We start from the raw sequence: 70410 nt of genomic DNA on the forward strand, positions 1-70410 counted from the left end.
TGACCACATTGTAATTGGGTCCTCCTCGATAGCGACTTTGTTGCGCTCCACCACATCTGCGGCATGGATCTGCAAAAGAAGATGTTTTGCCAATGGATTAACAAGATTACACATCCCTTTTTTGTGCATTCTACCTGCTAGTGAACCCCCCAACCTTCATCATGTGAACTTCTAGACATGCTACTTTGTCATGTAAACTTCTAGACAGCGAGTGAACTCCCAAAAACTGAACAAGTGAACTCCCACACAAAGGGCATGTGAACTTCTGCTAAGCAGGGAAATATGGGAAATAAGAGTATTTTTGTCAAGCAGTTTTTTTTTTGCCAATCTAGATCAACAAGGACTTTTTGTTTTGCAGCGCACAAGCCAGTGAACTCCCTAGTCTGAACATGTGAACTCTTTATAAAAGTGCATATGAACTTCTGTCATGCATTAAAATATGGGAAACAATTATGTTGGTGAGGAAGTTTTTGCCAATCTAGATTAACAAGACTACTACACTCATTTTTTTCTGTAGCCTACCACTCAGTGAACTTCTCAATTTGAAGGTGTGAACTCCCATAAAAAGTGCATGTGAACTTCTATTAAGAATTAAAATATGGTAAACAAGATTTTTGCCAGAAAGTTTTGCCAATCTAGATTAACAAGGCTATTACGCCCCTGTTTTGCCAGAAAGTTTTGCCAATCTAGATTAACAGTCTAGTGAACTTCTCAATTTGCATATGTGAACTACCATAAAAGCACGAGTGAACTTCCAGCGTACCATGGCAGGAAGCATCTTGCAAGCGCCGAGGGGAAGAAGGAGGTGGCTAGCTGGGTCTCGTCGGTGGAGATGGGGAGTTCACTAGTGAAATTCTCAAACTCGCACCTCCGCCGCCGCTTGCTCGCCCGCATCGGCGGGAAGGAGGTGGGCGGCGCTTTTCGTTCAGTCTTGCGCTCGAAGTGTTCGCCGGAGGTGCACTTCTAGTTCGCAGCCCTTGCGAATGCCTGATAGAGCGACGCGGTGGGGACGCCGTGGCAGGATCGCCGCCGGTGTCAAGCGCCGACGACGGTGCTACCGCCGCGTCGCCGCAGCAACCCTCGCCCTCGGAGGAGCCTGTTCCGAGGGATGCGGCAGGGATGCCGTGACTTCCTCGGCACCACAGCTGACCGCGGGCGACGAGGACGTCACGACATCCCCACAGCAGCCCTCGCTGCTCGGAGAAAACCTGTCTGAGGGCCGCAGCAGAGACATCGTGCCTTCCTTGCCACCACCGCCGAACGCAGGCGGCAAGGATGCCACGATGTTCCTGCAGCAGCCCTCGCTGCCAGGGAGCAAAACTGCTCGAGGGCCGCAGCAGCGACGCGGTGATGGGCCGGACCGAACGGCGAACGCCGGCACCGGCGCCATCACAGCGTCCTCGCGACGACCCCCGTCTATAGAGGCACTCTCTAGGGGAATGCGGCAGGGACACTATGGTAGTGCACCCGTTGGCGCTGAGCGCTGATGTCATGCACCACCATAGTGTCTCCGAGGCAACTCCCGCTCCTTACGGAGATACCCGTCGAAGGGGTGTGTCAGGAGCACTGTGACAGTGCACCTGTCGCCGCCGAGCGCTGATGGAATGCACCACCACAGTGCTTCCGCGGCAGCCCTTGCCCCGGAGTCGCTCACCAGAGGAGGTGCGGCAAGGACACGGTGGCAGTGCACCCGTCGGCGCCGAGCGCTGATGGGACGCGCCACCATCGCGCCTCTGCGCCTCTGCACGTCCTGTGATGCACGTTGCGGGAAGCCCGGCAACTGCATGCCCTGTGCCGGGGGGTGTCCGGCAAAAGGTTTATGTTTTCGAGGCTCCGGCAGCCCCCTGCTCACAACCAAGGATGGAAAGACACTTCTGTGCACCCAAAGCAGGAGACAGAAGGAGGAAAAATATGCAAATAAACAAGGCAACTTTAAAATCCAGGGAAAACCACTTATCTTTATTCACAATAACTAGTGGTTTACACACGGGGGTTGCCCGGCTACACTAGTTCGAGAGGTATGCATCGGCGGCATCACCTGAGGGTCAGGCTCCGCCGCTTCACGGGTAGAACTTGCGCAGGTGCTCAATATTCCAACTATTTTGCACCGGCAAGCCGTCTTCGGTTTCCAGCCAGACAGCTCCCGGTCTGGTCACCTGGACTACCCGGAAGGGGCCCTCCCATTTCAGAGTCAACTTGTTCCCAGCCTTAGTTCCTTGTATCCGGTGCAGGACAAGGTCTCCGTTCTCGAGCCCTTGGGACAGACTCGCCTGTCGTGATAACGACGGAGTCCCTGCTGGTAGCGCGCCGCTCGCACAGCAGCCCGGCATCGAAGCTCTTCGATGAAGTTTAGATCGTCGACCCTTTGCTCGTGTTGGCTGGTGTTGCCGTACGCGCGTACTCGGGGAGATCCATGCTTGAGCTCGAGGGGCAGCACCGCTTCTGCCCCGTAGACAAGGGCGAAAGGGGTTTCGCCCGTTGCCCGACTGGGTGTGGTCATGATTGACCACAGGACGGGCTGGAGTTCTTCAACCCAGTGTTTCCCGTGGCCTTTGAGCTTGTCAAAGGCTCTCGTCTTGAGCCCCCGCAGCACTTCTGCGTTAGCTCGCTCCGCCTGCCCGTTACTCCTCGGGTGAGCAACGGACGCGAAGTGCAATTTGGTGCCCATGCCCTCGCAGTAGGCTTGGAACACCGTGCTCGTAAATTGCGTGCCATTGTTAGGGATGATGCCGTTAGGCACAGCAAACTGGCACACAATGTTCTTGAAAAACTTGATGGCCGCCTGGGCGGTCACCTTCCGCACTGGTTCCACTTCCACCCACTTGGAGAACTTGTCGATGGCTACGAACAAATACTCGTAGCCACCGACCGCCCTCCGCAGCTTGCCGACGATGTCCAGCCCCCAGACCGCGAACGGTCATGAGGCCGGGATGACATGCAGGGATGACTAAACTCCCACCTCGCCTCGCGCGGAGCCCATAGAAGGACACCAGTGGCGGTTATTACAAGGAAAACCTCCACTGGAAGGGGACCAGTGGCGGTTATTCTAGGAAAACCTGCCACCGGAAGCATCCACCAGTGGTGATGATTTTACTGACACCCGCCACTGGTGTGTGCTACAGGACTTGGGATTTCCCAAATCTTCTCCAACTCACCAGTGGCGGTTATTTTCCTGAAACCCGCCACTGATAATTATTTCAGAATGCACTATTATAATCCTATTATATTTTCTGCGTTCCCAAAAAATATAGCAGTTTTACTTTTGGGTGTATAGTAATATTGTTTGTTCCCAATACTAGTTTTAGACATTAATTCATATTATTTCATACAAATTTATGTGATTATGTGTGGCTTTGGTGCCAATTTAATTCCATAAAATTCAATTTTCATCAAAATGAGCTGAAACTTGGCATGGGAACACCTCTCAGTCCAATGAATCCACATGGAAAAAATCAAGCCCAAAGTTGTTATAATGTTACCATTTGGATGTTGGCTTAAAAGGTATCAGAGATATCTACCTAGATGATCCCAATATGTTATTCGTATGGGCTTCATTTGGAATTTTGACACCAAACTTCATATACAGGCATATTGTTGCGTGAGCAGCCTCCATGCCAAATATCAGACCATTCTGAGCAATTTTGTAATTTAAAATTATTTTTAACCAAAGTAAACACTACAAAAGCATAAATATTTGAATTTAAGCAATGTATTTAGCATTGAAATATTTAGTGAGACAAGAAATAATTATTACACACTTGAAAGTACAGGTGGCATAATTTTCAGAGAGACACAGAATATAATAAGAATATAATACTAGAGCCAAAATAATAACCAGTGGCTGGTATATGCAATAAAACCGCCACTAGTGCTTCGAACAGGGATGTAGTTACCCTCTCTCCTGTTCCAATTACCAGTGGCAGGGTTTTCACATACCCGCCACTGCTTGGTCTCCAATGGCGGGTTTCCAAAATACCCGCCACCGGCGGTCTCCTGCACCTGTAACCCTAGGAAGGTCTCCAGTGGCTGGTACCCGTACCCGCCACTGGAGACCCTCCCCACATATATTACAGGGCGAGACTTGGTGAAATTTTTCGTATCCGAAGTGCGCGTCTTCTCGACCAGTAGCGCTTCCTCGAGCACCCCGACGGCGAAACGCTGCCCCAATCTCGCGCCCCGCCGCCGCCCTTCTCCCTCCCCTCCCTCGCGCCTCCCTCGCCGCCGCCCTTCTCCTCACCTCCCTCGCGCCTCCCTCGCCAAAACCCTAACCTCCGCCGCCACCATGTCGGAGTCGCAGAAGGGCGACAGCGGGGGGTCGCAACGGATGACGAGGAGCGGGAAGCCCCTCGCCCCGCCGGCCCCCCCGCCGGCCACCAGATCCGGCAGCCCCGCGTTGCCACCGCCCGACCCGCATTGCCGGGGGCGCGGCCCGGCTGCCTCCGCCCCGGCCGCCCCCGCCCCGACCCCCTCTGCCCCGGCCACCCCAATCCCGTCCACGACCCCGACCGTCTCCGTCGCCGCAACCCCCGCTCCCGCCGACCACACGGTCGCGACCCCCGCGGCCGCCGACCCCGCCATGACCTATGTCGCCACCACCATGCCCGCTGCCCCGAATACTCCGCCGGCTGACGAAGCCCCTGTCCCGGTGAGTCAAATTAGGGTTCAATTAGGGTTAAATTAGGGTTCAATTAGGTTCAATTAGGTTCAATTCGGGTTCAATTAGGGTTAAATTACGTTAAATTAGGGTTAAATATTGTTGTTTGTCTTTAGTTCTATAGTTAATTAGGGTTGAATCTTGCTGTTTTCTTAATTAGGGTTGAATCTTATTGTTTATGTTTAGTTTGGGTTTAAACATTGTTGTTTATGTTTAGTTCTATAGTTAGTTAGGGTTGAATCTTGCTGTTTTCTTAATTAGGGTTGAATCTTATTGTTTATGTTTAGTTTGGGTTTAAATATTGTTGTTTATGTTTAGTTCTATAGTTAATTAGGGTTGAATCTTGCTGTTTTTTTTATTAGGGTTGCTGTTTATGTTTAGTTAGGGTTTAAATATTGTTGTTTATGGTTAAGTATTGATGTTATTGCTGTTTATGGTTTAATGATACATGCATGTGATCCCGACCATCGTGTCGGTTGATATGAGGAATGTGGGCCCGGCCATCGTGCCGGGTCGTTGAGAAGGGTCTGGCCATCGTGCCGAGGGGGTATATGTGGGTGGGAGTTTTTTTTATGCAGGTATAACATTCGGGTAGACTCATTTGTTGTTTTACAGCAATAGTCATGCCGAAATTTTCTTGTTTTACAGCATAGGTCATGCCGAATTTTTCTGTTTTTTTAAATTACTTTTATAAGTGTTGGATAGCAAGCTCAGGCTCGCGTTGAAGCGGGGGCATCTTCCTCGAGCTCGAAAATTGCCATGAGCGAGGAGCAGCTGTTCTTGAAGGAGCCGAGGAGCAGCTGCTCCTTCAAGGAGCAACTAACGAGGAAGAAGCCCAGGGTGCGACGTCTCAAGCTACGGAGGCGAATACTCAGTTGAAGTCCAAGCAGGGACGAACAAGGTGCCGAAGGAGTCGTGGGTCGTCACCAAGTTGAGCAAAGAAAACTACCCGAAGGAATCGGTGGAGGCCGCAGAAAGATTCTCCAACACATGCAACGCCATCGTACGGGTACGTGCTCGGATCTATCAAAGATGGTGCGACGTCCCGGAAGCTATGAAGCCGGACTGTTACGAGGTGGCATGGAAGCGGTTCATGCTTGCCAATGATGAGATCAGGAGACGGTTGGAGTGGTGGATGCACCAAGTCATCAGGAAGGGCCAGAGCACGTGCAAGTATAACTGCCGGAAGCTCATTGGCAAAGACTAGAAGACAGAGGTGAACAAGCACTGGAAGGGGATCTCGGAGGAGGACCGGGAGAGGTTCAAGGAGTGGGTCAGCTCAGATGAATTCAAGGCCAGCCAAAAATGGTACAAGGAGCTTCGTGAGAAAAGGCCCTTCAACCACCGCCCCGGAAAGGAGAAGGTGTGGGCGAAAGAGGACGCCGCATTGGACCAAGCCGGTATACAGCCGAGGGTCCCAACTTTGCTTTGCGGTTAGCGCTCCAGCAAATGGATGCGGTCGTCCATGACCACAAATCAGTGGGCGGGCCTGGAGCCTATGTCAGAGAAGCAAGAGGCTGCACTCGTAAGGCCTCGTCCTGACATCTTCTTTTATCGGTTGGCTTCTTATACTCACATATAACATTAACACCGAGCATGTTGTTTTTTGTATACAAGGTGCAATGGCAGAGTGGGAGTCGAATGGCTCCCACTCGTCTATCAACCAACAGTGGGATGATGCCATCAGCTACGCTTTGCAACGAAATGGGTACGGGGGCCATATGCGAGGTGTCGGTTCCAGGCCCTTTCGCAGGCAGATGGCGAAAGAGCAAGGTTCCTGCAAATGCAGAAGGGCGTCCAGCAAAGAACAGAGCTCAGCGGACCTAGATGAGAAGATCCGGGTGTTGGCGAGGGAGGAGCTCAGGAAGCTGATGCGGCTTGCAAGTGACCAGCGTGACGTCGACAACTTCATCGATCACGGTGTTTTCCCGGAGGCGCCCATCCAACCAACCCCACCCGCATTGGATCCGTCCCCGCGAGGGAATAAGAGCACCTCATGCTCCAGCACCGAGTGCCAGCTTGATCCGCTTGGGCACCCGACGAGAACATCACGGTAAGCGTCTTCGCCCGCTATGAAAATTGAGAAATACCACTATCATGCTTCAATCCATTAATGATGTTGCCATGTTTGTCATGCGCAGAAGGGCGTCAAATGCCGGCTACACATGCCGACGGTGGGGAACCCTCTGGGCGTGCGCGGGTTGCTGATGCCGTGTACGGCCGTGGTGCACCACGTGACCCTGCGAGACGACATGGTCAGGGTGCAGGTGGACTCCGTGCTCAGGGGCTTCGAGAACGAACCGGTCCCTTATCCTCCGCACGAAGAGGCGACGACCCTAAGGGATTGCGTCAACTCCTACCTCATCTGGCCTAGGAGAGGTTGGTGGTCCTCGCTACGGAGCCGTCTCCATCTCCGTCCCCCCGCCTCGGTCCGTCTCCACCCGCCCGGCGCATGACGTCTCCGTCGCCGCTTGGCGCCTCACCCGGTCCTTTCAACTACGAGACCGCGGAACGAGACTTCTCACCTGCGGCGGAGTGCAGCGACGACAATGCAGGAAAAAATCCTCCGTCTCCGCCCAAACCCGAAGCCCCGAAGCCATCCGCACCAAGACCCGTCCCTCGGAGAGCCGCAGCACAATCGGCCCCGTTGGAGAGCCGTCCAAGTGCCCCTGCTGGGATGCAGGTCCCCCAAAAACCGGACAGTTCCGATTTCCTGAGACGCAGGAAAAACAAAAGGGGGACAGGCGGCAAGGCAAGCAAGGGCTCCTCCAAGGAGGCCAAAGAGTCGTCTTCTACGGGAAGACATCAAAGACCGCGCTGCAGATAGAAGGGATTTGGGAAGAGCGGCCAGACATTCTGAAGATGCCCACCCACCCCCGTGTTGGAGATAGATTGCCTGATGGGTCTTATTTCGTGGACAGGCGATTCTCCCAATTTTTGTTGTTCCACCCCGGACAACCGATGGTGACCCAGGATGACCTGTATCGCCTGCCACGGCAGATGCAAGAGCTCCATGATAAATACATGAATGTGGCATCATCAGGCATAGACCTCCAGAATCTGGAAATCAGGGTTCGAGTGCCAAAGCATTATGGCTTCTTCGACTCCAATACGGGGGAAATCCAGAAGGAAAACGACGTTACCTTCGGCATTGACTTCCTCGACTTGTTTCACCTCTTCAACCGCAAGTGCCTCGACAACGCCATATTAAGATTGTGGTGTGTACACCACACGAGGGAGGCCTATAGTGTGAAGCAATATGGGATGGCCGTCGCCAACCCCCTACTCTTCAACGCCACTTTGCTTGGTCCAGACCCATTGTTGGCCGAAAGTAAAGGTTGGCAATTGAATACCTCACTCAATTGATCCTGAAGCACAGAGACCGCCATTTCATATTGATATTGTACCATCTACAGTAAGTTGTTTTCAATTCGCGTGAATACATAAATCTTTTTCCGTCGGAAGACTTACTTGTTATATTATTTGCCTAATACAATGTGCGTCTTTTTGTGAAACAGCGGCCATTGGGTGACAATCGCCATCTGCCTCGATATGGGAGGGGTCACACATTTTGATCCACTAAGACGCAAGGGGAATGAACCACAACACAACTTTGGGCCCATCAAATATGTCATCGACTCAGCCTATCGCGACGCGGTGAAATGGTACGGGATGACTGGCTTCAGCCGCAATCCTGACGCTCCCCTCAGGCACAATTTCAACTTCCCCTGCGAGCAACAGCCTGAAGGATCCGTCTACTACGGTTACTACTGCGGGCACAGTATTCAGCAGATGATCAACGACTTCAAGCCGAAGGGGAAGAAGACCTTCGAAGAAGTGAGGAATTGGTTTCTAGCCAACGCCGAGTTAGGGCACAACTCTGAAATTCTCGTGTACAAGATCCAGAAGGACATCGGCGAAATCCTCAACAAGGAGGTCCTCAAATCGAGCGGGGATTACTACGGCGGCGGGATTGCCACCAAAAGTGGCTAAATTGTGTGGAATACTTTTATTTGTGGGTCATTCTTTCAAACACTTTGTATACACATGCATGTGAGGAATTGGTTTCTTTGGTGTTGTATATTGTGCTGCTGTTATTATCTGTGATGTGCTATATTCCTGCTATTTCTGTGCTACAGGAATATTTATTTTTATAAATAATTCATTTAATTTTCTTTGGGAAAAAATAGTACCAGTGGCGGTTAAGAACCACCGCCACTGAACACATAGCAGTGGCGGTTAGGCAGGACCGCCACTGGAAAAGGTTCTAGTGGCGGTGGCCATAGACCGCCACTGGAAAATGTCCAGTGGCGGGTACTTCGCCCGCCACTGATGTATTCCACGCACTTTTCGGGTGGTGCCGGAGGGATTTACAGTGGCGGTTTGTGGGTATTCGGTAGCGGGTATTTTACCCGCAATTGGTGATTTCGGAGCAACAGTATCTCCAGTGACGCAGAGTTGGTGGCGGGCGTGATCACCGCCACCAACCCCATTTTTTGACCACCACTGGAGGGGTTTTCTGGAGTAGTGTAGGAGCACCGGTGGCGGTGACAGTCGTATAGTGCTCACACCGCCACGGGTGCTCTAGTAGCAATGGCGGTGGGAGCTAACCGCCTCTGGTGTTCATTTCAGATTCCTCCAATGATGTCCAGTAGCGGTATGTTTTTTGGACCACTGTAGCCGCCACTGGAGATCGTGCGCCAGTGACCCCCTAAACAGCTCCAGTGGCGGTGACGGTCTCGTATGAGTGCTCACACCGCCACGGGTGCTCTTTTAGCAGTGGTGGTGGTTGCTCAGCACCACTGGTGTTCGTTTTGGATTCCTCCAACGACGTCCAGTGGCAGTGAATTTTTTGGACCACTGGAACCGCCACTGAAGATCGTGCACCAGTAACCCATTCTGACGTAGTGCTCCTGTGTCCGACGAGGACAATTAACCATGATTGATTCTGGATACAAAAGCAGGGGTGCCGGCTAAAAATGGATTTGAGGATTGGATGGATCGTACTGATTAAAAAAGACTAAACTGCCCTTTGACCTTTCTATAGTAAAACTAGTGGATTAAGTTCTCTAATCACAGCCACTAGTTTGCTTTAAACATCGTGCAGCTTTTTTTTTGAAAGCATGGAAGCACTTCTTTATACTCTAGACTTCTTCCTTAAGTTTATAGTTAATAATCTCACGCTCTTCTTTTGCGGATAATCTCACTCTTAATTTCAAGGAAAATGTTTACCCAGATTTTTGTTGAGGTGCATATCTCTCTTCTCTAAAGGGCGGAGAATCCTCTGCACTATCGATGCTGCAACGTGGTCGCTCGGCCGTCGTTCGTTTGCGTTACGTTGTTGCTTCATCGCTGTTCGTTTTCTTCGTAATTACACTGGAATGCCACCGCCCCAGTTTCCCGCATTCCCATCCCCCCGAGCCCAGCGTCTCTCTCTACCTTTCAGCAACTGCATTTTTTCCTTCCTCTCCCCTCTACTCCAGCGTCGCCACCTCCGCCCCTCTTCCCATTAGAGCCGCAGCCGCCACCTCCTTCCCGTCAATCCGGCTACAGCGGCACGAAGCTCCTCCCATTGGCCAAATCGCCGCAGCCCCCTCTCTCCTCAGCATCGCCGGCGGCCGGCCCGGCGGACCGGTCCCCGAAGCCGAACGGGCGACTCCTGCTACGAGGCAAGGCGCGTCGAAGTTGGGGAAGACCGGGGCGTCAGTGGAGGTGGCATTGCGAAGGGAAGAACGGGGGCGGCGGCGGCGCACGGGGTCCCAAGGATGCAGATCTTGGCCGGGAAAATGGAAGGATGAGCCGAACGAGGCCTTGCCGCCGCCGTCCGTCACGCGGGCAAAGCCTGACGACCTCCGACGACGACGACGAGGGGCGTAGATGGTGGCGGAGGGGCTTTTTTTGGCTGGGTGGCGGCGGCCTCCGGAGTCGCCTGGGAGCGACCCGGAAGGCTAGGGCTTCCCAAGAGGTCAAGTGTCCTTCCCCGAGTTCAATCTTTTGTTCATGCTGTTGCTTCTAGATAACATGATAGTTCGATCTTGGGTGCATACTGCTGCTTCTGGATAAGATGATATTCATTCGTAGTTTTCCTCTTGAATTTGTCTATGTGCCCAGGTCTTTTTTTTCTTTCTCAAACAAACATGATATGCGCATTGATCAGGTAAAATTCCATATAGGTGGGTTTCAATTGATTTTATCTAATTTCTATGAATTTAGCATGACCTTTTGAGCTACCAGTCCTGCTGTACAGGAAGCAGCAAGCATATAAAGGATATTTGTTATTGTTTTGTTCTCCGTGAAATTTCCATGAATTATTTTGTTTACAGTGGAATTCTTTGGTAGTTCCATTAATTTCCAAGTGTCCCAACCATGGACAGGAAGCAGCAGGCAGAGCTCCATTTGTTTTGAGATGAAGTTATATTTAATCTTTGGTCTTGTGTTTTCTTTTGTATATATGCTTGTGGAAATGTTCAAATATAGCTGGCCAAGATATACAGGATGATCAATTACATCTTACCTGACCTACTGTCATGGTGTGTTCTTGCTGCATTCTGCAGATGATTTTGTTGGCTTGTGGTAGTAACCAGAGGTATAGCGTTCACTTGTTGTACTGTCATGTAGTTTAGCGCTGCTTCAACTAGGATGCCCCCCCCCCCCCCCTCCCTCTCCCATATCTTCTAGATAACTGCTTGCCTAATGATATAGAGGGATCCTAAATCTGAAATGTGAAATTCTTTGTACTATTGCCTGGAAGTGTTTTATTTTATTTTATTTTGGGGTACCATGGCACCATGGAGATCGACCCAAATTCCTTTGCAAGTAATTGTAAGAATTTTGGCTTAAATTTGTAGTTGGAGATATAGGCAATTAATTCCAAAAGTTGTTCATTAAGTTTTTTTGTACACTGAAAAATCATCTTGCATGAGAATATATTCACGTTGTTGAGCGGGAGTTGAGAAATACGCTCATTATTTGCAGCCTAACTTCATGTCTATGTTATTGTTATTTAACCAAGTACATTTTTGGCAATCTGAGCTATCTCCAATTTGGTTCGTACATCTGTGCTCCTGCTCCTTCACTACATTCATGTTTCATGTGCTTGATCAACATTATACTTTCTTTATTGCATACCATTACTAATTTTGCATTCTTTCATGGTGAAGGCACGGTAAACTGAAGCCACAGTAAACTGAGTCCACAAAGTTCAGTTATTAGTGTTTAAGCATGGAAGGTGTTTTGTTTTAGCTCTTTTACTTTCTTTTTACTCACTTAGGTACTGAGTGTCTGTCAAGTGGTTTATGAACTATTATGGTGAGTTATTGGCTAAAAATGAACTATTTCTACTGCAGGACAAATTGGACAGAGCGGCCAGTTCTCTGGTAACCAAGTTCCTAGCTGCCGCAATTGAATCGTCAAGATATTTTGGGTGATGGAAACAAATATGGAGTCCATGTGTGGTGAATGCATCTCATAGATTGGATGGATAATTGGGGTGGTGGAAACATATATTTAGGTCATGTGTGGTGAATGCATTCGTAGAATCATTACATGGAAGCCTTATGTTATTTACAACTTCACGGGTGTTGCTATGTTCTTGGTCAGCTATAGAGTTCATGCTTTCAATAATCTTTTTATTGTAGTGTCCACGCGATGCAGATGCAACAACCTATTGTTTATTCATGTTTACATCTCTAACACATGGAATTATGTATTTCGTGTGTGAATTCAATGTGCATATTTATTTCAATCACAATATATGGTTGACAATTTAAGTAATTGTAGGGATGTAAGAGCTTGCTAGATTTGTTAGTGGCGCAGCAAAGCGCGTGTTAATCCTTCTAGTATAGAGTATAGACACATGGATGGACCCTTTAAGCTGATGATTGTTTTTTTTTCTCCATTCATGGGCCAGTACCTGGTTGATGGACGTACTGGCTCACTAATTTGCGCATTGAATAACTGTACTGAGTACAGAGGCAGACACTTTTTACTTATTCATTTTCTGTCTTGGCGTCGGCGACATACTTCTTTATTTGTGCATTAAGTAACAAATCCTTTTTTGGTCTTCTTCCGTGCATTTCTTCTAATAATACCTTTTAGTTCCGAAGCTCTTTTAATTTGTTTGATCAGTGCCCTTGTCGGATCAGTCCAGGCGCAACAATACCAGTAGCAACATAGTCTTACCGCTCTCCGTTTCAAAAACATAGTCTTACTACTGATCTTCTCCGACGCATGATGCGAATGAGGATCAACATAGGTAGATTCCCCGACGCCTCCCACGGATACTCACCCACCGGCCGAGCAAATCAAGCTACCTATCGTCGGCACATGCATGCGTTCTCACATGATCCTACCTCTTGTTTAATTAGTTTTCTACCACAGCGGGGATCGTAGTTTCATTTTCCATTCGGGTTGTGTCACCTCGGCTTTATATAGCGAGACGATGGGCAGGCTCTATCATTTATGAGTTTATTTATTACAGCTTATAAAGTTGTTGGACAGTTTTTGCTTTTTTTTTTACTCGATCCCTCCATCTTAAAATAAGCGATGTATAGATTCTTATATAAATCTACGTCACTTATCATTAGAAACTGTGCAGAAGGGGCTCCTTGCTGCTACAAATAAAATGATGAAGTTGACAACTCGTGATGACCGCCTTACCGGCCTGCTGGCATGGCGCGCATGCATTTCAAGGTATGCACCGACAACTCGATCGGCGCAGCGAGGCATACCCGCCCGTGTGGTGCAGCATGGTGAGGCACCCATCCGGTTGGTGTGATGCCGAGTTGCGGACTGCGACAGGGCACCCATCCAGGTGTGAAAACCATATAACTGTAATATATGTGTATTTTTTTTGCGAGTAATATATGTGTATTCTGTTAGCTCTCAGAATTATCCCTTGACGACCGAAGGCAACAACAGACTGTGTTATCAAGTTTCTTGTTTCTTTTTTGAGGGAAGAGGGCAGTTAAGTTGTCACTTGTCGGTTTGACGTGTGCATATATATGCATGAACGGCCTGGATGATTCATGGACCTAGCCGTCGCTGCCAATTTAAACAACAGATAGGATTAAGCACAAGTTAATTGTTGAAAATGCCACTCTATTTTCGCATATATAGATTAGCAGACATGCATTATGCATTCTCTAGCCCGACGGGTAGCCAAAGATGATAGACAATGCGGCTTGATTAGTGATCTTTAGTTTCTGATCACGCAAATCTTTGAGGGACAATTTGGTCAGTTTGAATCAAAGAGTCCAATACCAGTCATCTGCTTAATGTAGCAGGATTTTGATACGAATGGGGTCCCACATCTCATAGGGTCTTTAGTAATTAATGAATCAGAGATTTTACATGGGTGTTAACTACTTAATATTCAGAAAGAAAAACCGCGAGGGGTAGGTATCAATGAGAACAAAGTAAGACACCGGTGGATGCGTCGTTCCATACTCGTGGTGTTCAAAACATCATGAACAGCGCAGGCTTACTCCTAACCCTCTCAAAAACAGCATGCCAGCAAGGACATGCATAACTGGGCCAAGAATGGAACTCGACAGCTTCATCCCCGATGCCTCTCATACCCGCGGCCACACTCAGCACCACCAAGCTAGCCATCACATATAACAAAGAAACATACTATACATGCATTCTCATTTCTGGATCAGATAGTTTTTCATTCAGGTTGTGTTGCCTTGCCTGGGATCTTTATATACTCCCTGCAGACGATGGTAGGCTCGATCATTAATTTGTGTTTAATTTATTATCGAGCGTGTAAAGTCACCGACACTTTTTTGCATTTTTTCTTTAACATTGAAACAACAGAAACCACCGATTAAGTATCCAGTTCGCTGAGATTATTTGTCAATGATATTTGCATAGAGAACATTTTTGTTGTACACGATAAATATGTACCGTGGCACACTTGACATCTTAGACTCAAGAGAATACACAGGGACCTTAATACGACCAGTAACATGCACCATGGTGAACCTGTAGTGATTGTGTGTCTTTAAATTTCATTTTCTTTCTGTTTCTAACTAGTTGAATTAATAGATAACAGTAGCTATTGTTAAAAAAAATTGGACATATGAAGAGATCAGGATGATGACTAGCCTCACGGAGGAGATCTATAGAGAAACTGCACACAAAGGCAAGAAGTTCCCAATTTCTTTTTTTGATGGTGAACATATGGTTGAGCTTTTAAATCCTATGATGTAAGTTAATTCCAGCAATCAAAATTTTGAAATCTACAACAGAGTTACATCTTTTGTAACGTGCGAGTCGATGTTTATTTTGCAGCCCCATGTACATTAAGGATTGGAAGGCAGATCATGAGTTCATGTTCATACATCTCTTTTTTTTTTGCGGGGCATCTCTTCCATCCTAGCATGAGAGATCACTCTCGGTCAACTACCAAAGGAAACAATTAAAACCGATAGATTGTGAGCGGAAGCGGTCTAAGAAGTGAGAAGGGGATTGGGATTCATTGATTATCGACAGAGTACTGATTACAAGTGTATATATATAGTAGACCAGTGCAACTGCAGACATGCAGTAATATGGAGAACGTGGGCAGTCCGAGAGAAGATTAAGTCTACTGAAAGTCTACACTCTGACAAAACCCACCATAAATAACAAAATCCATTTTCGATATTCTTCCGTGCATTTATTTTAGTGATACTTTTTAGTTTGGAAGATCTTTTAACTTATTTTTTATCTACATAGTACTACCGTAGTCAGAATTCAGAAATGCTGCATCGTGGTGGCGTGCAGTGTAGGTTTCACCTTCTTTATGGAACCATAGCTTGTACTAAAATTCGGTCTGTCTTTTCGCCCACCCACACTCTTGTTCGATATTCATGCTGCTCGCTGTCCTGTCCGATATGATCAGTCGTGCCACATTGTGTTCCAACAGCACACACAACATAGTCTTACGTACTACACGCATCATCCCTCTAGAGGCACTATGCGAATGAGGTTGGACACACCTGGATTAATTCCCGATGCCTCCTCCTATGCGTAACCACACCCACAGTGGGACTAAAGCAGCTTCATATACCCGGACGATAGGCAGGCTCGACCATTAATATGTGTTTTAATTTATTACAGCTTATAAGGTCGTTAAACACTTTTTGCTTCGTTTTATTCATGAAACATAAAAACTGTGTTCAGTAGGGTGGGACTCCTCGCTGCCGCGAAATGATGAAGTCGACAACTATGGATGACCGCTAGCCTAGTGGTGCGGCCCACATGCTGCGGCGCCCATCTGCGGGCGAGGTGGCACGGACAAGCACCAATCCAGGCACGTACGACATGTGGGCGATAGTTGGTCCGTTATTAATTTCTGCCTCATGCATGCATGTACACTTACCCCATCAAAGTGTTCTTCTAAGAAAAAGAGTGCTAACTACGGTTTTGTAAAACCCTAACCCCGTTGACGAGACAATGACCATTCGAGTACTCAACTTTTGTATACCTGCTACAGCCTAACAGAGGGCCCACACGAAGACCCACTACAATCCGTGAAGCCGAACTATCTCGACTTGCAGCTCAAGATAAAAACAGATAATTAAGAAAACTAAATCAGTGCTTATTTCTAATTGTAACCAATACGGACTTTACGCCCGAGACCTAACCTCCTATATAAAGGACTAGGAGGGGGAGCCGGGGAGAACGGATCATATTCTCTGTTAGAGGGATCCACGAATCTCATCTCTCATACACGCCTCCATAGCAATCTTTTAATTTCTCCATCAATATAGATCAAACAATTAGGACGTAGGGGTATTACCTTCCGAGGGTCCTGAATCTGGATAAATCGTGTCTCCTGTGTCCTTATTAGCCGCCGACATCATCAACCCACACCCGTGCTCTCTCTAGTCGAAAATCCTTAATTTAGGTATGCCGAGGTAACCGTGGGGAAAGACGTGCGGTGGGCTCACGATTTCGGCGGCTTCATTGTCGTCAACTGGCAACTCGTCGACTTCGGAGAAACCGATCTACAACGTGATATCGAAGAATCATCAGCAGCGACGACGGCGTCGGGTTCGAGTTCGACCGATCTACTCGTCTCGGCTTCTCCGCGGCGCACGCACGACGACTGCACCGACAATCTAAGCAGTCACCGCGGATTCCCCAGCATCAAGACCAGCAAGAAAAGCAGATCGATCGCAGATTTAACACTTCGAGCTACTCCGCCGTCATCGTTACTAAGTCAGATCTGGTCGAAGCAGTGGCCAGTTTCCTTCCAAGTTCCCGTGATCCCGTCTCATCGAGCCGACAGGGCGAGTCAGAGCCGGTCGCTTCTGTCTCGTCACCTGCGCGCGCGGCAAAAATTCCACCGATCGACCAAGTCCATGAAGCCACGTGCCGCTCACCCAGAATCAAAGCAAGGCCTGAAGATTCCATCGCTACAACGCCCGAACGAGAAAAGAAAAGAAAATCTCAAGGAGATCGATCGGCCGCAAGCTGCCGAACAGAAGCAAACTCCGTGTGCGTTCTGGAGATATGCCCGGCCAGGCCGACTAATCGATCGATCGTTCAGGATCCCAGCAATATTCACGCGCCTCCGTGCCTAGTCCCACGTGCGGGCCACCCGTGGCACTGCAGGTAGCCGCGTGCGTGGCCGCGGCTTAGGGCATGTACAACAAGCCGTCGATATCTGTCTGTAAGTTCGAGGAGCAAGAGGGGGGAGAGAGAAGGAGTCCGTCTATAGAAATATAGACAGACGATTTCCGCGCAGATCGTTCCATACAGACGATCTTGTTCCCGTTGTATGGAGGGCGTCGGTATCGTGGGATTAATCTTCGCGGGAAACAACTTTTCCCCTTTCCCGCGAAACTCAGCCCGGCGCGCGAACGAAATCAGATCGAGCCGCGTTTTCTTCTCCATGACGCTCTGATCTTCCACCTCCTTGTTCACGATGCCATTCAGTCCCCCTTCTGAAGTTCACTTATTCTCGCCATAGAAGTTGTTGCAAAGCTTGGGGATGGGGCGCCAATCGACGCGGGTCCCTGCGCCGTCACCGCCACCATGGGAGCCTCCGGAGGTGACCAACGCTGAGCACGCCGCCGCCGTTCCCCGCTCTAGGACGGCCGTTTGGTGGGGCAACTCGCCCGGTGCTAGCGCTTCCGTCTCCTCGACTCAGGCTGTCCCGAAGGACAAGCAGGCATGGAACTCGGCTGCAGCCTCCGAGTTCTCGTCCCCAACCTTAGATTGGTACGATTTGTACTTCGCAGTTCCTGATTTGAGCAATAGCAAGAGATTTGGGGTCTCAGGTTGTTATCCATATCATAAATCCCCGTATGTTCAATTAATTTTGCTGGATTCACAGGGATTTAGTGCTTGCTCCGATTGATTCCCCTTCTTTATGTTCAGAAGCTTGACATACAACATGGTGAAGAAAGTTCAGGATCCAAATAGTTAATAGAACCTTATACACATTCAGCCTTGTTCTTAGATAATTGCAAGTAAAAGTCCTTTGAGGTTTGTAAGTATGTTGCCATATGTAGGAAAATTTTAAAGTTTGACATGCATGTTCAATTCTGACACATAGTGTTATGTAATTAGAATATAAATCATATTTCCCTTACATCCTAGTTGTATGATGTGTTCCTATTTACTGTTGTTGCATGAAGCCTTTGCACTTTTTTTTAAGGGGGGCAGATCTCCGTCCACCTGGTGGTTTTCTAAGCTACTTCGAAAACCCGTCGAGCTCCCCTCTTCCCCAACAACAGCCTAATCATCAGGCCATGTTCCAAAATTTACATTATGCCGGTGGTCCTCCACACCATGCTTCATTTCCGGCACCACGACCAACGGTGCTCACGGGGAATCCAGTACTTCCGTTTCCCATGTCGAGCACTCCACTTACACCATCTGGTTTCCAGCAGTCCATGAATGTTGATGGAGGCGGCAAGGACGGAGGTAGGAGGACTGAGAAACGACTTGCATGGACAAAAGAGGAGGATACAAGATTGGTAAGTCTCTTGTGTACTCACATTTCGTAATATGAATTACTATGTGAGCTAGATCATTAATCTTTGTTCGTTCACAATGCAGATGAGTGCTTGGTTAAGTAACTCGACTGACCCAATCAATGAAAACAACAAGACGAGTGATCAATACTGGAGAGATGTCACTATGGTCTACAACAGCACTACTCCAGAAAATAGGAAGAGACTTGTGAAGCAAGCAAAAGACCATTGGCATAGTCTTAATAAGCTGGTATACCAATTCCATTGCTCTTATACGAAGGCTTCTGCCATATATGCTAGTGGACAATCTGATGCCCAGTTATTGGAGAAAGCTCACGCATTTTATGAGGCTTCGGTCGTTGCTGTGCGTGGTACTTCCATCCGGCCAGAGGAAGTACCACGCACAGCAACGACCGAAAAATTATGCTATGCACGAGGAAAGCGCATGCATCACCGACCACAGTCTCCACTCCGGACAAAATTCGATCGGTCCCGAGAGCAATCGATCAGGAGAGAAAGGAATCAAGAATCAAAAAATCAAGACGAGCTGCAACGGCGACCATCGACTACGGGCGAGTTCAATTATTTGCGCATCGGGCGTGATCTCCACGAGAAGAAACCAATCTGCTAAATCACGAGAAGCCGCTCCGTGCGCCCGTGTATCGCAGCAATCCACAAGAAGACAAGCCGTTCTCGCAGTCAACCGCGACCGCAGGCTCCCAGTCGCGGAACGCGGCACGGCAGGATTAACTCCGCGTCCAGCAATTCAGTTCCACCAAGCCGCATCTGCGCGCCGGCACCGAAGTCGGCCTCGTCGAATCCCAATCAGCCCGGGTTCGCCGAGTCCCGAGCCACGTGGTCGCGTGCCTGCACGCAGCACACGCAGCCGTGAGAGAATCGATTAATCCTAAAGAACCGGCGCCCTGTTTCCTTTTTTCAGCAGAACGGCGGCTTCAAGACAAACAAATTGATGGCACGTGGTGGATTACTAAAAGGAAAAAGAAGAGCAGAAGATGGTTCAGAGTTCAGAGTTCACGTAATGCCTAAAGTGGATTAACAGCAAGTCAAAGCAACGCACGCTTAAAGCGGAAACCATAATCAACTCGTGTACCTGCGACTCCGGATCAAGACAGCCTGGGTCAGCCGCGTCTGTCAAATACGGACAATATCGTGACCATCTACAACAGAAAAGGCATCGGCTCTGCGCTAGACGCGCACAGGAAAGTTTGAAGCGTCTGCCGGCGCTGACTCCGTCCGCGCGTCTGCCGTGGCGGTGGTTCGAAAGTGAAAATATTCACACAAATTTAGTTATTTTGATGTTCGAATTTTTTTAAACTATGTTATATAAAGGATTAGAAAATCTTCCGGCAACACCCCTAGCTACGCCACTGCTGCCGCGACTCCGCCTCCGTGCCGACTCCCGACGACACTCCGATTCAGTACGGCCGCGCATCAACAACTTCGTCTACGCCGCGTTGACCATGTCCGTGCCCCGTCGACTCCGTCCGCTGCATCGACTTCCGTGCCGCGCGTCGACTCCATCAGCCGCACCCGACGACACTTGGGGGCTGCGCCATACAGGCCACACCGCCTCGTCGACTCCGTCAGCCACGGCCGATACTCGGGGGCTGCGCCGCACATGTCACATCGTCTTGGCCGCATCCGAACGACTACCGCTGCACCCGATACTCGGGGGCTGCGCCACGAAAAGACACCCTGCAGATAAGTATTGTTATTTATTTGCTAATTTCGAGCATGACACATTCTGATCAAACAACTAAAACTCACTCGACTATGAATAGTCGACCCTCTTCGGCTACGACTACTTGATGCACTTCAGAATCCTCGTAGTCGAAACACCTTCGACTCCATGTGCTAACAAACGTGCCGCCTAAGTAGCTGACTCTGCCTACGAAGTCGAGCCCATGAACTCCAATCCAGTTGCAGCTCAACTGACAGGTTGGCATGGGACAGAGACGACGGGCGTCAGGCTAACGAAAGGGCTTGCGTACGAGATAGCACGTCGAGTTCGATCAAATAACAAAATCATTGTTAAATAAATAAACTCATGAGATATTTTAAAAGAACTGTATACTTTAGATTGTTTTGCAATTACTGTACCTTACGTCAAGCCAGGCAAGGCACGAAGGCCACGAAGATTTGAGCCTATGCTTGACTACCAACAGTCAACCATAGCCTCGGGGGCTACTCCCACCGGGAGTGCTCATCGCGTCTGTTCGACTCGCCGCTCATCGACGTCCGTTGTGCGGCTACGTCCGACGCGACTCCGCCGACACGCCAACTACGACTACACGATATGTGGCCCGCGACTTCGAGTCTCTACCCGAGTCTACGACTCGGCTAGACACTCGGGGGCTACTTCCACCGAGAGCGCTGGCCGCGCACACGGTACTTCGGCTGCATCACCCTCCGGGTCCGTCGACCCCTCCACCCTTCGGGTCCGCCGGCTATACCATCCTTCGGGTCCTCAACAGAGTCGACCACGATTATCTGCGCCAACAGTCAACAGAGCTCAAGTCGAGTCCGCTCCTTGATAAGCCTCACTCGCCGATACGAACTCAGAATCACACTCGACAATGGGTATTTTATAGTTTTCCCGGATCGCACAGACTGCGAAACACACCTGAAGCCATGTTCATAACGTGAAGGTAAGACCTGATGGCTTCCATCGGGCCTGGAAATCAGCACCTTCAGGCGATTCCAGTTTATCCATGCGCTTGCATGAAGAAAGATCCCAACGGACGCGTTGGTTGATCGCCCCACAGTATTGGATTTCGAGTCTGTAAAGCCCCCGGCAGGTTTGACTCGAATACTGCCAGTTATCCGGTTTCAAGCCTGGGGACTCAAATGCCGACATATGCTAACAAATTTTTTTGCCTCGATGCAATTAACTGGACTCGACCGGTCGAGTATTCCAGGCGTGTTACGCAACCATCCCACAAAGCTTTTCTGAATTCCGTCAAAATCATCCTATGTCTCTGAGGCATAGCTCGACGCACTTCCGAGTCAAGCAAACTAGTTTCAGCTCGACACATAGTCGAGTCAACGGCGTATGATTCTTGAGTCCCTACCCGAGTCTACGTCTCGAACAGGGACTCGGGGGCTAACTGACGAGGGAATGACCCTTCGAGTCCTCAACCTTTGTATACCTGCTACAACCTAACAGGGAGCCCACACGAAGGCCCACTACAATCCGTGAAGCCGAACTACCTCGGCTTGCGGCTCAAGATAAAAACAAATAATTAAGGAAACCAAATTAGGGTTTATCTCTAATTGTAACCAATTCGGACTCTACGCCCGAGACCTATCCTCCTATATAAAGGACTAGAAGGGGGAGCCGGGGAGGACAGATCATATTCTCTGTTAGAGGGATCCACAGAGCTCATCTCTCATACATGACTCCATAGCAACCTTGTAATCTCTCCATCAATACAGATCAGACAAACAGGACGTAGGGGTACCTTCTGAACCTGAGTAAATGGTATCCCTTGTGTCCTTATTAGCCGACGGATCGTCAACACACACCATGCTCTTCCTAATCGAAAGCTTAGTTTGGGTATGCTGAGATAGCCCCTCGTCACCCGTCATTTTCGGTTTTGTCAAAATTTATCCCTTGACCGCAGGCAAGAGACGAGAGCGCTGTTAAGTTTATTTATTTATTTGAAAGAAGAGGGATGCTAAGTTGTCAGTTCCGATGTGTGCATCCATGCATTGCCTGGATGATTCGTGGGCCTAGCCAGGCGCTGGCCATTTAAGCAAGATATGATTAGCATGTATAAGCATAGGTTAATTCTGAAGCATGATACCCTAGTGCCTGCATGCTTTTCTTAGCAGTGTATCTGAAGATGATCGAAAATGCGGCTTGATAACTAATCTTTTGTTTTTAACACGCAAATCTTCAATGGACAATTTGGTCAGTTTGAATCAAAGAGTCCAGTACCAGTTATGTGCTTAATATATAGCCGAATTTTGATTAAACAACGGTCACGTCCCATAGCGTGTTTATTAATTAAAGTTTTTTAGATCAACAGGAACTCCCTCCCGGCTTCATTTTATTAAAATGAAACCAACCATGCCAGTGTCGGGGCCCCTTCCCCTTTTTAAAAAAAAAAAAAACACGCCAGTGTTTATTATTTACTTAATCCATTAATCCAAGACTTCATGGATGTGGTTTGCTAACTATTCACTTGCTGATAACACAGAAAGACATGACGGTGGATGTGTCGTTCCATCACACTTGATGCGCAGATGCGGCTGCGAATCTTCTTTAGTGGGGTACTTTCTCCTTAGCCTCGACGAGTTCCAACATCACCAACAACACCGGGTCACTCTCGTACCAATTTGTCCCACACACTACGCGAACAAGCACGGGCATTGCTGAGACTTAGACGAGAAGATCGGCAAAGCTTGATTTCCGGTGCCTCTCATACCCACACACCCATATGCCCATGGGAACTCAAGCTTGCCATCATATATAGGAAAAAAAAAATCAATACACAGATGCATTCTCGTAAGATTGTTCGTCTCGGTACGTGTAGTTTTCTGGCACAATGTGGATCGGGTTGTTTTTCATTTGGGTTGTCTTGCCTTGGCTTTATATACACACAAAGGTTGATGATTGGGCATGCTCAATCCTTAATTTGTGTTCCATTTAGTACAGCTTGCGTATATATAAAGTCATTGGATACTTTTTCACTTTTATTTTCGTTTTTCGTTCACACTGAGACGACGGCATTCTTGCACGAAGACAAAGAAAAGATTGTTCACGACCACTTCTGTGTTTCTTTGGGTACGTCTTCCTCAAGGGGGTCGGCCCTAAACTGGCGGGCTGTTAGATATCAACCTTCTGATCTCTCGGACCTGGAGCTACCTATCACGATGGAGGAGATTACGGAGACAATTTTCTCTATGCCTATGGACAAAGCCCTAGGCCGGATGGTTTTACTGGCCTATTCTTTCGCACTTGTTGGAACGTGATGAAGGAAGATGTGACAGCGGTCTTCTCTCGTTTGCACTCTCTTCAATCTGATAGTTTCGCTCTCTTAAATACGGCCAACATTTCTTTGCTCCCTAAGTCTTGCGAAGCCACTTCGATCTCTCACTACAAGCCGATTAGCCTTGTCCATGGTGTCACAAAGATCTTTTCAAAGCTTCTTACGAACCGGCTCGGCCTGAGACTCGACAATCTTGTTTCTGCTGCCCAGAGTGCCTTTATCAAGCGTCGATGCATCCAAGATAATTTCCTTTATGTCCAAAATGTGGTGCAGTCCTTCCAAAAATCAAAATCTCCGGCTCTTTTCCTCAAACTCGATATTACTAAAGCTTTTGACACTGTCAACTGGAGCTACCTTTTGGAGGCCCTGACGGCTTTTGGGTTAGGACGTCGTTGGCGTGATTGGATCTCCTTGCTCTTTGCCACTGCTACCTCTCGCCCCCTCCTCAATGGCTTGCCGGGTGAAAACTTTTCGCACCGCCATGGAGTTCGGCAGGGAGACCCGTTGTCCCCTATGCTCTTCATCCTTGCGATTGACCGCTTACACAGGCTTTTCCACTTGGCCTCGTTGCAACAGGTTCTATCCCCGCTGCCTTCTCATTCGGCAAAACTTCGTGTTTCTCTTTACGCGGATGACGCGGCGATCTTCATCAACCCCACCGTTCAAGACCTGCACGCCACTCAACGCAACCTTGAATCATTTGGTCAAATTTCGGGTCTTATTACGAACTTCTCCAAATCGTCTGTGCATCCCATCTGCTGTGATCACCTCGACCTCGACCAACTGCTCCTCCATTTTCCAGGCAGCCGCATGGGTTCCCATGCCGCTCCCTTGGCCTGCAGCTCCACGTCCGCAAGTTGAAGCGAATCCATGTGCAACCCCTTATTGACAAACTTGCGACGCGTCTACCGAGGTGGAAAGGGACCATGCTGTCCTCTGCTGGCAGGCTTACCTTGACCAAGGCGGTCCTGTCGGCCATCCCGATCTTCCACATGTCAGTTTTCCCCATTGCAAAATGGGCCATCAAGAAGATGAACAAAATCAGCACATCTTTCCTTTGGATGGGCAAAGAGGAGGCGAATGGTAGTCACTGCTTGGTCAATTGGTCCAAAGTTTGCATGACTAGGAAGCTTGGCGCCCTAGGCATCTCTGACTTGGAGAAATTTAGTCGTGCATTGCGTCTGCGTTGGTTGTGGTACGAGTGGACATGTCCTAACAAATCATGGGTGGGAATGCCCCCTTGTGGTGCTCTTTTTTCTGCCTCCCCCACGGTGCAGATTGGCGGTGGTCATAAGGCAAAATTTTGGCATGACTCCTGGTTGGACGGTTTGGCTCCCAATGTCATCGCACCTACCATTTTTGCCATCACTAGGACGAAGAACCGTTCTGTGCATCATGATATTACCGAGGGGGCTTGGGTCCGCGCTTTAAGAGGCAAGATCTCCAATGCGGTTATCAACTCGATGAGTTTGTCTCCCTTTGGTTGAGACTTCAAGGTGTGGTCCTGAACCCCGACTCTCCCGATTCTATCACTTGGCGTTGGACCTCACATGGTTCATATACCTCCATCTCGGCGTACAAGGCTCAATTCCTCAGCTCCATCCATGCCCAACACGCTAACATTGTCTGGAAAGCCAAGGCCAAAAACAAGTGCAAATTCTTCGCCTGGCTTTTTGTGCATAACAAGATCCTCACCGCTGACAATCTCACCGTCAGGGGCTGGCCGCACACTCCTGGATGTTTCCTTTGCGCTGATCCTCATGAGACCGGGACACACATTTTCCTTTGATGTCCCTTTGCCCGCCAGGTGTGGGAAAAAGTCCTTGACCACTACAACTTCAACATCCTTCAGCAGGTCAAGCCTTCTGACTACAGGACAGATCCCCTGACTTAAAGTCAGTGACTTCATCGTCACTTACATGTGGACCCAGTCCCACCTGTCAGTGACCATAAAGTCACTTACTTTAAGTCAGGGGATCCAGGTCCGACTACAGGGACACTTGTGCCTGGTGGATTCAAGCCTCCAAGACGATTGACAAATAAACAAGACGTCAAGCCTTCTGACTACAGAAGAGATCCCCTGACTTAAAGTCAGTGACTTTACAGTCACTGACATGTGGACCCGGTCTCACCTGTCAGTGACCATAAAGTCACTAACTTTAAGTCAGGGGATCCAAGTCCGACAACAGGGACACTTGTGCCTGGTGGATTCAAGCCTCTAAGACGATTGACAAATAAACAAGACAATATTTCAATGGGGTGGTCATTTACATCATGTGGAACATTTGGAAGGAGTGCAACCGCCGTATCTTTCAGACCGTGGCAGCTCCTGCTTTTGTTGTCGCGTTGCTTGCCCGTGACGCAATTGATACCCATAGGCTTGCTTTCCATTGCGTGACCGTGCCGTGAGGTTTCTTGTGGTTCTTCGGTTTTTCTGCCCGACCTACCGGCCAGCTGCGTTTGGTCCGTTGGGATAGTCTTTTTCTACTTCGTCTTTGGCTTTTTTCCTTGTTTTGACCTCGGTCGCTTGTACATATACTTGGTTTTCTCCTTCTAATATTGCATGGCAGAGCTCCTGCCTTTCACGGAAAAAACCCGATAGAAACCACCATAAGTAACTATTCCTTGAGATTCATCAATTTCCTTCTCGGCAAGGATGACATTATCTAAATGAGGATTGACATTATCTAAATGAGGATTAACATTAGCTGGAAGCGCGATGCCACCCGTGCAATCAGAGCAACTCAAGATCACTATCGTTTGGTCTTTGTTTAGTTTTGTTCTACCTCAGTCAATCTGACTGTATATTCTTTCTGTATGCAAGATTGCAAGTGGACCACCGGGTTTTATACGCGGTTGATGGACTGGCTTATAATTTGCGTTGAATTTACTACTTTACTAGTATGGTGTCTGGCTGCTCTGAGCGATGAATCACGTCCTCGTCCGCTGCCCTGCGTGTCTCGACGCGCGTGTTTTCGCCAGAGTCGGACAGCCGTTCCATCGTGCTAGCTTAGCCGACGAGGAAGAACAGAGTAGGACCATATCTACTTCACCGCCGCACCCGCACCAGTCAGAAACGGCTTCAAGCGCGTCTGTAATCTGCCGGCTCAATCTCTCCGAGATGCTCATGTGGCTGCGTTCATGGGTGAGTGTACGTGTGTGTTTGCGAGCGTCTGTGTTTGTTTGGTTGTTTTTAAGCAATTGTAGGAAAAATAAAAGCACTGAAATGCTTGCATTCTCACATGATCTCCTGTCACAGTGAATCGTAATGCATTTTCACATGATCCTATCACGGTGAACCGTAATTTTCATTTGGGGCTTTTGTTGCTCGAGCTTTATATAGCCGGAATTCATTACGGCGTGTAAAGTTGTTGGACAGCTTTTGCTTCTATTCTTATTCATAATACATTGGAACTGTGTGCAGGAGATCGATGGGACTTCTCGCCTCCACGAAAGATGAAGTCAACAATTCGTGATGACTGTGCCACATGCAACAAGGAACGGTAGGGCAGCGAGGCACCCTTTCTGGTAGTGCGATGCGGACGACGCGGCACTCACCCGTACAGGTCGCGAAACGTTGACGCCAAAACATGGAAGATGGTCACGTCGGGCTCAGATCTCCTAAGCTGCTCACGAGGATCCACGTCACAGCTTGACTCCCAATGCCTCTCATACCCACGCCCACGCGCTGCGCAACTCAAGCTAGCCATCGCATATATGAAATGAATTAAATCTTGATCATATGATCGTTTGTCCAGGTAGGTGTAGTTTTCTAGCACGGTGGGTCGGATTGTTTTTCATTTGGGATCGATGTTGTGTTGTCTGGTCTTTATATATATACTCATGAGGCTCGATCTTACATTTATTTCTAATTTATTGAAGTAGATAAAGTCATTGAACTTGACCAACGAGTAGGAATGTGTGGAAGTTCCATAAAGGTGTTGAAACAAAAATAAAGACATTGCCATGGAAGATGTGCAGGGTATATGCACCTCATTATGTAAATTGTAATGATTCAAATAATATGCAAAAGGGGTACCTTGTGAAACAATGTAACATATTTCCTTCGTCCCTGACTCAAATTTGTCCATGAATATATTTATATCTAAAAAGCGTCTAAATACATGTGATATTTCGTCAACTTAATTGGGACGGAGGGAGTACGATTGTTCAACTTCTTGAACTGGATGGTTACTAGTTCCTTTTGAAATTTAATCCTCCCTCTGATACAAAGTAAGTGAAGTTTAGTCTTTTAGGTTTTTTTTTGAGAATCGTCTTTTAGCTAAAAAGAAAAGCTATTTCTTCTCTCCTAGGCTGTTTGGGCCAAAATCCAGGCCAACTCTTCTCTCTCTCTCATTCGTTTCCACCTGGACGAAGCCCAGCACCAGGGCCCAACCGACCAGCCCGCTCTCTCATTCTTTCTTTTTCACTATCGGGCCTATCTCTGCCCTAGCTAGCCCATCTCCGACTCCCACTCGATGGCCGCTGCCGTTCCAGACTCCAGAACAAGTTCGATCGTGCGTTCGGGAGCCACGACAGCGATATGCATCAATGCATGCATTCTCACACGATCAAATCACAGTGGATCATAATTCCCATTAGTAATTTCTTCTAATTTCCTCATTCATAAAACATTGGAACTGTGTGCAGGAGAGGAGACTCCTAGCTAGATGCCACGAAAGACCAAGTCAACAACTCGTGATGACTGTGACAAAGGCAACAAGAGTAACGTTAGGGCGGCGAGGCACCCTTTCGGGTAGCGTGATGCGGACGACGCGGCACTCACCCATACAGGTCGCGAGACGTGGACGACATGAGACGGATGATGCTCACATCGGACTCAGACCTCCTGTTCGTTCGGTCCTTACTCCTAAGCTTCTCAAAGACACTATGCGATCAAGCGCCGGCGCAGCTAGAAGGTCAACCAGGATCCATGACACAGCTTGGCTCCCAATGCCTCTCATACCCACGCCCACGCCCACGTGCAGCGCAGCTCAAGCTAGCCATCGCATATATGAAATGAATTAACTCTTCATCATATATATGATCGTTTGTCCAGGTAGGTGTAGTTTTCTAGCACGGTGGGTCGGATTGTTTTTCAATTCGGACGTTGTGTTGTCTGGCCTTTATATAGTCATGAGGCTCGATCTTACATTTATGTTTAATTTATAGCAGTAGATAAAGTCATTGTACTTAACCAACGAGTAGGAACGTGTGGAAGTTCCATAAAGATGTGTTGAAACAAAAATAAAGACAATTGCCATTGAAGATGTGCTTGGTATGTGCACCTCACTAATTATGAAATTATTCAAATAATATGCAAAAGGGGTACGTTGCGAAACAGTGCAACATACTGATTTTCAACTTCTTGAATATTAGAACTTACTAATGACATTAATTTGTTGCATTTATTTCACATTTTTGTGGAGGCTTCTTGAAAAGAAAAGCTATTTTTCTTGAGAGGAAAAAGGAAAGCTATTTCTTCTCTCCTGGGATGTATGGGCCAAAATCTTCTCTCTCTTTCTCTCTTTCTCTCTCATTCGTTTCCGCCTGGACGAAGCCCAGCACTAATTAAGGCCCAACGGACTAGCGCGCTCTCTCGTTCATTCTTTTTCTCTATCCGGCCGCTCTCTGCCCTAGCCCATTTCTGACGAGAGAACTGAGCGGGAGGCTTCCAAGCACGAATCTAATCTCGAATTCTCAAAAAAAGAAAAATCTAATCTCGAAGACAAAATCACCTGGCTAGAAAAACGAAAGTCGATTTATTTTTTAAAAAAACGGAGCTGTAAATTAGGAAAACTATCCTTTCCAGGGATCGAGAGAGATCAAGAAGAACATGCGTTACACGTGAATACGTGATCTACAAGTGAAACGGCCGGAGAACGCAAATTAAGCCAAGAGCCCGCCGGCATTGTAGGCCGATCGTCGTTGAATTGAAGGCGGTCGTCCGTTGTAGCAGCTAGGTGGACGTACGCACGCCATTTGAGGCATATATGCAGGCCGCCAAGGAAATCCCCATGCCGTGAAACCCATCCCATTGTTCCTCTCCTCGCCCCAAATTAAGCGCGGAACACGCGGCCAGCCTTCCAGTCGATGGCCCGGCTACAAACGCGGGCGGCCGGCCACCGCTACCTATTCCTGGAACACCGGCGAGACAGTACATCGCCTCCATATATCAGCAACCCCATGGCAAAGGAGACGCTGTCTGAAAATAATCTATCGATCCACTGATGACGATGAAGCACCATCGAGGGGCGGCGCCGCCGGATGGGCGGCGGCTGGCGGCCATGCTGCTGCTGCTGCTGTTCGCGGCGGGGGGTATGTCGGTGGCGAGGGCATTGCCGTTGAGCAGCGCTGAGGCGTCCTACATCGCGCGGCGCCAGCTGCTGGCCATGAAGGAGGCCGAGGCCTCCGCCAGCGTGAACGTCGGCGGGGGCGCCGTCGGGGAGGGCGCCGGCTTGTCGGTCGGCGGCGAAGCCAGTGACGACCTCAGAGGTGTTGGGGGTGAAGGCGGCGAGCAAGGAGCGCCCGCCAGCGGCCCGGCTGCCGGCGGTGGTGAAGTCGCGAGCGGCCCGGCAGAAGGCGGCGGTGATGTCGCGGGCGGCCCGGCTGCCGGCGGTGAAGTCGGCGCTGAAGTCGCCAGTGGCCCGGCTGTCGGCGGCGGTGAAGTCGGCGGTGTCGCCAGCGGCCCGGCTGTCGGCGGTGAAGAAGTCGGCGCTCCTGTCAGCGGAGAAGTCGGCAGTGACGGCGGTATCGGAGGTGGCGGCGCAGCAGACCCAGACGTCCCCACCGACTTCGAGTTCGACGACCGCATCAAGGCCAGCTCAAAGAGCTTCGCCAACGCCCGCCTCCGCCGTGCATACATCGCGCTCCAGGCATGCATTATATGGCGTCTCACTAATTCAGACCAAATTTCATTCAAATCAATGAATTTTCCGTCAAATTTTCTTTCCACTACTACACCTCAATTAAGATAAAATTCAAAGAAAAAATCAAACCTTGATTGCATTTTTAGTCAAGTCCAAATTATTGAAAGTTCAGTGAATTTATTAATCGTGGCTGAAATATTTCTGAAAGCTGAAATTTGAAACTAGGCATGGCGGCGGGCCTTCTACTCGGACCTCAAGGGGTACACAAACAATTGGGTGGGCACCGACGTGTGCGCCTACAACGGCGTCATCTGCACGAATGCGTTGGACGAGCCCAACACCACGGTGGTGGCCGGCATCGACCTCAACGGCGCCGACATCGCCGGCTACCTGCCCCCCGAACTCGGGCTCCTCACCGACCTCGCCTTCTTCCACATCAACACCAACCGCTTCTGCGGGATCATCCCTCGGACAATGTCCCGCCTCACCATCCTCCACGAGTTCGACGTCAGCAACAACCGCTTCGTCGGCGTCTTCCCCTACGTCTGCCTCGACATGGTCTCCCTCAAGTACCTCGACATCCGCTTCAACGACTTCGAGGGCGACCTCCCGCCGAAGCTCTTCAACAAGGACCTCGACGCCGTCTTCGTCAACAGCAACCGCTTCGTGGGCCCTATCCCAGAGACCCTCGGCAACTCCACCGCCTCTGTCGTCGTGTTCGCCAACAACAAGCTCGTTGGTTGTATACCCAAGAGCATCGGCCGCATGGTCAAGACACTCGACGAGATCATCTTCCTCAACAACAAGCTTGACGGCTGTCTGCCGCTCGAGATCGGGCTTCTGAAGAACACCACGGTCGTCGATGTCTCCGGCAATGGCTTTGTCGGCACACTGCCCAAGGAGATCGCCAACATCGACAAGCTGGAGCAGCTCGACGTGTCCAGGAACATGTTCAGTGGCATCCTACACGAGTCCATCTGCCAGCTCCCGGCGCTCGTCAACTTCAGCTTCGCCTTCAACTTCTTCAACTCCGAGTCTGCCCCTTGCATGCCATCAGACAAGGCCGAGGTGAACCTCGACGACAGAGACAACTGCCTCGGCGCGCTCCGCCCGGCACAGAAGACCACGCTGCAATGCGCACCCGTGCTCGCGCGCCCCGTTGACTGCAGCAAACATGCGTGTGCCGGTTACCCGACGTCGGCGCATCCTCCTATCGTCGGTCCATATATGCCAGGAGGATCACCAAAACTGGCACCAGTTGTGCCGGGTCCAATTATTTCGCCATACATGCCTGAGAACCCAACACCACCTCCGGTGCCTCTCCCTAAGACCTCACCGCCGGCAGGCCATGCTGCTCCGCCACCTCCTAGTGCCGACTGGCTCCCTGGAACCCCTGAGCGCGAGAGGTCACCGCCGCCAGAAGTACAACCTCCTCCTGTTGTCCTCTCACCACCACCGGCTCCCGTCAAGACATATTCTCCACCAATTTTTGCATCCCCACCACCAGCTCCAGTGACCTATCCACCTCCTCCGGTGAAGTTACCCCCGCCACCCGCTCCAGTGAGCTCTCCACCTCCCTCGGTGAAGTCTCCACCACCACCAGCTCCAGTGAGCTCCCCACCTCCTCCAGTCCAGTCTCCTCCACCACCCGCCCCCGTGAGCTCTCCTCCTCCTCCACCTCCTCTCGTGAACTCTCCTCCACCACCCGCCCCCGTGAGCTCTCCTCCTCCTCCGATGAAGTCTCCGCCACCACCCGCGCCCGTGAGTTCTCCCCCTCCTCCGGTAAAGTCCCCTCCACCACCGGCACCGGTGAGCTATCCTCCACCCCCGAAGAAGTCTGAACCACCACCCGTTCCTGTGATCTCTCCACCAGCCCCACAAAAGCCTCCACCTCAAGAGAAGACTCCACCGACACCCACTCCCAAGATCTCCCTACCACCGCCACCTGCGGAGAAGAAGACCCTACCACCACCGGCACCTGTAACCTCACCACCACCTGCGGAGAAGAAGTCGCTGCCACCACCGGCACCTGTCGAAAAGAAGCCCCTACCACCACCGGCACCAGTTAGCTCACCGCCTCCGGAGGAGAAGAAAACTCTACCACCACCTGTTGAAGAGAAGAAAACTCTACCACCACCTGTGGAGGAGAAGAAAACGCTGCCACCACCTGTCGAGGAGAAGAAAACTCCGCCACCACCCGTCGAGGAGAAGAAAACTCGGCCACCACCCGTCGAGGAGAAGAAAACTCGGCCACCACCCGTCGAGGAGAAGAAAACTCTGCCACCACCTGTCGAGGAGAAGAAAACGCTCCCACCACCTGTCGAGGAGAAGAAAACGCTCCCACCACCTGTCGAGGAGAAGAAAACCCTACCACCGCCGGGCCCCGTACAAGTGAAGCCTCCGCCTACACCAGCTCCTGTGAGCTTGCCACCTCCTCCGGTGAAGTCTCCACCACCACCTGCCCCGGTCAGCTCGCCACCTCCTCCGGTGAAGTCTCCACCACCACCGGCTCCCGTCAGCTCGCCACCTCCTCCGGTGAAGTCTCCTCCTCCACCAGCACCAGTCAGCTCACCACCACCAGCCCCAGTGTCATTGCCTCCTCCAGCACAATCCCCACCACCGGCGAAAGAGGAATCACAACCACCTCCCGCGGAATCGCTTCCTCCACCGGCGTTCGAGAACTTCATCATGCCACCCGTCAGGGGGACCAAATACATGTCGCCACCACCTCCTCAGTTCCAAGGATATTAAGCGTGGCACTATTGAGAGAATTGACGACATAGACGGCAGGGAGCAAAACCAATTTGGGCATAATGAAAGCATTCCATGCACATCCACACACACATGTAACAAACTGTCATTTGGCGGCTACGTGCATTCATGCATGTATACGTGACTAATTAATTCACTTCAAATTTAATTATACACGAATGTGTGTGTGTGTGTGTGGGAGAGTGTGCAAACTAATTAAGTTGAGGCGGCCAAATGTATGAGGTAGGCAATACATGTGATTCATGATGCCTTGTGTGTTCTCTTTCCTCTTAGACAAATGTAACTCTTTTTTTCTGAGAAGAAGATTGTTTGACATCGAAGAAACAAAACCTAACAATGTAAAATGGTGTTCTGATTTGTATTATTTTTTTGCTTTGGAGCTAGTTGTAATAGCCCGAAACCAACCCTTTTCCTTTTAAGTCCTTTTGGACTTCTTTATAATTTAATTATTGTCATCATCTTGTCATGCTCATGTCATCATCAACATTTTGCCATCTCATTAGCATCATCTCAAATGAAATATTTTTCGCTCGCACAAAATGTCACTTTTTTTGTGTTGTCATTTGTTGTGCTTGTAAAAGCCTAAAAATTATTTTATAAAAATCCTAATTTGGTTTGACAAAATAATTCCGGGTTTAATTAAACCTAGTCACTTGTCTCTTATTTTTGTTGCAAAATTTGTATTTTTGTTTCAGGCTTTTGTTGGCCCAAATGCCACCTAGCAAACCCTAGTTTTTCATAGCCTATAAAACTACCGCCTAATCCCTTCTCCCTCCTGGCCGCTGCCAGCACCTTCCTCCTCCCGATCCCCTTCTTCTTCCTCCCTTCTGTTCTTCCTTCCCTGGCTCGATGTCCTCCCATGGCCCTAGCTCCCCACGGCCTCCCTCTCTCCCGTGGTCTTCCTCCTGTCTCCCTCCCTCTCACGAGCTACTCCTCCCTCCCCTCTGGCCCTCTCTCTCTCTCTCCCTGGCTCCCTCTCTCACGCGCGCCTCCTCAAGCTCGTTGGCCAGAGCTCCCGCGCCTGCAGCTTCGCCCCACCTCGCCGTCGGCCTCCACCACCAGCAAGCAGCGCCTTCCTCCTCTCTGCTCTCTCTTCTTGCTGCTGCTCCACATCTCCAGCGCCTACTGCTCCTGGCCGCCAAGCTCTCGGCCCGTCCATCTTCTCCAGCAGCGCCACCAAGCACCTCCGGCGCCTCCCCTCGCTTTCCTCACCTCGACGACCTCCCACGCCTGTTGCTCGCTGCCGGTGCTCGTCCTCCGCCCCGCGCCGTCGAGCACCTCGCCGTCGCCTCCTCGCTGCTGCTCTCCTCGTCGACAACCTCGCCGCCGGCAGCGCCCCCACCTTGCAGCGCCGCCGCTCGCCCATGGGCCACTGCCGCTGCCGCTCTTCGTCAAGCCCAGCAGGCAGCCCAAGTCAAGCCAGGCCCGTGGCCCTTTTCCCCCTCTCTAGTTTTTCCTTTTTTTTGTTGTTATTAATTAAACCCTGATGTGTGGGCCCTGCTTGTCAGCTGCTGTTGCTTAGCCTTGCCGCTGCTGTGTTGTTGTTGCCGCCGCTCCGCGTGCGCTTCGTCGTGCCCCTGCCCAAGACCTTGCTGTGCACTGCGAAGATCGACGACCGACGAACCCCAAAGATGGAGCCATGTACTCCTACTTTCCCTATGTGTACGACTACTTCGTCTACCTCGGCTACTTCCTCTACATCGCGACGCCGCACGTGTCCAACGTATAACGTGCGACCGTTCCGTAAAGCCGACAGTTCTTTGTTGTAGACCCGTAGGTTGCGATTGTTGAAATGCATGTGTTGTATGAGATGCCGTATATGTATCGATAATATTAGTTGCAGGTACGTCATTGCCACTGGCGTATGCAACCCCAACCGAGTTGTGTTGTTTGGTGTTTAGTAAATAGGTTAATCACCTTACACCTTGGTAGACGTTTCTCTTCCTCTCATTAGACGTTGTTATTAGGGTGTCTCTCCAGATATTGCTGCTGCTGCATAACCCCACCATATTTATCCATCCTTTGAGACTTGTTACATAATTAGATTAGTTCTCCCCGTAAGTCTTGCGAGTACTTTGTATTCAGTTGCTTTGCAACGTTGTTTCCTTCAGAGGTTCCAGCAGAGCAGGTGAGCCGCTAGTTCTTCGTGGAGCACGACGTTGGATTCGATATTTAGCCAGGAGATCCAGATCAAAGTTCTGAGACTCGTGGCGGGTTTCCTTCCAGCTTCCAGCCTCTTCAGGCCATGCTGTATTCTTGTCCGTACTCAGGCATAATTCGACTTTCGCTGATGTAATGATGTAATGTTGGGACATGTGTCCTCTCTTTGTAATAATTGTTATTCTGCTCTTTGTATGAGTTTTGTAATTACTCTCTTCTGTAGAGTTTTGGCAATGATATTCATGTTGCAAAACTGTGCGATGAGCACATTAATGCATGTATGTATTGAAGTGTTTATCGTAGGTTAAGAACCTAAAGCTTGAATTATGTAAAAGTTAGCAATTTGGGGCTAAATTGCATAATTCCGGTCCAAGAGTCTTACACTAGTCTAGTAAAAAAATGATGTAGTACCATTAATCACCAATATTTATTTATAATTATTTAAATTCTTTAAACTTCTCCTTTCAAGATGGCATGCCGCGTGAATAATCTCGGATTCAAGGAAAAGAAATAAGTAGTAAAGAATGGATTCTTGAAAGGAGAAGTTAAAGAATTTTGATACTCTCTCCGATCAATATTAATTGTCTCAAATTTGCGCAAATATGGATGTATCTATGTCTAAAAAGCGTCTAGATACATGTAATATTTCGACAAGTAATATGAATGGGAGGGAGTAGTACAATTGCATTCCATGAGGTGTAAACATGTCACTGTAAGCAAGACACACATCTAATCCTATAAACTGAGCCACCTGTGATAATCTAATCTCAATAAAACTGAAATGGGCACACATATGTCATGAATTTTCCTATATAACTGAATTTTACAAAATTCCGTCAAATCCTTTATTATTCTATTTCTAGAAACACCCTGGAAACAAAACTATCTTCTCCCAGGGAATTTACTTGCAGTACCCATATGAGAAGATTAGTTGGTGTGCCTGAAGGCGGATTCTATGTGTTTACGTAAACTCCAGGAGAAACACGGAATCTGCAGAATGGTGGTAGACCGAAACAGAGTCCAGGGAGCCCTGCATCAATTCATGGCCGCCGCCGCCGCCAGCTACGACGACGACGAGCTCCGCGGCCGTGCGGCGCTGCGGGAGGCCTTCGGAGACTCATCGGAGAGCGAATCCGACGCGCCCCGCGAGGAGGATCCCTCCCCAGTGGGCCGCGGGCGGTGGAGGTGGGAGGCGGTGGCGGGGGTTAGGGGCCTGTGGCTGTGCGCAGCCTTCCTCTCCGCCGACGAGCAGTCGCGCCTCCTCGCCGCGATCCAACGAGGTGAGCCGGCGGCGGGTCCGCCCCCATTTATCCCCTCTGCAAAGATTGCAATCTTCAGCTGCGCATCCTGTCCAATTTCGTTATCGAAACAAAAAATAATTCAATTTGGTTCGATCCATCAATTCTCAGACGAAATTCAGGTCTAGATTTTTATTGCTTGAATAATGGGTTATAAGTGTGGATGAGGCGATTCTAACTTTCTGATTGACGATGTGCCCATTTGTGCTTATTTTTGCAGAAGGATGGTTCATTGATGCACACAACCAAGTAAGTTTATTTCCCCCTCTATTGTCTCAGGATCTGACTAAATGTGCTTGCACGCATACCAGAAGTTCCATCAACTTATAGATGTACTTTACCGACTAAATGTGCTAATCGGTTATTGCTGTAAAAGTTCCCCCAAGGGCCAAGGCAGTACGAATTTACAGCAATGTGCTCCCTCATCAAATGCTTTACATGTTCATCAGTGGTTTCTAATGTTGAGAATTGTTTCTAAAAAAATCCGTTTAGGCAATGAGATTCGGTGATCTCCCTCCATGGGCTGTCGAACTTTCTGTGCTTGTTCGGGAAGCTATTTGCGTTGGTGATGTCAATGTTGACTTCGGCCCAGATTCGTCCGAGGAGAATGAAGATTCATGTCCATTGCCGTCAGATTTGCTGTGGAGGGAGCCTCTTTTTGATCAACTGATTGCAAACAGATACAAACCAGGTGAGGTGCGAAACTGTTAATTCTTCTCACTAATTTCAGAGCACTGTGACCAACATAAAGCACATGCTAGCTCGCAATGTTGACTAGAATATAACTATACCTGCCGCTGATGATTTCACAACATCAAACAGCCTTGCCATAAGCTATATTCACAATCATAAAATTAATTAGCAGGGTGCATTGTTTTACTCCTGCTATGTAATGCAACAGTTTGTTAATGTTACAATATAGGGTATCTGTGCTCATGTTGATCTGATGCGCTTCGATGATGGGATTGCGATAGTGTCTCTCGAGTCTGCTTGTGTGATGCACTTCAGTCAGGAAAGCACCGCCTACGATATGCTGAAGAACGATGAGAGTGAATTTACAAATGTTCCTGTCTACCTGAGTCCTGGCTCACTCGTTGTAATGTCAGGCGATGCTCGGTACCACTGGAAGCATGAGATAAACCGCAAGCCGGGTGCTCAGATATGGAATGGCCAGGAGCTTGAGCAGCATAGAAGAACTTCAGTTACATTGAGGAAACTCCGGGCTTCTCCCAACTGAAGTTGACATGGTTAACACTTGTATGATGAGTAATGTTAGCTTTTGGTCAATTTTGCACTGATCATTTTGCAGCATATCATGTAAACTATAATTAGGTTGCTAAGAGCAACCAACTAAATGTCCTTGGCATGTGAAAATACAATGTTATGGTATCTGAAAAGGCATGGTTAACACTTGTTGTATGATGAACAATGTTACGTTTTGGTCAATTCGTGCTGATTATTTTGCAGCATATCATGTAAAACTATAATTAGGTTGCTAAGAGCAACCAGCTAAATGTCCTTGGCATGTGAAAATACAATGTTACAGTATCTGAAAAAGCATACCATAATAAACAGTACGCATGTGAACCCTTTTTTCAGTACTGAGATAAATCAGAAAATGACCCTGCCCAATTTGACTGCAGCCACATGTGACGTTTTTTACTTAAACAAAAATCTTTGCAAAAAAGGGACAAAGCCTCCGGCAGGAAAGGTAAAACTTGTTGTCGACACCTCATTTTATCAGGATACTCTGTCAGGTTTCTATGGTGCACTCTTACGCGATGACAAAAGTCAGTTTATTGCCGCGGAAAATGAAAGAATTCCCTTTTGCGCCAAAGCTCATGTTGTGGAGGCAATGGCCCTTCATTTGAACTGTCTCTAGCACAGTCGGAGACGGTCACAGGGTGATCACAAATGCGGATAAAGCGGTTGTGATCAAGACCATGAAAGATGGTGGGCGATCTTCAACCCTAGGTGCTGCGGTTCATGATGATTGCTACCGTCTTGAAACAAGTTTGTAAGATTGAGCTTTGGTCATTGCGCGTGAAGCTAGTCAAGTTGCCCATGAACTAGCACGACTAGCAAGATGCTCGGCCTTGGGAGTTTCATTTGAAAGAGGCATGAAATTTCAAAAAAAGAAACCATCATTGCAAATGGTGTCAATCAACATGGGGTATATAGATAGCATAATTCTTTGCTTCCAACAGGCAAAAAGTTGCAATCAACAAAATCCACCAGAATTGAGACACAAAAAGGATAAATATATTGTTCATTATGTCAAGATAAAATCAGATAAAATATAAGATACAAGTTGGCTCAACAATCGCACAGAACATTGAACATTACAAAACGGCATGTCACCCAGAACTCAGTATATATCAACATTTAGTATTTAATTAAGCCTCACTGAATGAGAGTTTGGACTTCCAAGTAAACAATAATCGGCAACACTATCAAAATGATAAAACTAAGTCAACTGAACTTCTGTTAATCCATTAACCAACAATGTGGTTACATACTCAATGTCATGCACAGATTCTTAGCCACCAGACATCATCATTAATTGTCAGAGGTAGCAGATACAGGTAAACAGCGAATAAGTGCGACATGGACATGACATACTACAGAACAGCTAAATAGTCTACTGCGCGATCAGGGAACTTCTGATACATACATGCTTATCATCAAACAGCAGAATCAGCATACTCTGCGATGCAGATCTCCTTCAGTATGGGAGAGGTGATCAGCATCATCACATAGTATGGTGTTGTGAAGCACACAGTCCCCAGTGCCTGCCACAACGAGAAGCAGCTGAATGCAGAGAGTACAATAAAGATGTAGCTAGCAAATGTCACCACAAAAACCAGATTCTGCAACAAGAACATGAACAACTAAAATTAGAATGTTTCAATGATGCAAATAAATAAAATTCATGAAAGACACTGCAGCAGCACGTATCCCTCTCACACACAAACACACACGCAAATCAAATGCTAGGTGTAATAGCCCGAGAGCAACGCTTTACTTTTAAGCTCTTGTTGGACCTGTTTGTAATTTAATTAATGGTGCCATGACATTTACATTTGCATCCATGCCATGTCATATCTACCTTTTCTTCACATGAATTTTAAAATCACCACTTCAACATGTTGTTTGAAATCTTGTTGTTAGAGTTTGCTAGAAGATTCAAATAGGAATCTTCCCTCTTTCTCTTTTGTGATTTAAATTCCTTTTTCCTACCTTTGCAAATGACATTTGAATGGGTTTTGATTTAAACCTTTACCCCCATTTGAATCTTTCCAAATAATAGTACCATATTTGAACTCTCCTACTCCTGAGCTTTTCAAAATGGTATTTGAAATTTGAATCAAGAAAACAAAGTACAAACAAAACTATTTGCAAAAGAGAAAACAGAAAAAGGAAGAAGAAAATCTTACCTTCTTACCTTCGGCCCGAGTCGGCCCAGGCCCACTCGGCCCAGCTACGCACGCCCGCACCCCACAGCCCCGCTTCACGCGCGCCGCCCCGCGTTGCGCCTCCCAACAGCGAAGGCGTAATTTTCCCGAATACGCCACCTCTCACAGAGCGTCTTCTACCTCTGCTTTTCTTCTCCGAGCAGTGGGGGCGCCCGCGCCACGTCCTTGTCGACAGCGACAGGAGGGCTCCGCGCCGCCTACTTAAGCGCAGCCGTGCCTCCTCTCCGCACTAGTGCAAGAAACCCTAGACGGGTCCTCCTCCCTCCTTTTCTGCGCGCCGCCATCGCCCTTCTTTTTCCGAGCCGTTAGCACCGCCGCGTCAAGCCGCCGTCTCCGTTGTCTTCAAGCCCGGCTGACCGTGTCACAAGATCCCCGACGTCGACTACTTCCTTGGGGCGCGAGGAATTCCGCCGAGATCGACGTCAGCCACGCCTAGCTCCTCTTCTTCGTCTCCGGCCGCCGACGAGTCTTCTTCAAATTCCGGCGAGCTCCCTCCTCTTCACCGGCGAACTCTTGCTCGGTGAGCGTCGCCATGACCTCACGCACTCGTGCCCCCTTTCCTCCCTCTCTTTAGCTCACCGAAGCTCTAGGTTACGACGACCGTGCCCGGGACGCCGCTGGCGAGCTTCTACTCCATGCCGTGCCGGTGCTCTAGGGAGGCTTGCATGGTGGCCGTCGAGCCACCTTGCCTCTGCCGGTCTTGGAACAATGAAAAGGCCGAGCCTTTGCTCCGCCGTGCCGTGTGGTCGCCGCCGACGAGCCTCTGCCGTGGCCGCCGCGCGCGCCCACAAGCTGCTGTCTCCTTTTGGTTTAAGGAAGCCGAGTGCCTGGACCTTTTAAGATCCGAACGCTCAGCCCAACTGGCCGCCTGCTCCGTCCGTTTGCCGACCGGAGCCGAGGGGCGGGTTCGATTCTCTGCCTGCGCAATATTAAAACCTCAATTTTTGGGTATTCACCGGTCACTGACTAGTGGGCCCCATGGACCCACCTGTCAGCTACCTGGTGCACTGATGCGCCCGGTGAACCAAGTCCACGCACCTGATCTGTTTTGTTTTCCTTTTGTTTTTTTTGGTTTATTTGCAGAAAATGTGTTATCTTGTTTAAATCCTAGCAAATGCATGCTAGATCCAATTTGGGCAAACCATATATGTTTTGGAATCAGAAAAATGTAAGAAATGTAACTGTGCATTTAGATTTCCACTTTGAGGTTTCGAATTTCAAATCTGTCCCAGATTTGAAATTCAAACTTACAAACTTGTGTAGCTCCTAGTTTAAAATCTGTAATGCTTTTGAACTTTCTGTAAAGGTGTAAAATATTCCTTGGAACCTTTACTTTATGACTATGTCACTGTTTAGAATATTTGGGTGAAGTATAGCTACTGTTATCATCCATCTTGCTAGCTAATGGATAATCTATTTCACCAAATGCCTAGATCTCTTGTTAAAGTTGAATGCATCATCTTATCACATAACATGCATCTTGTTTGCGCATCACACTCTATGTATGCTTATTTATCGTACCTTGTGTGTGTTTGGATCTTATCGTTAGAGTCTACGCCACACTCCGCCGACGAACCGGGTTCCCACACCTACTCGGACCCTCTCTCTCGGTGCCCAGCGACCGAGGATCCAGGCAAGTAGCCATTCCTTGACCATGTTGTTTATACCCAATGCCTCTCTTTCATTCTTGCACTAAGTTACTTTCTCAGTCTTGTCACGATGCCTCTAGGATTGCATAACTTTTAGTCAGCTCTACTCAATTGCCTTTTGTCTTCTTACGTGGCCTATTACCATGTCACATGTTAGTTTATTGCCCTGCTTGGTCATTAGAAGTCTTGCTTAGATTGCTAGTCTAGTGTCCTTATTTGGGGTTATACAGTTGCTACATCCACATTCTACTTCTTGTATTTAAATTGCAATTATTAAACTGTGACATGTTATTACCTGCAACAAGGCAACGATGGGAGGCCGTGCTCACGCATTGGTGATTTGTTCCATTTGCGCCGACCTAAGGACTGAGTTCTCGTTTTCGCCGATCCAAGAAACTTCGCGCTAACCGCTCGTGGGAGAAGATATGGCTTCCCCCTCGGCCTAGTACTCGTTTCATAACTCTTCCAGGGACCACATAGTTCGAGCGTTCCATTTGGCATATCGCATATACACTGGTGTTGTGTTGGAGATTTGTTAGTGACCGTGCATTCATATAAGACTTGCGGCACTAGTTTGGAGTGGTCATCCTGCGGGCTATGAACTGCTACCAGCTGTCCTCGCAACTCTTGAATCCGTACGACGCTTCGGCCGGGCTCTCGTTTCGGTTATACTCAGTTGGGTGGTCCCCTGGATTAGTTGTGGGGCTTGGAAAAGCCATGTCGCCCAATCCTGCTGACACATGCCTTCGTGTGTTCCTTCTCGAGCGGCAATAAGGGTTGGATGAACGTGTATGGGTAAATTGGTGCACCCTGCAGGGATAAATCTTTCGGAAAGCCGTGTCCGCGGTTATGGACGACTTGGTTGGTCATTACTTGATCATAGAGAACTTAATCCAAACTTAATCTCAAAACTTGAGTAGTAATTAGCGTTAAGCTCGGATATGCTTAAAACTGCTTAAGTGTGAGTGTCTTTGGATCATTTCCTCACAAGGGGTTGAGTGGGTGATAAGAGGTTGTGTTTGGTTGGTGTTAGTTATTAAAAGATCACCTCACTTAGTAGACGCTTCTTATCCTCTACTTAGATGATGTCATTAGTGTGTCTCTCCAGATATATTGCTGCTGCATAACCCCACCATATTTATCCATCCTTTGAGACTTGTTGCATAATTAGATTAGTTCTTCCCGTAAGTCTTGCGAGTACTTTGTACTCAGTTGCTTTGCAACGTTGTTTTCTCCAGAGTTCCCAGAGGAGCAGGTGAGTGGTTACTTTGTGGAGTTCGACGACGACAGCTTCGACGTTTAGCTAGCAGATTTCAGAGCAGAGTTCTGTGAACTTGTGGCGGGCTCTCTTTTCAGTTTCAGTCTCTTAGGCAATAAATGTAAACTTGTTCGTACTCGGGCCTAATTTTCTTCCGTTGGTGTAATGATGATTGTGGACATGTGTCCGTGAGTTGTAATAACTTCGTATTTCGCTCCTTGTATGAGCTTAACTTAATCTTGTGTCGTAGAGTGACGTCATGATATCGTTGTTGTTTCAACCTGCGGTGAACACTTGCGTGTATGTTATGAAGTGTTCATGGTAGGAAGGCACTAGGGCTTAATTTATGCGCGAGTTAGCATTTGGGCTAAATTGCATAAATTCGGTTCCGGAGTCTCGCACTAGGATCCCCCAGTTATGAGGGCTTGTTTGTTTCAAAGGATTTTCATAGGATTGTGATGATTTTTTTGCAAATGTACCCCTCTACCTAGTCCAATGACCAAAAATAGCCCCCTCCAAATTCCAATGCCAAAAATACACGAATGAAATGCCCTTTAGACTATAAGTGGCACCTTCCACGGCTGAGGTGACGACCCACACACTGGGCTATCTCAAGTGGTGGAAGGGCCTTTAAGCCAGCAGGCCAGATCGGGTGCTGGCCAGGCCAGAGGGCGGAAAGGCCCTTCTCCACTTTAGCTGGCATAACATGTATCGCCACCTCATCTGGCAGAAAGTACCACATTTTACTCGAAAGGCATCTCCACTCATGCTGCTCTATCAGATAGACCAATTCCTCCTCTCATGCTGCTCTGTAGAAGCGTGGCCCCTGGTCAACTCCTTTGCTTCTCCTGATCAATGTTTCTTCTCCAACAGCAAGGTATGTTAGAGGCTTCTCCAAAATCTGGATTCATTCTTCAATGTTTCCTATAATAGCTAAATCGACTCTTAAATTTCCGTTCTTTTGATGCCATGCTTCCACGCCCCTGATTTTTTGCTACTATGTACACGGTTTTAATTGATTTGAGTTAGTTATGACCTGCAACCTGTAGTAGGTTTTCTCAGATTTTGCGAGGGCTCAGGGTTTGGGGATTTCCTCATAGCTATGGACATCATTTTTTTTTCAGATTTTAAATATTTACCAAACAGCTGCAAATCTATGGGGACAGTCATTTCCCTAGCCACTGAAGAGTTGACTATGACTTTCTAGCACTAAATTTCTCCTTTTCAAGGATTCCTTAGTAACAGGTAGCATTGGTTTCCTTTATAGTATACCAAAATATCTACATATATCCAGATGGCTGATCGACATTGCTTGTCACATCGGAGATGCCATTATTTCTAATCAAAGGGGCCAGCCAATTGATCTTGAAGCTGGAGATGGGACTGCAGGGCTTCATCAACAAACAGGTACTGCTGTTCAGTTTCAATGACTTTGATAAAGTCAATTGTGCAATTGCATATATATGTAGTGTGTTATATTGGTTTAGAAATTATGAGACCAACATATTAAACTAAAGTCCAATTACGGATGAATATTTAGGAACCACACAAAGAGTAATCTCGAGCCAAAAGGACTCACCAAACAAGCTATTTCTCACTGACTCCTAAAAGATTATCATGTGCCGAGTTTTCAAACACACACTGCTTGTAGCAAGGAAGCATTGACTAGTATTGTTTGTCGACAAAATCAAAAGTTTGGTGTATCCTTTTCAAAACAGAAGGAGCAAGATCTGAAGAAAGATACTGTAGTTTGAAAATTTGTTGGATGAAGTAGTTTTGGATCGGGTAGTGAGAGAACTATGTTAGATGCACCAGGTAGTGTTTGGGCTAGTTTTGCTACTCGTAGGAACAGCAAGGATGCCTTCCAATGGTGAGACATGCCATTCCCCTTTTATGAAGACATAATTCTAGTCTATGAGGCTAGTTTCGCCGCTCGTAGGAACAGAAAAGATGCCTTACAATGTTGAGACAAATCATTCACCTTTCCTGACTACTTAATTCCACTTTATGAAGGAGAATTGCCTTCTTGCAAATCGTGAAGTAAATCAGGACCATCAAACATTCCCCTGATCTCTGGACAGCGCATGTAGAGAGATTGAATTTTCAAAAGTTCAATGAGTTGAAATTTGAAAAGATGTACTATGGAACAGAGGATGTGAAATGTATGGGACGAAGACCCAAGCTTTTCAGTCCGTGATGTGCCGTGTCCATAAAGTACCATAGCTGCTCTTTACTGCACCGCCCACTTCTACTGTCCCACCAATACTTCATCTTTTTCCTCGGGACGGCCAAGCTGGCTCACCATTTCCACAAGGTTTCATGTCGCAGCCGTGAGCATCCTCCGGATAAGCTTCTGCCAGCCAGACGGCCCAAGCTGCCAGCCAACACAAGTGTTGATGTACTATGCCAGTTGCGAATCAGTCAGATATGCCATTATCTTTGGATGAAGAACTTATGGAAGCCAAATTTGGATTCCCTCTCTTATCTATCTACTATACTATTTTACATATGCAATCCCAACCAACATCAGCACAATTATCTTCAGAGAAAAATGACATTAGGCGTGGGAAGAAAAAACATAACCTTGAAGATGGATTCCCATAAGAGATATCTAATGTAGCGGGAGGTCCATCCATGTTTGTATCAACACTTGCTCACTGATGTAGCGGGAAGATCCAACTTTTTAGTGCAGCTGTAAGTGCATCTGTATTTGACACTGTGGAGATGGAAGGAACAAAATGTGCCATTTAATCAATCAGACAGATGAAATGTGGAGCCATATGCAATGTCATGCATTTCTGTCACAACTTCATCAGCTGGTTCGGTATGAAGTACTCATGGGTGCCAGGGAGTAGAAAACAATAAATCAATGAACAGAAACTGAACATCAGTTACCGTAGAAGCAATCTCTGCAATTTAAATCACAGCTGCGGGCTGTCCGTGTAAATTGCCCACAAACATCATGCATACTTCATTCGAAGTTTGTACCAAGCAAAATCCATCAACTAATATATCCAGCAGATCTGGTAACAGCTATGATGGTCAATCGGGGTATAAATTGAAGTCGGAAATTGGGAGAAAAGAAAGGAAAACTGAAGACAACTTACATGTATTACAAATGGCTGTAAGCAAAAAACACTCAGAATGCTTCCTCTTCCCTGCTCACAAATATAGCCGATGAAAATAAAATTTACAAAATTAAGCCTAGAGGCAGTACCAAACCGGGGAGGCGGGGAGCGAGAAGAACGGGATAGATGGCTGACGACTGCTCACAATGTCAATAGTTTTGATGTTGTGATGAAACTGGAGCATGGAATTGTATGGGCGGCGTGGCTGGCCTGTTACCTAGGGTGAGAGTGCGACTGTGAAGGGGGATTAGGAGCAGACATATTTGTATCAGATTGAGAAGTGGAAGACAAAAATGCAAGAAAATAGAGGGAGAAGATGAAGACAGGGAGTATATATACATCAGTGTCTTCTGTATTTTCTTGCAATAACATGCCGGCTCCAATTCCCGAGGCTTCAACTTGAGATTAGCACAAGTTTCCAGCAAATAAAATACGATCTGATTAAGCTGAGCCACGTCACAGCTAAATGATCGGTTAGCAATGGCATTAAATAGTGGCTTGAGCATGCAACTGTGGCAGGATCCACCACCAGACTACCACACGGCTGATTCTTGCTGCCAATTGTTGGAACATGATGATGTGTTGGCTCATCTCGAGGTTAGTGGACACACTAAAAAATGTACTTTACATGAGAAGACTTTGCTGTTGGAATCTCTATGCTGCCGCCAGATCTCAAGCCCCAGCAGACAGAATCTGGGAGATGTAATGGCATGATTCTTCATGTCTACCAATCAAAGGCTATTGCTTGTACACTTTTGATGTATAAATAGGCCTCAGCAGAATGGTAGACACATCAAACCAAAGGTTGCTCTTCCTCTCCTCCTCTCTCCAAGCACAATACACAGAAAAGCTTTAAGATCAGATATGGCTTTCCACCAAAGATCAATAAGTTTGCCTTCTAGGCCTCACATCAGTGAGACCGAAGTCGAGCAAGAGCTGCAGATCCTAGAGACAAGCATCTCTTCCTCCATTACCATTGGCACAATGTGCGATGCTCTTAGGAGACTTGTAAAAATCTACAATGGCGTTGAAGAGATTATTTGCCTGCCAAGCAACCAAGTTTGCTCCGTCCAGCAGAGGAAGATGTTGGATGGTGAAATGGAAGGTTCTCTTGACCTGCTGGATCTCTGCAGCATCATGCAAGAGATCTTCGTCGAGATGAAGGCAATCATCCAAGATCTGCAAGTGGCTCTGAGGAAAGGAAATGACACAGCTGTGCAAGCCAAGATCCAGTCTTACGTTTCATTGGCGAAGAAGGTGAAGAAACATTTCAAGAAGACCACAAAGAAGGCTATTTCTGATAAAGAGTGCACGATGGTCATGCTGTTGACCAAGGCTAGAGAGGTTTCCATCTCTCTGCTGGAGTCCACACTCCATCAGTTGCTCAAGAAAATCGAAATGCCAAAACAGTCTCTTGTCTCAAAGGCATTCCACAAGAAGAAGGCAGTTGTTTGTGAGGAGCAATTGCAGGAGTTAGAGTCCAGTATTGGAGATCTTGAGGATGGAGCAGCACATCTGTTCAGGAAATTACTCCAGAGCAGAGTTTCTCTCCTAAACATCCTTAGTTCATAGATACTCCATGTCACTCTTCACGACCTGCGATTGGCATCCGCCTTTTTGAGGATTAGCTGATCTTGATACAATGTGAACATATGTATATACAAACAGATGTACAGAAATTTATAGAAACAAAGACCAAAGTTTTGATCTATTTCATATTTTATTATTTTGTGATGTCGATATAATTTCTCTGGGGCTTTCTGATGGAAATGCATGAGAAAAGGAAATGCCGATGCTATCAACCCATCACATAATTGTCTATTTTCTGTTAATTAGGAACTAATGTTGTTTGTATTAAAGGTTATTTTTTCTGGCGGTAAATGAAAACCGTAACGACTTTAGATTTACATGCAGGTTTCTCTCACAAATCAATGTTGCTTATTTTGGTGTCACACCTGCCTAAATGATGAGTACCAGATCCTTATTTTGCGGATCTCACTGATCATGTGCGCCTGTGCAGGATACGCCAGGTCGACGCCACGTGTCTTATGGTTCTAGTTAACTACCATGCCAGATTCCCTTGATTGCAAAATCTGACCATGTTGTAGCTTCTTTCCGTTTTTGTGGGAGACCATGGCTTTACTTAGTTAGTTTCGGTATACATCAACATTGTTATTCAGGTGATAAACCTTCCATTGCTGCTAAAATCATATAGCTAACTATGATGAATAAATTCAAAGCACAAAAATTAATAAGAATACTGATAATCCAAATTTGCAAATGGATTTTTTTGTATTGAGCATCACAAGATTGCTGCAATATCATTTATTAAAGTTTGAATTTCATGTAAAAGGGAAATTTGATGGATGGAGTCAGGAGACATTAACGCCAATAAATTGTCATATAAAAGGGATATGTTTTCCATCCATCAAATAATTATTAGACTTCAGTAATACGTTTTAATTTCTTCCTTCCGTCCCTCACCTTTCATAACAACGCACTAAGAAATCGCATATAGCTCAGAGTTACACAGAAAAGTACCAAAATATTTGCCTAATCAACGATGGGGACCAGATCTCAAAACAATGTATCTCCAAGTAAGATATTGTCCTTCGTAGTGACAATGTATGCTTAATATCAATTTGCACAAATTATAAGCATTTCGGGCCACAAAGGTTTGTGTACTTTAAAAAAAATTAAACTACAAGAGATGCGCGATTGCATTTCAACAGTATATAGATACATATATTAGGTGAGACACCAGAATGCGACGTTCCGGCATCGAACCCTAGGGGCAGCCAGCATACCTCACTGGACTGACCACACAAGCTGAGCTTGGTTCTCCAAAGTTTTGTTCACTCGAACACCCATATGTTTATTAGCAGTTACAGCACAATAAAAAACAAATCCAAGAATGTACGGCAGAAATGGTAAAGAGTTGTTACATTCATAAAAGATGGAAAAGGAAATCTAGAGACATACCTCTGATGAAAGCAGGGAAGATTGAGGCTGGCACGAGCTCGGTGGTGTTCTGCTGGATATCTAGTTGTTGGCCCAACCTTATCTCCCATCAACAGACCTGATAAAGAACTGACTAGTTCTTAAATAGTGTGCATGCACAATTGATAATTAAGAAACATTAATTTAGTCCTGAGAAAGGTAAAAGTACAAGTGAACCATTGTTTTCGTGCACCTGTTTGGCTACCTAAATACAACTGTTATGTTGCACACTCGTGCATACTTTCCACCAATAATTGGAACATGGGCATGATAGGCAGGGAAAAATGTCTCCTTTCAAGATTGCAAAATATCAAAATAGACAGCGGATTAAAAAAAATGCTTCACACCGTTGAAACATCCAGCGATGACACACATAATTCAATGTAATATAAGCTCAGTTAGAAGTACCTCATGCACTAGGAAATTGCAATATATATCTTTGGGTTCACTCAAGACTGCAAGGAAGAAATGCTGCAGGCATGCAATTGGCAACTGAAACATTGCAGCGATGCTGGTGAACTGAAGAGCGTAAAGGGGTCTTCTAAGGTATGAGTTCCAGTTGACCAAGGTTGTTCGCAGAATCAGATAACACAAAGCTGGAATGCGCTGATCAAGTCAATGACTCCTTAAACCAGCAAGTACCAACCACCCGTCCAGAACCTCGTGCAGATGAGTTTTCCACTAACAATTAAGACGTGTCTGTAGCATGCCAGCGACACAGCATGAAGAGGGTTAGTCCTCATGTATTGTTGACACACCCATGGTACATGATGGAGCTATCTAATATAGTGGATCTTGTTCCCTGCAACCATAGGACACCAGCTTGTAATTAGCACTACCAAGCAACTAGCATATCAAACAGATTACACTGCCTATTAAAGAAGAGATGAAGCTTGCACGAATGACGAGACACAACAATAGAGTAATCAGACACGAATTTTCTTGCTTCCAAGAAATGGAAGATGGCAATGTGATAGCCCTCGTTAGGAGCACCTAATGCATCAATAAAAAACCTGTACTGCATGTGGGTCGTCCTGAGATTGCAGACAGACACATGCTGAATGCACTAGTAGGAACATGCCAGCTATTCTCACCAGATACACGTGGCCTTGGAGCCTCGAAGGCGAGCAATCAGCAACCAGCTTTTCCTTTCTCATTGTTTCGCTGCACACTCACCGATAACGGATCCCAATCTGATATTAAACAACATAATCGTGCAGATGGGTTTGATGCCGATAGCCAAGACATAACAGCCTGATGATAAGCCTCAACTAGAGACTAGAGCTACAGATGCCTCTTACGCTGACCAAGCATAAAAAAGCATCAGCTTGTCGGGCAGATGGGTGGCTTTTGTGCCAGTAGCACAACTCTCCATCGTCGATGAGATTCTTGCTGTCTATAGGGTGAGCCTTTCCACGGCTTTTGCTTCTTCCATTATATATACAGGCACACCACACCGTTTCAGCACCATTGCAGCAAAGTATCACTTCTCTGAATATCTTCTCTTCCAGTTTGGCTTCAGTTCTAGTCATGGCTAGCCATCTCAGATCTGCGAGACTGCCTTCCAGCCACGCTCCGATGAAACCAAATGGAAGAACAACTGCAAATTCTGAAGGCGAACATCTCAATCAACTTCTGCGACCACTGAAACAACGATCAATGGTTTCAGGAGGCTAGTAGGTGTGTACAACAACATTGATGAGATCATGGGGTTGCAAAGCAGCTAAATTTCCCTTTGCCAGCAAAAGCAAAGGAAAGCTGTGGAGCTCAAGCTTGAGCACTATCTTGCACTGCTTGACATCTGCAACGCCATTCAAGAGAGCTTTCTGAGCTCAAGACAAGAACTCAGGAGATGCAGTTGGTTCTTAAGAGAGAAGATGACAAAGTTGTTCAAGGCAAGATCCACTCTTACATCCATGTGACTAATAAGGCAAAAGAACATTTCAAGAAGATAAGCAAGAAGTGTATTTCAGCTGACCAAGGGAGTTGCAGGGTGTTCCATCCTGTCGGCTGAAGCAAGAGATGCTGCTGCATCAGTAGTTGGATCATCCTCTCAGATCCTTTCAAAGCAAATTGAGAAGACTTCTAACAAGTGGCCTCTTATCTCCAGGACATTACAGAAGAAGCAATTTGCATGTGAGGACATTGGAGTTGGACATTGTCCATCTTGAGAGCGTTGTTGCGAATTTGTCCAGGAGACTGATCCAGATGATAGTTTCTCTTCTGAGTGCTCTCAGGATGCAGATAGACAATAATTTAGAGGATCCACGAATCACAATAACAATACTCAGTTGAGATACAAAAACAGTTTTCCGATCCATTTCCTGTTACCTCTACTTTGCTTTACTGTTTTTGCTTGGAGTAGAATAATCGCCTAACTTTGGAGGAGTTAATTCAGATGGAATTTTCAACACAATGTTGCTTCAAAACAATGGCAGCAACAGTTCAGGAAGTATAATTGCATGATCAACATCACAGTTCACAGATTTGTAAAGATAAGGATGATTGGGTTAAACAAAAAAGAAACAATCAGCATCAATATGCAGACATGAGTTCCATAAGTAGTATACAGTAAACATTTGATAGACATGACCGTGTGCAGCAGGTCCATCAATGTTTATATGAATACTTGCACATTGGTGTAGCGGGCAAGTCCAACTTTTACTTGAACTGTAAGTGCGTCTGTATTTGACATTATGGAGATGAAAGGCACAAACAATGCTATTTAAGCAATCAGGCAGAAGAAATATGGAGCCATATGCACTTTCATGTATTTCTGTCACAACTGAATCAGGTCCAGGTTGATCTATTTCAATATGAAGTACTCATAGCTGCTAGACAGTTAACAAACATAAGCAGAACATCAGTTCCTATAGAAGCAATCTCCACACCCCGCGTCTCGTGAGTTGCCTGTGGCGACTCACGGGGCGACTCCCACCTCCTAACCCTAGTGCCGCCATCTTCTCCTCTCCCCTCACCGCCGCTGGCCACCGGCAGCGGCGGCGGGAACTCCCCTGCCCCTCCGTCTGCTGGGGCTAGGCGCTGCTGATTCTTCTCCCGCCGGGGCTGGCGCCTCTTCCTCCTTCCGCTCGGGCTGGAGCTGCTGCTCCTCCTCCCACGGGGCTGGCCCCTCCGCTCCTCCTGTTGACGACGACGTGAAGGTGTGCGCGGCCTGCGGTTGGTTGCGCCTGGTGGCGGGGTCCCTGCTGCTCTGGCTGGTGCCCCCCTTTGAGTTGAGATCTGCAGGCGCCTCCTTAGCCTCGTCAGCGACGGTGTGGTTCTCGCTTCCCAGCAGCGGTGGAGATCTCCGGCGCGCTGCTGCTTCCCTGTCTCCGTCACGCCTTGTATCCTCGACGAGGGTCTTTGGGTCGGTGGTCAGGGGCCGGGTGAAATCCCTGCCCGGCACGACGGCGACGCCTGCGGGCGCCGTTACCTCCTTGGAGGCGTGGTCGTGGCCCCTGACCATTCCTTCTCCATCCTCGGGCTCCAGGAAACCCTTGGTTCGGTTTGCCACAGCTCCTAACCAGGCAGTGGCGGCGACACCTTGGCGTCGTACCCTCCTTGGAGGCATTGTTTTGGTAGCCCGTGGGAGTTCGAGTGTCATGGTGTGAGATGGCAGCCTCTCTGTTCTTGGCGGCGAGGCTTGGTGGTAGCGCGAAGCCGATGTTGATCCTCTGCTCTGGGCGTTGGACTTCAGGGCGCGATGTTCGTCGCTATCGGTTCCCTAGATGATGCATCCTTCCCAATTCAGTCCGGGCCATTCCTCTACTTGCCGACCGGGGCTTGATCTGCTTAGGCGTATTGGTGGGGAGCTGGCCAGGGTGGTCTTAGTGTCATGGTCGTAGATTGGGGTGTCCTGCAGTTGTCGTGAAGCGGCCTTCGAGGTCTTGTGCTCTGCCTTCTTTGCCCTAGGGCTGGAGGTGGGCAAGGCGAGTCTCATGTCATTGTTGTTTGAAGCTTGGTGGTGTCTCTTTAACCTGCTCTAACCCCAAGTTGGTTCAAGATCTGCTGGCTGTAGGTCTAGGCTAGTTAGGGCTCCGTCTTAGGTGTCGTATTTTTTCTTTCTTGGCCTCGCCGTTGGCGGGTGCGGTACATATATTGTAAATCCTGTAACTTTTGGTTACTTGCGCTTCTTTGCGCTTTCTTCTTAATGAAAATGACACGCTTCGAGAAAAAAAATAGAAACAATCTCTTTGATTTAAAACTGCTGCTGGTCCGTCCCAGTAAATTGCTAACAAAGATTTTGCATACTTAATTCTAAGTTTGGCATTTACCAAGCAACATCCATCAACTAATATTCCGAACAGATCCGATAACAGCTATGATGCTCGATCGTAGGATACAGTGAACTAGGGAATTGGGGAAAAAGAAAGGAAAACTGAAGCCAACTTAGATATGTTACAACGGTTGTAAGAAGGCAGCACTCGGAACTCTTCCTCTTCCCTGCTCATATATATAGCCGATGAAATTCAGCTTGCCAATAAATTTAGAAAATTAAGCCAAGAGGCAATAGCAAACCTGGGATCGAGAAGAACGGGAAAATGGCTAGCGACGTCTCAAATAGCAACCATGTTGGTTTGGTGATGAAACTGGAGCGTGGAGTTGTATGAGCGGCATGACTGGAAAGTGACCTAGGGTGACAGTGTGAGTGTGTGACTGTCAAGGGAGATTAGGAGAGAGCTTATCTTTATCAGATTGGGAAGTAGAAGACAAAAATACATCAGTGTCTTCTGTATTTTTCTTGAATTAACATGCCAGCTACAACTCTCGAGGCTTCAACTTCTGATTAGAACAAGCTTCCAGCAAATAAAATATATAAGTACACTGAGCCACGACACAGCAAAATGCTGCGTTAGCAATGCAAAATACTGGCTTGAGCATGCAACTATGGCAAGATCCACCACCAGCCTACCACGCGGCTATTCTTGCTGCCAATTGTTGGAACATGATGATGTGTTGGCTCATCTCGAGGTTAGTGGACACACTAAAAAATGTACTTGACATGAGAAGACTTCACTGTTGGAATCTCTATGCTGCCGCCAGATCTCAAGCCACAGCAGACAGAATCTGGGATATGTAATGGCATGATTCTTCATGTCTACCAAATAATGGCTATTGCTTGTACACTTTCGATGTATAAATAGGTCTCAGCAGAATGGTAGACACATCAAACCAAAGGTTGCTCTTCCTCAACTCCTCTCTTCAAGCACAATACAAAGAAAAGCTTTCAGATCAGATATGGCTTTCCACCAAAGATCGATAAGTTTGCCTTCTAGGCCTCACATCAGTGAGACCGAAGTTGAGCAAGAGCTGCAGAGCCTAGAGACAAGCATCTCTTCCTCCATTACCATTGGCACAATGTGCGATGGTCTTCGAAGACTTGTGAACATCTACAATGGTGTTGAAGAGATTATTTGCCTGCCAAGCAACCAAGTTTTCTCCATCCAGAAGAGGAAGATGTTGGATGCTGAAATGGAAGGTTCTCTTGACCTGCTGGATCTCTGCAGCACCATGCAAGAGATCTTCGCCGAGATGAAGGCAATCATCCAAGATCTCCAAGTGGCTCTGAGGAAAGGAAATGACACAGCTGTGCAAGCCAAGATCCAGTCTTATGCTTGCTTGGCGAAGAAGGTGAAGAAGCATTTCAAGAAGACCACAAAGAAGGCTATGTCTGATAAGGAGTGCAGGATGGTCATGCTATTGACCACGGCTAGAGAGGTCTCCATCTCTCTGCTGGAGTGCACATTCCATCTGTTATTCAAGCAAATCGAAATGCCAAAACAGTCTCTTGTCTACAAGGCATTCCACAAAAAGAAGGCAGTTGTTTGTGAGGACCAATTACAGGAGTTAGAGTCCAGTGTCGGAGATCTTGAGGATGGGGCAGCACATCTGTTCAGGAAATTACTCCAGAGCAGAGTTTCTCTCCTAAACATCCTTAGTTCATAGATACTCCATGGCACTCTTTACAACCTGCCATTGGCATCCGCCTTTTTGAGGATTGGCTGATCTTGATACAATTTGCACATATGTATAATTGTATATAGAACAGATGTACAGAAATTTATAGAAACAAAGACCAAAGTTTTGATCCATTTCAGATCCTGTGATGTTGATATGATTTCTCTGGGGCTTATGTTGTCAACCCATCACATAATCCATGTCAGGAACTAATGTTGTTTGTACTACAGTTTTTTTTTCTGGTGGTAAATGACGATGGTAATGACTTCAGAATTGCATGATGAGCACCAGATCCTTATTTTGCGGATCTCACTGACCATGTGCGGGACACACCAGGTCGAAGCCACATGTCTTGTGGCTGTACTTGGCATGCCAGATTCCCTTCGTAGTTGCACATCTGACCATGGTGTTGCTTCTTTCTTTTTGTGTGGGAGACCATGGCTTTCTTAGTTAGTTTTTGGTATGTATCTACATTGTTATTCAGGTGATAACTTTTCACTGCTGATAAATTCATATAGCGTACTGTGATTAACGGATATAAAGAACAAAAATTAATAGGCCACATTTGCAAATGCAATTATTTTTTGGATTGAGCATCTCAAGATTACTGAGATAACAATTATTAAATTTCGAATTTCACTGTAAAAGGGAAATTTGATGGATGGACTAAAGACACATTAACAACAAAGCAACAAATAAAAATTAATAGAAAAGGGAAATTTTATCCATCCATCAAAGATTAGTTACATAGACTTCAGTAATACGTTTTTGTTTCTTCCTTCCCTATCTCACCTTGTATAATACCAATAGAACCATTACCGACGACGTATTCACTCAAAAAATTTCTTATAGTTCAGAGTTACCAAGAAAAATACCAAAATATTCGTCCAATCAACATGGGGTCCGGATCTCCTTCAATAGTGACAACATATGCTTAATATCAATTTGCACAAATTATAAGTATTTCGGGCCACAAAGTTTGTGCACTTGAACATCTATATGTTTATTAGCAGTTAGGACATATTTTTCCTGAGAATGTACGACACAAATTGTAGAGTTGTTGCATTCATAGAAGTTGGAAAAGGAGCCCCAGAGACAGACCTCTGATGAAAGCAGGGAAGATTGAGGCTGGAATGAGCACAGTGGTGGTATTCTGCTGGAAATCTAGTTGTTGGCCCAAGCTAATATCAAATCAAATTCTGTCTTGGCTCTACCTATCAACAGACCTGATAAAGAACAGGTTAATTCTTAAATATTGTGCAATGTGCATGCACTATTCATAAGTATTGTTCATGCACAATTGATAATTAAGAAACAAGGTAAATAGTGAATAATTGTTTACCTGCACATGTCTGGCTACTTAAGAACCACAAGCATATTACACATTCGTGCACACTTTCCACCAACAATTGGAATATGGGCATGATAAGCTCACATAGAGGCAGAAAAAAATGGCTCCTTGCAAGATTCCAAAAATAGCAGAATATACAGCAGATGGAACATACAATGCTGCAGACTCCTGAAACACGCCGGCAATGCCACAGATAAGTTCAATGAAACATAAGCAGATAAGCTCAGTTAGATGTACCTAATGTACTATAAAATTGCAAAATAGGTTCTCTCAAAACTTCAATGAAGAAATGCGGCAGGCATGCAATTGGCAACTGAAACATGCCAGCGATGCTGTGAACGGAAGAGCGTAAAGGGGTCTTGTAAGGTATGAGTTCCAGTGGACCGAGGTTGTTCTCAGAACCAGATAACAACAAAGCTGGAATATACTGATCAAGTCAATGACTCCTTAGTCCTTACACCAGCAAGCAAAACACACATCCACAGCCTCGTGCAAATGAGTTTGCCACTAACAATCAAGACATGTCTGTAGCATGCAGCAACACAGCATGAAGAGGGTTAGTCATCATGTATTGTTGACACACCCACGGACATGATTGAGCTAATATAGTGGATCTTCCTCCCTGCAACCATAGCACACCAGCTCGTAATTAGCACTACCAAGCAACTTGCATATCAAACAGATTGCATTGCCTATTAAAGAAGTGTTGAAGCTTGCACGAATGACGAGACAGAACAATAAAGTAATCAGACACGTATTCTTTTTTTGCTGCCAAGAAATGGAAGATGGCAATGTCATAGCCCTCGTTAGGAGCACCTAATGCATCAATAAAAAACCTGTACTGCATGTGGGTTGTCCTGAGATTGCAGACAGACACATGCTGAATGCACTAGTAGGAACATGCCAGCTATTCTCACCAGAATCCAGATACACATGGCCTTGGAGCCTCGAAGGTGAGCAATCAGCAACCAGATTTTCTTCTCTTTCGCTGCACACTCACCGATAACGGATCCCGATCTAATATTAAACAACATGCTCGTGCAGATGGGTTTGATGCCAATAACCAAGACATAACAGCCTGATTATAAGCCTCAACTAGAGACTAGAGCTATAGATGCCTCTTAGACTGACCAAGCATAAAAAAGCATCGGCTTGTCGGACAGATGGGTGGCTTTTGTGCCAGTAGCACAACTCTCCATCATCGATGAGATTCTTGCTGTCTATAGGGTGATCCTTTCCACGGCTTTTGCTTCTTCCATTATATATACAGGCACACCATACCGCTTCAGCACCATTGCAGCAAAGTGTCACTTCTCTGGATATCTTCTCTTCCACTTTGGCTTCAGTTCTAGTCATGGCTAGCCATCTGAGATCGGCGAGACTGCCTTCCAGCCCGCCCTCCGATGAAACCAACATGGAAGAACAACAGGAAATTCTGAAGGCGAACATCTCAATCAACTTCGGCGACCACATTAACAACGATCGATGATTTAGGGTGACAATGTGACTGCCAAGGCGGATTAGGAGAAGACATATGTGTATCAGACTGGGAAGTAGAAGACAAAAATGCATCAGTATCTTCTGCATATTTTCTTGAATTAACATGCCAGATCAAACTCTCTAGGCTTCAACTTATGATTAGCACAAGCTTCCAGCAAATAAAATAGATGAGTAAACTGAGCCACGTCACAGAAAAATGCTGGGTTAGCAATGCATTAAATAGTGGCTTGAGCATGCAACTGTGGCAAGATCCACCACCAGACTACCGCACGGCTGGTTCTTGCTGCCAATTGCTGGAACATGATGATGTGTTCGCTCATCTCGAGCTTAGTGGACACACTAAAAAATGTACTTGACATGAGACGACTTTGGTGCTGTAATCTCTATGCTGCCGCCAGATCTCAAGCCACAGCAGACAGAATCTGGGAGATGTAATGGCATGATTCTTCTTGTCTACCAATCAAAGGCTATTGCTTGAACACTTTTCATGTATAAATAGACCTCGGCAGAATGGTAGACACATCAAACCAAAGGTTGCTCTTCCTCTCCTCTCTTCAAGCACAATACAGAGAAAAGCTTTAAGATCAGATATGGCTTTCCACCAAAGATCGATAAGTTTGCCATCTAGGTCTCACATCAGTGAGACCGAAGTCGAGCAAGAGCTGCAGAGACTAGAGACAAGCATCTCTTCCTCCATTACCATTGGCACAATGTGTGATGGTCTTAGGAGCCTTGTAAACATCTACAATGGTGTTCAAGAGATTAGTTGCCTTCCAAGCAACCAAGTTTGCTCCTTCCAGCAGAGAAATATGTTGAATGCTGAAATGGAAGGTTCTCTTGAGCTGCTGGATCTCTGCAGCACCATGCAAGAGTTCTTCGTCGAGATGAAGGCAATCATCCAAGATCTGCAAGTGGCTCTGAGGAAAGGAAATGACACAGCTGTGCAAGCCAAGATCCAGTCTTACGCTTGCTTGGTGAAGAAGGTGAAGAAACATTTCAAGAAGACCACAAAGAAGGCTATTTCTGATAAGGAGTGCAGGATGGTCATGCTATTGACCAAGGCTAGACATGTCTCCATCTCTCTGCTGGAGTCCACACTCCATCTGTTGTTCAAGCAAATCGAAATGCCAAAACAGTCTCTTGTCTCCAAGGCATTCCACAAGAAGAAGGCAGTAATTTGTGAGGAGCAATTGCGGGAGTTAGAGTCCAGCATTGGAGATCTTGAGAATGGGGCAGCACATCTGTTCAGGAAATTACTCCAGAGCAGAGTTTCTCTCCTAAACATACTTAGCTCATAGATACTCAACGGCACTCTTCACGACCTACGATTGGCATCCGCCTTTTTGAGGATTAGCTGATCTTGATACAATTTTCATATATGTATGTATAACAGATGTACAGAAACTTATAGAAACAAAGACCAAAGTTTTGATCCATTTCAGATTCCATGATGTCGATATAATTTCTCTTGGGTTTTCTGATAGATATGCATGAGAAAAGGAAATGCTTATTCTGTCAACCCATCACACAATTCTGGTTTCTTAGGAACTAATGTTGTTTGTAATATATTTTTTCTGGTGGTAAATGACTGCTAATGACTTTAGACTTACATGCTTACAGTTCATGATGAACATCAGATCCTTATTTTGCGGATCTCACTGGTCATGTGCAGGACATGCCAGGTCGAAGCCACATGTCTTATGGATGTACTTAGGAGGCCAGATTCCCTTTGTAATTGCAAAATCTGGCCATGCTGTTGCTTCCTTCTTTCTTTGTGGGAGACCATGGCTTGCTTAGTTAGTTTTCAGTAATATATCTGCATTGTTATTCAGGTGGTAAACTTTTCATTGCTGATAAATTCACATAGCTAACTATGATGAATAGATATAAAGCACAAAAATTAATAAGAGAACTGGTATTCCACATCTGCAAATGAATCTTTTTTTGGATTGAGCATCACAAGATTGCTGTGATGATAAAAGGGAAATGTTTTCCATCCATCGAAGATCGGGTAGATAGAATTCAGTAATACCTTTTTGTTTCTTCCTTCCCTCATCTGTATAGCAGCAATAAAACAATTACAGATGACGTAACAAAGAAAATTACCAAAATCTCATATAGCTCAGAGTTACAAAGAAAATCTCATATAGCTCAGAGTAACAAAGAAAACTACCAAAATATTTGTCCAATCCACATGGGTCCGGATATCCAAATTATCTCCAACTAAGATCTTGTCCTTCAGTACTGACAACCTATGCTTAATATCAATTTGCACAAATTATAAGCATTTTGGGCCACAAAGTTTGTGCACTTGAAAATCCATATGCTTATTAGCTTTTTTTTTCCGAGAAAACGCAAAAGCCTTGCGTCTCGATGCATTGATAGATAGGAAAAAGTTATTTACAAGGTCGCGAAGGACCACACCCAATTACAACACAACACGCCTAAATAGGATCTGGAGGCAACAGCGCCCTCAGACCCACTGCTCCCGCCCGAGACCACTGGCGAGCCTCCGCCTTGACCCCGTCGAGGAGGGAGGCGATGCTGGGTAGAGAGTTGTCGAAGACCGCAGCATTGCGGTGTTTCCAGATCGACCAAGCTGTTAGCATAACCATCGACGTAGTGCCTTTCTGAGCGGATGAAGAGGAGGGTTGGGTCGCTTCCAGCCACCAAGCTGCAAAAGGGACGCTTCGTTAATCATATGAGCTCCAGGTGTAAACATTTGTGGGCAGAATTTAATTTGGCCATTTATGTTCTGTGCTGGTCCGAACTACCTGCTTGTTTGTATATTCATGTCCATGTTGCACATGCTTTTTAAATCGCATAATTAGTGTGTGATCCTTGTTTAGTGCATCTTGTCTACAGATACGAGGTCCAAGCTTGAAGGCAAGCTTGCAATTAGGACAATATGTTAGCTGGACAAAATTGCTGCACGATCACACAGCCCAGCCTGGTGCTGCTTTCTTTTAGTTTGTGTGTATACCTATCATGACAAACGAACTCTCCATTATATGTTAAAATACAGTTACAATGGAAGACGTAACAGATTCAGTTTGCTTAGTTGAACAGGTGAATTTTTTTAGGCGTAAATTTTTTTAGCTTCAGTTTGTTCAGTTAAGTTGCAAGCAAACCAATGTGAAAAAAATTCCTAAAAAATCCTCGTGTACTTCCCAACTTCTAAAAATCCTCTAGTAATATACACAAGTATGGTATGTATTACCTTCAGTACAAGTACAGAACTACACACACCAACCAAATGCGTCCCATGAGTGAGAAGAGAAATTTTGAGGGGGTGACAAGTGAGAAATTACAAGCGCAGCTGATGATTCCTAAGGTGAGCAAAGGGGATCCAAATGACCGCAATATGATGCGGATTTTCTTGAGGACCCGATCGATAATCGCTCATGGACTCGGGTAGCTCACGAGGCATTGCAGATAAGAACCGAGGGCTAGGTAGATGCGTACCACGGTGGGGAACTCTGCAGGCCTCCAGATCTCTGCCGTTGGGGGCGGTATACGTCCATACGGCGGGGGATCGCCGGAGTTGGGCGACGCCGGCGCGCCGTGGCGGTTTCACTCCTCCGTGGCCATTTCTTCGCTCTCTCCGGTATGGAAGGAAGGTGGTGGGCTTCTTCCTGGGCCGGTGGGCTGGATCAGTAATATGTTCTCCATTTGAGAGAGACGGAGAGGATTTTGGGCCTCCCCGCAAAAGAAGAAGAAGAGGATTTTGGGCCATCTCTCCGGAGATTGGTAACGATAATATGCATCGTTCTAGTTGGGCTGGGCCATGGCTCATTACCTCCCCTTTCTTTTTTGTCTTTCACGTGGAATATTACTTGGATTTGGCCGTGATTTCTTTACAGTGAATCAATCAACCATCTATCAATGGATCCATATATTCTCAAAAGAAAATCAATGGATCCATAGCGTTGTTCTAAAAAAATTAAAATGAAAATCGGACATGCATGAAATTTCACTTAAATCAACTTTCTTAACCATGTCGAATTCCTCTCTAAAACAAATTCTTAACTGTGTCGAGTATGGATTTTTGGAAACAATCCAGGCCTGCTATTGCTTTCTTCCGGTAGCCGGTGATGACATCGAGGAAGGCTCCAGACCCCCGGCGAAGACATCCTCAATCATCTGCCAAAACGGCATGTATGTTTCTTATGCCGAATAAGAATACTAGTGCAATTAATCAAGAAACCGGATTCGATGCATCGAAAACTAGCTGTACGTAGGTCAATATGCATGCCAAGAATATGGAGCCTGCAGCCTGCCCTGTCAAGAGGAATATAATCAGTCACAAATCTAATTAACGTGTACGTACTTTCCTTTATATGTCAACTTTGTAACATGCAATCATGCATTGCATGATAATGCGAATTGCATTAATGGATCGAGTGCCATGATAATGCAACTTTGTCAAAAAAAGGAGTACTGTTGCCATACATCTTATAATTAACAAGTGGATTCCCTCCGCGTTGCGCCGCGGAAATCTGAGAGTCCCTGATAGCTGCATAGATAGAAGTTTGAAATAATATGATATTTGTGTATGTACACATATAATTCAACACCCGAGAAAGTATGCATTTCAAAAAAGATTCAAATAATAGAGATTCTTACCGGTCTCATTACTGCAGGTGGTTTGCTGGTCGAGGTAGCAGTTCTTGCTGGCTTATTTTCTTAGGAAGCTATTTTGGTTGTTTAGAGTTAGCCTATCGTGGATATATACGGAATGCATGCGTACCTCTTCCTCGACAAGCCGTTCAACTCGTTTATGTTGATTTGAAGGTAGGGATCCACTTCCTTCACCTACTTGGCATTTGACTCCTTACACAAAAGGTTAACAATGTATTGACTTGCTCAAGTGAAGGAAGGTGACTCGATCATGCCAAGATCCAAGCAACCACCGGAGATGTCACGTGCTCGGAAATTGAAAACAAGGGATTAAACCATTAGCATACCTACTTGTGGGAACATAGACGGTACTTGCGTAAGGCCCAAGAATGTGCACACTCTCAGACATGGGAACCTGATCAACTCGGTCAGATTGCCAAGTTGAGAAAAGTTGTCCACATCCAGAGTGCTCAACTCTTGTAGGGACACTAGGTTCCCTAACCCGCCAAACGTCTTTGTGTGACTATCAACACATCACATAGCGGCATCAAATGTGTCAGCCGAAAGACACTCTACGGCAATTCGTGCACAGATGTACCTCTTATGTCTAGTGTCTGCAAAAGCCGTTCACTAGTTTTGGTTCTATTTAATCCTAGGTACCTATGTGTAGTAGTAAACTCACGAGATGCCTAAGAATAATCTTATCTTGTTTTCCAGAATCAAAGAGATCACAACCTTCTACCCGTAAAATATGAAGTTTTAAAGGTACGTGTGCGCGGGGTGGGGGCTCGGGCCCCCGCCCCCCGCAATGTCAATATCTTTGAAACATGTCACTTCTCGTAACGACATTATTCAAATAATGGAATTTTTCTTTCATAGTGACTTGTTTCTATTTAATCCTAGGTACCTCTGTGCAGTAAACTCGCAAGATGCCTAAGATTAATCTAATCTTGTCTTCCAGAATCAAAGAGACCGCAACCTTCTAAATCCATACCGACCGCGCTTGTGACATGCTTGTTGTATGAAATTGCGGGGTGATAAGCTCCCTCCGTCCGGAAATAAGTGACTTCGATTTGTATAACTACTCATGGATGTCGTTCAGTGGATGAAAGTTAATTTCGATTATTATGTTTCACTTTTTATGATCTCACCTAACATCAAATGTCTAATTTGATTCCATTGGGAGTCTAGTTACAAGATAGGCCCTCCATACTCCAATCCAACATCGAGGCCGTATGCATCTGCAGCTTGAGCACCGCTACCCCTGACTTGGGCCTTTGGGCTGCCCCTGATTTGGGCCTTTGGACTGCCCCTGATTTGGGCCTTTGGGCCCACCGGATAGTGTTGCACACACAGCGCATACGGTTCGGATAAATGTATACCCTCGCCCAAAAGAGAGGGAGGATAAACGTACGTCACCCTAGCTGGAACTCCGTCTAAATTTAAAAAAAAAAATCAGAACTCTGAAAGTTCATTTCTAGTAGACTTCCAGTTAGGGAAACTTTAGATTTTCATATTTTCAGAAGAATGGAAAAAGGGAAAAAGAAAAGTCCAAACAAAAGCCAGAAACATAGGCCGGATTGAACTTAGCCCTGCTCGGGGAGAGAGGGAAACCAGGCCCACTCGGGAGTGAGGAAAGTACGTGCAAGGGCTAGCTCTAGCTTCTGCGAGATCGGAAAATCGACCGTATATAACTTGTATTTCAGCAAAAACTTATGATGATCACATCGGAAGAGGCTGCATTTTAAACCAGCTAGCAAACGTACCGGGACGACAGAACAGAAATTAAATTGAACTCATTTTCGACATTATAATTAACCTGTAGCAAATCAATTCCGGCATTCATGTACGTACGTCCTCGACGATCATCTGTCAAAACGGCAGAACATGTTGTTATATACTCCGTATATGCCGAATACAAATACCAGTTGTGCAATTGTAATAAAAAAAAGGATATATCCGATCCGTCCAAAACTACGTACTCCGTAGATGCATGTGTAAGGTCAAGATGCATGCATGTATGCCAAGAATGAAGCCTGCTAGCTAGCTGCCGGTCAAGAGGAATCTAATTAATGTGTATTTTTCCCTCTCTAATGTCAACTTTGTAACGTGCATTGCACGATCGGTGCAAAATTCCATGGATCGAGTCAAATGGTTCTACCTCCTAATTAACCCATCCCAATCGATCTTGGTTGTCTCTATAAATACGTTCTCTCTCGCCTTCACGTTTCTATTCATCTTTGTAGAGCTTGCTTTCTTCTTTGTGTATTCCTCAACACAATGGTGGCTTCAGGTCCAGCTGCTGCTCTTGCTCTCACGGCAGCCGTCCTGGCCTTGCTGATCCTGCCTTCAATGGGCAAGTGCCGGCTGCCAGCACCGTCTCCGTCTCCGTCTCCGGCTCCGGCTCCGGCGCCGGTGGTTTTGTGCAAAGACTGCTACCCACGGTGCTACTCGGCGTGCGAGTTCTCCGTGCAGGAGAGGTGCAAGCAATATTGCTTCCCTGATTGCGAGTCCTGCAGGAGGCAGGTGATCGCGAGCTGCACGGCCAGCTGCCCCGCCGGCACCAGCTGCGACTGCAACGGCGCCGCCGACAGGTCGTGCGTCAGCGCCTGCTCCACCGTGCAGTGCCAGCCCTGCCTCAACGGCCTTCGCCAGCAGTGCCAGGACGCCTGCAGCACCACGGACTGCAAAGACTGCGTCAATCAGTAGAAATAAGCAAATTAAGCTCTAGGTAGCACCATGCATGCCTCCATGGTCCATGGATATCATTATCTTGTGGCTAAGGGATGATGTATGTGGTCGCACCTGATAATCTTGAAGTCGTTGAGTACCATAAAAACTTACTCCATTCGATCCTAAATTGTTGTCGAAATATTACATGTATCTAGACGTTTTTTATGAATAGATACATCCATATTTAGGCAAATTTGAGTCAAAAATTTAGGATCAGAGGGAGTATTTTTTTGGGTGATGTAATGCTCATGGATATCATTATCATGCATTTTTTTTAGAATAGTTTTGGTTGCATATGCAACTTGGCTCATAGCATGTCACTACCGGAAAACGTGGCGTTGCCGGCGGCAACACTCTTTGCGGGCTGCCGGCAAAGAAGCTGATATGCCGTGGGCCGGCAGAAAAGCCCACGGCATAGGATGGGCCGCCGGCAAAGCCTACTAAAGCCCGTCGGTAAAGAAAGGCCTACGGCAAAGAAACCCTGCACGTGGGCCCGTGTGCGCGGTTAACGGCGGGCGAAACGGCCGGTGGAAAAAAAATCTTGGCCCGAGAAATGCCGCTAGCAAAGCCCAAATTTTTCCCGCGCGTCCCGTTCAAATTTAGACACCAGCGCGAACGAAATTAAAAAAAAAGGAAATTACTCTTTGCCGGCGGGCCGCCGGCAAAGCCCAATTTTTTTATATTTTTTTTTCCAAAAATCCCCTGTTCGAATTGAACCAATGAAAAAAAAAGAAATAACCCTTTGCCGGCAGCCACGATAAATAGCCGCTGGCATAGGATGCTTTGCCGAAGGCTCTTATATTAGCCGTCGGCAAAGCATATTATTTTTTCCTTTTTTGTTTGGTTGTGATGTAAATCAACCATATTGTAAACACACAGAGCAATATATATTGTTGTTTAGATTGAACCCAATTTGCACTTATAAAATTTAGTTTCCGAAATCATAGATTTGCGTGGCCATGAGTTAATTGGTTACAATCGGTTCATCGACGCATGAAATGACGAAACAAATGGTTTCACGGCTTTCTCCTTGTGCATGGTGTGCCATGTATATGTAAATGAAGGGTGTGTTAATGGTAAAATCAAATCGATAGCATTGATGTGACACTTCCTTTGCAAACAATACTAGCGAATGGGCATGAATGTTCCACACTTGAGGGGAAAAGTCTCAATTCAGACCGACGGGACATAATTTAGTCAGTCCATGGGGTAGATGTTTACTTTTTCATGTTGACATGTCCTAATACAACACTATGATATAGTAAAGTGATATGAAAACCCAAGTTTTGGTGAAAGTCTAGTAACAAAACACTAAGGAACATTCAAACCCAAGCCCAAGAGTGAGGAAAACACGCAATTCGGACCGAGGGAGAAGATACGATGAATGGTCTTGAGAACTTGAAGTCTTAGATGATGTCATCAAATGGGTACATAAAGATGGTGTTAAGCACCAAATAGAGTACCCGCCACCAACTCTGCGTTACTGGAGGTTTAGCACCGTGGCGGGTAAAATACCCGCCACTGCTGCACCGAGATCATCAATGGCGAGTAAAATACCCGCCACCGAAGACCTACAAACCGCCACTGTAAATCACTCCGGCACCACCCGAAAAGTGCGTGGAGTACATTACTGGCGGGCAAATTACCCGCCACTGGAAATTTCCAGTAGCGGTCTTTGGCCACCGCCACTGGAACCTTTTCCAGTGGCGGTGGTGTATAACCGCCACTGGTACTGTTTTTTTCCCGAAAAAAAAAATGAATTTTTTATAAAAATAAATATTCCTGTAGCACAGAAATAACAAGAATACAACACATGGCGGGAATACAACAACATAGTATACAACACCAAAGAAACAGAATAGCATCAAATATATTACAAAGTTCCACACGAGTGAAACATTCAAGTCACATGCATGTATACAAAGTGTTTGAAGGAATGAGCCACAAATAGAAGTGTTCCACACAATTTAGCCACTTTTGGCGACAATCCCGCTGCCGTAGTAATCCCCGCTCGAGAACCTCCTTGTTGAGGATTTCGCTGATGTGCTTCTGGATCTCGTACACGAGACTTTCTAAGTTGTGCCCTAACTTGGCGTTGGCCAGAAACCAATTCCTCACTTCTTCGAAGGTCTTCTTCCACTTCGGCTGGAAGTCATTGATCATCTGCTGAATAGTGTGTGTGCAATAGTAACCATAGTAGACGGATCCTTCAGGCTGTTGCTCGCAGGGGAAGTTGAAAGTGTGCCTGAGGGGAGCGTCACGATTGCGACTAAAGCTAGGCATCGCGTACCATTTCACCGTGTCGCGATAGGCTGCGTCAATGACATATTTGATCGGCTCAAAGTCGCGTTGTGGTTCATTCCCCTTGCGTTGCAGTGGATCAAAATATGTGACCCCTCCCATATCGAGGCAGATGGCGCTTGTCACCCAATGGCCGTTGTTTCAAAAACGGACGCACATTGTATTAGCCAAATAATATAACAAGCAAGTCTTCCGACGGAAAAAGATGTATGTATTCACGCGAATTGAAAACAACTTACTGTAGATTGTACAATATCAATACAAAACGGCGGTCTTGGTGCTTCAACATGAATTGAGTGAGGTATTCAATCGCCAACCTTCTACTTTCGGCCAACAATGGGTCTGGACCAAGCAAATTGGCGTTGAAGAGAAGGGGGTCGGCGACGGCCATCCCATATTGCTTCACCCTATAGGCCTCTCTCGTGTAGTGTACACACCACAGTCTTAATATGGCGTTGTCGAGGCACTTGCGGTTGAAGAGGTGAAACAAGTTGAGGAAGTCAATGCCGAAGGTAACGTCGTTTTCCCTCTGGATTTCCCCCGTATTGGAGTCGAAAAAGCCATAATGCTTTGGCACTCGAACCCTAATTTCCATATTTGTTAGGTCTGCGCCTGATGATGCCACATTCATGTACTTTTCATGGAGCTCTTGCATCTCCCGTGGCAGGCGATATAGGTCATCCGGGGACACCATCGGTTGTCCGGGGTGGAACAACAAAAATTGGGAGAATCGCCTGTCCACGCAATAAGATCCATCAGGCCATCTATCTCCAACACGGGGGTGGGTGGGCATCTTCAGAATGTCTGGTCGCTCTTCCCAAATTCCTTCTATCTGCGGCGCGGTCTTTGGTTTTCTTCCCGTAGAAGACGACTCTTTCCCCTCTTGGAGGAGCCCTTGCTTGCCTTGCCGCCTGTCTCCCTCTTGTTTTTCCTACGCTTCAGGAAATTGGAACTGTCTGGTTTATGGGGGACTTGCATCCCAGATGGGGCACTTGGACGGGGCTCCAACGGGGCCGATTGTGCTGCGGCTCTCCGAGGGACGGGTCTTGGTGCGGATGGCTTTGGGGCTTCGGGTTTGGGCGGCGATGGAGGATTTTGGCCTGCATTGTCGTCACTGCACTCCGCAGCAGGTGAGAAGTCTTGTTCCGCAGGCTCGTAGTCCAAAGGACCGGGTGAGGCGCCAAGCGGCAACGGAGACGTCAGGCGCCGGGCGGGTGGAGACAGACCGAGGCGGGGTGACGGAGATGGAGACGGAGAAGGCTCCGTAGCGAGGACCACCAACCTCCTAGGCCAGATGAGGTAGGAGTTGACGTAATCCCTTAGGGTCGTCGCCTCTTCGTGCGGAGGATAAGGGACCGGTTCGTCCTCGAAGCCCTTGAGCACGGAGTCCACCTGCACCCTGACCATGTCGTTTCACAGGGTCACGTGGTGCACCACGGCTGTACGCGACATCAGCAACCCGCGCGCGCCCAGAGGATTCCCCACCGTCGGCATGTGTAGCCGGCATTTGACGCCCTTCTGCGCATGACAAACATGGCAACATCATTAATAGATTGGAGCATGATAGTGGTATTTCACTATTTTTCGTAGTGCGGGAAGACGCTTACCGTGAGTTCTCGTTGGGTGGCCCAAGAGGGTCAACCTGGCACTCGGTGCGAGAGCATGAGGTGCTCTTATTGGGTAGCGGGGACGGATCCGGTGTGGGTGGGGTTGGTTGGATGGGCGCCGGCGGGAAAACATCGTGATCAATGAAGTTGTCGACGTCACGCTGGTCCCTTGCATGCCGCATGAGCTTCCTGAGCTCCTCCCTCGCCAACACCTGGATCTTCTCATCTAATTCTTCCGAGCTCTGTTCTTTGCTGGACGCCCTTCTGCGTTTGCGGGAACCTTGCTCTTTCGCCATCTGCCTGCGAAAGGGTCCGGAACCGATACCTCGCATATGGCCCCTGTGCTCATTTCGTTGCAGAGCGTAGCTGATGGCATCATCCCACTGTTGGTTGACAGACGAGTGGGAGCCATCCGACTCCCACTCTGCCATTGCACCCTGTATATAAAAAACAACATGCTCGATGTTAATCTTATATGTGAGTATAAGAAGCCCAACCGATAAAAGAAGATGTCAGGACGAGGCCTTACGAGTGCAGCCTCTTGCTTCTCTGACATAGGCTCTAGGCCCGCCCACTGATTTGCGGTCATGGACGACCGCAGCCATTTGCTGGAGCACTCACCGCGAAGCAAAGTTGGGACCCTCGGCTGTATACCGGCTTGGTCCAATGCGGGTCCTCCTTCGCCCACACCTTCTCCTTTCCGGAGCGTCCACGACTGCCGAGGCGGTGGTCGAAGGGTCTTTTCTCACGAAGCTCCTTGTACCATTTTCGGCTGGCCTTGAATTCATCTGACCTGACCCACGCCTTGAACCTCTCCCAGTCCTCCTCCGAGATCCCCTTCCCGTGCTTGTTAACCACTGTCTTCCAGTCTTTGCCGATGAGTTTTCTGCAGTTATATTGCCACGTGCTCTGGCCCTTCCTCATGACTTGGTGCATCCGCCACTCCAACCATCTCCTGATCTCCTCATTGGCAGGCACGACGCTTCCATGCCGCCTCGTAACAGTCCTGCTTCACATCTTTCGGGACGTCGCTCCATCTTTGATAGATCCAAACGCGTACCCGTACGATGGCGTTGCATGGGTTCGAG

At 47.1% G+C, this 70410-nt stretch overlaps 6 protein-coding genes, 2 long non-coding RNA genes and 1 other non-coding gene across 10 annotated transcripts; 8 read left to right on the plus strand and 1 right to left on the minus strand.

The window, feature by feature from the left end:
• The first annotated feature begins 10560 nt into the window (after window positions 1–10560).
• LOC112272346 lies at window positions 10561–12362 on the plus strand. Its single transcript, XR_002966011.1, has 2 exons — window positions 10561–11240; window positions 12001–12362. It is a non-coding gene; the product is annotated as an uncharacterized LOC112272346 (long non-coding RNA).
• A 4956-nt stretch (window positions 12363–17318) lies between these two features.
• On the plus strand, window positions 17319–19886 carry LOC106866675. The gene is made up of 3 exons (XM_024462806.1): window positions 17319–17869; window positions 18309–18630; window positions 18713–19886. The coding sequence occupies exons 1-3, from the start codon at window positions 17640–17642 to the stop codon at window positions 19256–19258; spliced, it is 1098 nt and encodes a 365-aa protein (XP_024318574.1). The 5' UTR covers window positions 17319–17639; the 3' UTR covers window positions 19259–19886.
• A 10043-nt stretch (window positions 19887–29929) lies between these two features.
• Window positions 29930–33749, plus strand: LOC100820933 (pollen-specific leucine-rich repeat extensin-like protein 4). The gene is made up of 2 exons (XM_010240720.3): window positions 29930–30517; window positions 30737–33749. The coding sequence occupies exons 1-2, from the start codon at window positions 29930–29932 to the stop codon at window positions 33260–33262; spliced, it is 3114 nt and encodes a 1037-aa protein (XP_010239022.3). The 3' UTR covers window positions 33263–33749.
• A 2657-nt stretch (window positions 33750–36406) lies between these two features.
• LOC100835151 (alkylated DNA repair protein ALKBH8 homolog) lies at window positions 36407–38197 on the plus strand. Of its 2 annotated transcripts, none has more exons than XM_024463252.1 (4): window positions 36407–36723; window positions 36962–36990; window positions 37234–37432; window positions 37716–38197. In XM_024463252.1, exons 1-4 carry the CDS (start codon window positions 36441–36443, stop codon window positions 37976–37978), a joined length of 774 nt encoding a protein of 257 aa, XP_024319020.1. In that variant the 5' UTR covers window positions 36407–36440; the 3' UTR covers window positions 37979–38197. The 2 variants fall into 2 exon arrangements, with proteins under 2 accessions (XP_024319020.1, XP_003577273.2); XM_003577225.4 differs by having other exon boundaries at window positions 36411–36723; window positions 37234–37437; window positions 37664–38197.
• A 5555-nt stretch (window positions 38198–43752) lies between these two features.
• LOC104584456 lies at window positions 43753–48533 on the plus strand. The gene is made up of 3 exons (XR_002966244.1): window positions 43753–44001; window positions 44392–44531; window positions 48167–48533. It is a non-coding gene; the product is annotated as an uncharacterized LOC104584456 (transcript).
• On the minus strand, window positions 45850–46374 carry LOC112272455. The gene is made up of 2 exons (XR_002966245.1): window positions 46232–46374; window positions 45850–46147 (listed from the first exon to the last, which is right to left on the minus strand). It is a non-coding gene; the product is annotated as an uncharacterized LOC112272455 (long non-coding RNA).
• Window positions 46993–47968, plus strand: LOC112268515. Its single transcript, XM_024463253.1, has one exon. It carries the CDS (start codon window positions 47117–47119, stop codon window positions 47822–47824), a length of 708 nt encoding a protein of 235 aa, XP_024319021.1. The 5' UTR covers window positions 46993–47116; the 3' UTR covers window positions 47825–47968.
• A 4979-nt stretch (window positions 48534–53512) lies between the features above and the next one.
• LOC112272454 lies at window positions 53513–55344 on the plus strand. The gene has a single exon (XM_024463254.1). The coding sequence runs from the start codon at window positions 54491–54493 to the stop codon at window positions 55196–55198; it is 708 nt and encodes a 235-aa protein (XP_024319022.1). The 5' UTR covers window positions 53513–54490; the 3' UTR covers window positions 55199–55344.
• A 3206-nt stretch (window positions 55345–58550) lies between these two features.
• Window positions 58551–59497, plus strand: LOC100835460. Its single transcript, XM_024463255.1, has one exon. The coding sequence runs from the start codon at window positions 58652–58654 to the stop codon at window positions 59357–59359; it is 708 nt and encodes a 235-aa protein (XP_024319023.1). The 5' UTR covers window positions 58551–58651; the 3' UTR covers window positions 59360–59497.
• The last annotated feature ends 10913 nt before the right edge of the window (window positions 59498–70410 follow it).

The sequence above is a fragment of the Brachypodium distachyon genome, chromosome 4, assembly GCF_000005505.3.
Source record: "Brachypodium distachyon strain Bd21 chromosome 4, Brachypodium_distachyon_v3.0, whole genome shotgun sequence".
NCBI classification, from domain to species: domain Eukaryota; kingdom Viridiplantae; phylum Streptophyta; class Magnoliopsida; order Poales; family Poaceae; genus Brachypodium; species Brachypodium distachyon.

Bases quoted from the DNA above. Each gene is read 5' to 3' on its own strand.
- LOC100820933 (XM_010240720.3), top strand. From the start codon at position 29,930: ATGCTGCTGCTGCTGCTGTTCGCGGCGGGGGGTATGTCGGTGGCGAGG. The intron at 30,518-30,736 runs GCATGCATTATA...ATTTGAAACTAG, and splicing joins GTGCATACATCGCGCTCCAG to GCATGGCGGCGGGCCTTCTA.
- LOC112268515 (XM_024463253.1), top strand. From the start codon at position 47,117: ATGGCTTTCCACCAAAGATCAATAAGTTTGCCTTCTAGGCCTCACATC.
- LOC100835151 (XM_003577225.4), top strand. From the start codon at position 36,441: ATGGTGGTAGACCGAAACAGAGTCCAGGGAGCCCTGCATCAATTCATG. The intron at 36,991-37,233 runs GTAAGTTTATTT...AAATCCGTTTAG, and splicing joins TCATTGATGCACACAACCAA to GCAATGAGATTCGGTGATCT. The intron at 37,438-37,663 runs GTGCGAAACTGT...GTTACAATATAG, and splicing joins ACAGATACAAACCAGGTGAG to GGTATCTGTGCTCATGTTGA.
- LOC106866675 (XM_024462806.1), top strand. From the start codon at position 17,640: ATGGGGCGCCAATCGACGCGGGTCCCTGCGCCGTCACCGCCACCATGG. The intron at 17,870-18,308 runs GTACGATTTGTA...CTTTTTTTTAAG, and splicing joins TCGTCCCCAACCTTAGATTG to GGGGGCAGATCTCCGTCCAC. The intron at 18,631-18,712 runs GTAAGTCTCTTG...TTCACAATGCAG, and splicing joins AAGAGGAGGATACAAGATTG to ATGAGTGCTTGGTTAAGTAA.
- LOC100835460 (XM_024463255.1), top strand. From the start codon at position 58,652: ATGGCTTTCCACCAAAGATCGATAAGTTTGCCATCTAGGTCTCACATC.
- LOC112272454 (XM_024463254.1), top strand. From the start codon at position 54,491: ATGGCTTTCCACCAAAGATCGATAAGTTTGCCTTCTAGGCCTCACATC.